This window comes from Miniopterus schreibersii (genome assembly GCF_964146895.1).
Source record: "Miniopterus schreibersii genome assembly, chromosome: 8".
Taxonomy (NCBI): Eukaryota; Metazoa; Chordata; class Mammalia; order Chiroptera; family Miniopteridae; genus Miniopterus; species Miniopterus schreibersii.
In genome coordinates this window covers 57,022,398-57,073,497 of record NC_138109.1, presented here as the reverse complement: position 1 = coordinate 57,073,497, position 51,100 = coordinate 57,022,398, and the positions used below count along the sequence as shown (strand labels likewise).

The 51,100-nt window shown below is 38.7% G+C and overlaps 1 protein-coding gene and 1 pseudogene across 7 annotated transcripts; one reads left to right on the top strand and one right to left on the bottom strand.

Annotated features, from left to right (window-relative positions):
* Window positions 1-502: 502 nt before the first annotated feature.
* Window positions 503-47,339, top strand: KYAT3 (kynurenine aminotransferase 3). Of its 6 annotated transcripts, none has more exons than XM_081144397.1 (15): window positions 768-856; window positions 2,060-2,165; window positions 5,860-5,959; window positions 20,568-20,626; window positions 21,219-21,363; window positions 24,046-24,195; window positions 27,347-27,433; window positions 28,208-28,333; window positions 28,434-28,554; window positions 35,122-35,198; window positions 36,682-36,771; window positions 38,564-38,750; window positions 39,907-39,980; window positions 40,238-40,324; window positions 44,011-47,338. In XM_081144397.1, exons 3-15 carry the CDS (start codon window positions 5,861-5,863, stop codon window positions 44,071-44,073), a joined length of 1,365 nt encoding a protein of 454 aa, XP_081000523.1. In that variant the 5' UTR covers window positions 768-856; window positions 2,060-2,165; window position 5,860; the 3' UTR covers window positions 44,074-47,338. The 6 variants fall into 6 exon arrangements, with proteins under 6 accessions (XP_081000520.1, XP_081000523.1, XP_081000522.1 ...); XM_081144396.1 differs by having other exon boundaries at window positions 784-1,151; XM_081144398.1 differs by having other exon boundaries at window positions 815-1,818.
* On the bottom strand, window positions 15,041-15,589 carry LOC308560375 (nicotinamide/nicotinic acid mononucleotide adenylyltransferase 3 pseudogene; annotated as a pseudogene). The gene has a single exon. The product of its transcript is annotated as a nicotinamide/nicotinic acid mononucleotide adenylyltransferase 3 pseudogene (transcript).
* Window positions 47,340-51,100: the final 3,761 nt, after the last annotated feature.

The following is a 51,100-nucleotide window of genomic DNA, read 5'->3' as shown; positions in this document are numbered from 1 at the left end:
CTTAAAAGAGGGGAAGAAAATGTGATTACGAAACTCCATTCTTAGAAGCTCTCCTTTCCTCAACACCGCCTTCCCCAAACGAGTAACTCACGGGGTTCCTTTTTCTCTTAGTCGATCTTTCCTCTTTACTTTTAAAATGTTATTTATGTTCGATCTAAATCTCACTACCCCTCCCCCCTCTTCATTCTCAGTTCTCTGATCAAACTCGTTCGACTGTTCAGGAATATAAAGTCCCTCGATGCTTTTCCCCTCCTCCCTGCCACGGGTGATAAACACACCTCTCTGCGCACCTCGCAGCATGACTGACCACAACCTACCTCTGGCCTAAACCCCGGGGCCTCACAGCCTCCCCTTTCTTCCCAAGCGCTCCCGGTCCTATGACCCGCCCCCACCCAATCATTCCCGCCACCCAATTAGAGGCCGGGGTGGAAACTTCACACCCAATCACCGGCCACCTCAAAGTCCCGCCCCACCCCACCCCCTTACCTTGACCCGTCTCGTTCCCGCAGGCCCCAACAGGCCGCACCTCCACCTGCGCAGTCCAGTCCCTGCCGCGGCCGCCCTCACAGCCAATCGCGCCCTGCGTCCAGACCCCATGGGCTACCCGGGGCCACATCCACACGCGCCCTCTCCCGCCCCCGGACTCCCTCCAGCCCCGCGCCGTTCCCCGCCTCCCTGCCCATTCCCGTCCAGTGCCGTCCAGGCCGCGATCCCCCGTCAGCCAATCCGCACTCTCGACTCCATTCCCACGTCCGTCCCCGCCCAGGCTTCGCCCCCACCTCCGAATCCCACCGCACCAGTCCCCCGAGCCCACGCGGGACTCGAGTCCAGGAGGCAGGGTTGGAGCGTGAAGGAGGTAAGTGGGCCGCGAAGAGGGCAGCCCGAGACCGAGTGGAGATTGCGGCCCCGGTGGCGGAGTGGTGCGGAGCGAGGCCGCGCTGCGGACCCGCGCGCCCGCGGGGCTGGGAGGAAGAGCCGGTCTGGATTGCCTTGAGGACTCGGACTCGCCCTCCTGCGCCCTGCGCGCGCGGGTCGCAGCTGCGGATCCCAGCCCTGGCGGACCTCGGTGAAGGCTGCAGGGGGTCCGCGCAGGATTTAACAGGTCCTTCTGGAGAGGGAATGACGCCGAGGTGACTGGCCCTTGAACTCAGGTGATCGCTTGCCCTTTGTCTTCTTGATTTTGCCGTTTGGATATTTTGAAAACAACGTGGCAAGGGTGACACTGACTCCAGTTTATCTATCCATAACCGGGAATTTTAATTTTAAAAAAAGGAAACAAAGGCTGCTAACCTTCCCTGTAAGTGAATCTAAAGTTTTTAGTTGAAAGAGAAAAGCAGTCCACTCTGTTGCTTTTGGAGTCCGAGCAGCTCTAGAAGGGGGAGCCCCGCACCCTGTACAGAATTAATTCCTCCGCCTCCAGCACGTGGGCTCGCCCTCTACCACCCGAGGCGAGAATCGGGGCTGCTCGCTCACGTCCACACTAGGCACCAATGGTGCAGATCAACCATTAGAAGATATCTCCGTTGTGCTAAAACTTAATTCCTGCTAACTCACACCAGCCAGCTGTACTTCTTCCCCCTGGAGAAATGTATAATTACACGAACCCCATTTTCACAAAACAGCTTTTCAGCAATTTCACGGTCAGGTCTCCTTAAGTATTGCGCCGCCTAACTACAGCTAATTTTTTCCACTCGTGCTCTGATGACATGACTTTGAGGCTTGTTGTTCCCACTGTACTAAACCAGCCAGCACCTTGTTCACCTCCTGGATGCCCTCTGCTGTGTCACTGCACCTTATAAACCTTCTGGAAGAGAACAGGTAGAGCGTGAAGTGCAGATGATCTTTCCTTTGGTCAGACTCTTAGCTCTGGCCTTTTTTGCAGTTACCTCATTAAATCTTCCTTGCACTGTCAGTTAACCTGAATGTTGTGGACTGTATCAAATGAACTAAATCTCTTCCTGCCTCTCATCCCCATATATCGAGTGGTTGTAAGTTTGGGTCTAAGTTCAGAGCTTCAGTCTTTTCCCAATTCACTTTGACTACCTTGCTTACATTTCAGCTCTGGATTCCACCCCAACAATTCACCAGCCGTCTTAGTTTCAGGTCACCCTCAGATCTGCCACGCATACTTTCTGTGTCTTCATTTGAAACAATCTACTCCAATGGTAATGAATAGTTTAATTTTCTACTGGTCATGTGCATTTGAATATGGAGTTTAACTTATGTGGAATATGCTATAATGAGGTTTTCTAGATTCACAGTTGCCTGTGTGTTTTTTCACAGAACATTGTTTTAAAGGAGACACTAGAAAAATACAGTGAAAATAGTGTTTCGAATGAAAAGCCATATACCTTTTGATTTTTTTTCTATGTCACTTTTCTGTGACATCCATATTTATTTATTTATTTACCTTGTTGGTGAATATACATTTGGAATGTTAATTACATTAGAAAAGTACTGCTTTAAAATGTGTTTATTTAAAGTGCAGAAGAGAAATAGCTTCAGAGGTTCTGACTATCAGCCTGCTTAGATTTCTTTGGAGCCATTTTTTCACCCATTGCCTTCACAACTCTTTCCACAATGAGATTACCTAGTGAGAAGAAAAGAGAGCCCAGGTCTTAATATTGAGGAATTCCATCATTTAAGGACAGGTTAGGGAGAGGTAGGGTGAAAATGAGGGGCTGTCATATGTCAAAAGCCAGGAGAACATGGTGTTTCTGGGAGGAGACACTGCCTGGCCAGCAGTAGCTAAAGCTGCGGAGAGCTCAAGACTTGCAGAATGTCCCTGGGTTTAACATTATGGAGGTCAAAATTGACCTCAGCAAGAGCTGCCTCTATGGAGTGAGGGGTACAAAAGGCAGATTGCACCAGTCAAGGAGTATAGATTGAGGAAAGGGGACAGCTGATAAAATATCTTTTTTTAAAATTTTCCTTTTGAGATTGCCCTTCTTGCCTCTACTATTTTTCAAGTGCCTTTAGCTCAAAATAACCCTTATGCTTGCTTAGTGGCATGTTTTAGGCTGGCATATTCTGCCATTCTTCATCTATAAAATATAGTAGAAATGCTGGAGAAAGTTGAGGTTCAACTTGAGATTAATAACCATGAGTTTGTGGTGAAACTGATCTTATCTTGTGTGACTTTCTCCAACAATCCACAGCTTCATGGACCGTAGGAAAAACAGACACTGTAGTTGAGTTCATCCAGGATTACGGTTTTACACACCTGGGTAGATCATTGTCAAGAACATTACTGAAGTGGTAGAACTGGCATCTAAATTGGAAAATAAAGGAAGGCAAAGGCTGATTGGGCAAAGGAGAGGCAGCCTCCTAGAGGTCTTGATAATATTGAAGAAGAAGAACAGTTGGGATAATTAAGCAAGTTGAAAGGTCAAAGAGCAGAATGCTTCAATTATTTTGGGATTAGACCAGATTGAGGTAATGGCAAAGGGTATGGTGGGAGGAGAGAGCAATGAACATGGGAAAGTCAGTTGTTGGATGGGCCATCTCTGAACACATTGAAATTACCTGGATGATCCCAGGTCTTGAAGTTGAGAAGAAAACTGTATGCTCAATGACAAAATCCTTAATGATTGACAGGGAGTTATCAGCGGGTCAGGGGATAACATCAGTGAGGCAGATGAGGGAAGTAACAGTTTAGCAGTGATAAAATGGGCATCAAGAAAGAGGTAGGCAGAGCATATAAGAAAAGGCAACATTGAGGAATATTGAAGTGGTACCTTTGGGGAAAATAAGGTTTGAGTTAAAGCAAGGAGGTACAGGGAACACTCTGAGAACATAAAGATATAATGAAATTGGCTGCTGATGGTGCAGCTATTCCAGAAGATACGGCGGAAGGTTTGGAAAGTGGAAGAGAAATGAAAAGTTGGGTCATTTGCCAGGGCAGTACATTTCACTTTGGAGGTAATGTGCTGTCAAAGACAGAGGAGAAGATGTAGGATTTAGGCCTTGGGATTTCCAGATGAAAATAGGTGGATTTAGTGTCAACTCTCTTAGGTGAATAGGTACTGAGGCCTGGTAGCCAGGGGGCATGGTTCATCCAACCTCGGGTGAAGTCTCCCGAGAGCTGCAGTCTAAGCTCGGGCATGATCAGCCAGTGACTTACAGTACCTTCTGAGATTACCTTCAATCCAAGGATTCATTCATTCATCTGTTTTGAAATATGGGAATACTGAGACTCAACAAGAGTCTGGGACTTGTCTGAAGATAGAAACTTTTTAAAAAAAAAAATCAAGAGTGAGGATTAGAATCCCGGTATCCTGATTCCTAGTCCGGTTTCCCCCCAGTTTATCTCAAGAAAGTAAAAGAGGTTTCTCTCATTTGTCTACTTGCAAGAAAGCATTTTGCTTATATTTTGCTTAATACCAAAGAAATTAGGCTGAATTTAAATAGATAGATGTTTATTTGTGGGGGGAAAATTGTCTTAAATCAAATAACTCCATGATACTGAATGAAGATTGCTCTCTGTATAGTTCCTGTCGTTTGGTAATTTTCCTTAAAAATACCCTACTGCCTAATCCAGTTAATATTTTACTCCTGAAAGGAACAATTAGTGACACAAAAATAGGCAAGTCTTGATTTAAGAAAACCTGGTCTTTGACTTGAAAGACATAAAATATAAGGGATAGTTACTGCTTTATAAAAGGAATCAATATTTTATAACCTGACTTATAAATAATCCACTTAAATCATTAATTTATAATGTGATTTTATGAATTCATTCAGTCTTTTAATACTTTTATTTATTGAATACCTACTATATGCCAGAGAATACAGTGGTGAACTAAACACACCTGCTCATGGAGTTTATGTTTTAAATTTGTGAATAAGTGAGTTAGTGGCCAACCACACAAACAAACACACACAAAAGCTTTGCAGAGAATTAAAATAGGCTGATGTGAGATAGAATGGCTAAGGGGCTGTCATTTAAGCTGAGATTTTAATCACACAGTCAGGATTTTATATTTCACTTTTAAAGAAACATCCAATATATTATTTTTTGTACCTAAAACTTTTTGTAACCTTAACATTTGGTAACTCAAAGAGATTTATAGCTAGCTTCAGTGTCCCTTTGAATTCTCCTAGTCTGTCTCTTTTTTAAAGTTTGCTCAGAGAGCTAGGAAATGCCATCCCCTGATACAACATTGGCAGAGCAAAACCTCATGAGAGGTGTCTGTTTGCCTGAATGTCTTTAGAAAGCTGAGTTTGCTTCCACTTCTGAGTGGCAGCAGAGTAACAGAATTTCATATTGCTTTGATCTCCCTACCTATGATTGTTAATGATTTCTTTACAGGTAGAGAAGTAACTTAGAATGCATGCTGGTTATGTAACTGGAATCTATTGAAATAACTTCCTAGCTATGGATTTGTTGAGGGAAGTACCATATGAGAAAATAACCTAAGATTCATTCATATATTTGTATTTATCAGGGACCTGATATAATCCTTTTCAAGCAACTTTCTAAATAACCTGTGTTTAGCCACTTTACTGTTACAGATCATGCTTTTACTAGTAACTGTTATCCAGACAATTCTAAATAGTTTTTAGACTGAAAAATTCTGGATTTTATAGCTACTAGAAATGGATCTTTTACTTAATGCCCTTGACGAAGTTAGAGCCTTATTTTTTTTAATTTACAACATCCTTACAGATGTTACAAATTTGTATAAGAGGATTTTGTTAGAGTGATTGCAGTGATTATATCGCAGAGAAGAAAAACTATCAAAACTTTTTTTATATATTTGATATAAGCTTATGGTCTATCAGCTTGCTATAATTGTCTGATAGCAATGTAAGTATCATATATTCACTCCCTGTAAAAGTTTTTCTTTTATCCCGTAGCATGTTTTTGGCTCAGAGGAGACTCTGTTCCCTTGGCAGTAGAGCTAAATTCCTGAAGACAACTCATTCATCAAAAATCTTCAGACTCTCCACCTCTGCTGTAGGTATTGTGCTTAATCACTTAGAGATAACGTATTGTACATATTCTGTGATGTCAAAAAAAAAGTACAGCTTTTTGGGTATTTCATAGCTATTTTATTGAAATGAGTATTTCTGTTATATAAGCTGAAGTTATCTCTTGTCATTGACGAGAACTGACATTCACTGAGCAACTGTTTGCCTGTCTATTAGGCCTAGTATTGGGCATTGTGGATTCGTTATCTCATTTTATCTTCACAGAACTCTTCAGGTTATGAAATGTTACATTCCTGTCTTACAAATGAAAAAGCGGAGACTTTGATAGGTTTAGTAACTTGCCCAAGGTCACACAGCTTGAAAGTGTTGTAACCAAGATACCATACTCACCCTGGTCTAGCTCTCACGCTCTAAAGGGTTGTCTCTGTGTACTCAAGAAAGGATATTATAGTGACTATAAGTTCAGACCCTGCAACTTCAAGATTAGAGGAAATATGGCAGATTGAGGACCAGGTTATATGACATCATGGAAAAGTAAACAAATCTTTTTGTTACCACCCTGACTGTTATAACCTAGGGCAGATAACTGACCCAGTTTCTTCAACAAGTCAATAGCATGAGAAAAAAGTAGAAGAGGGGTGTTTGGAAGACTGCCCTGAGATGAAAAGAGGCTTATGAACCACAACCACCAAAACTATGTGTTGACCTTATTGAGGAACTCGCTTCATTTGATCAAAGTGTAAAAGATTTTTAAAGATAATCAGAAAAATGTGAATGTGTAAATTGGGTATCAGATGATACAGACGAATTCTTTTTAATTAGGTGTGATAATGACATTGATGTTATATAAGAGGCTTGATATTTTACAGAGATATATGCCAAGTATATATGGGTAAAATGAATTAAGGTCCAGGATCTACTTTAAAATTATTCAGCAATAAAAATTAAAAGGAAAAATAGGGGGAAAGATGAAGCCAATGAGGCAAAATCTTGATAATTATTGAATCTGGGTAACATGTATATGAGTGTTTTATATTATGTTGAATCATGTGAAATTGTCATTTTCTAGGTCAAAAATGGGTGAATAGCAATCTCTCAACTTTTATGTTAAGTTTGAATTTTCATTAAAACTGTCGTCAACTTCTCCTTCTATGTTTAAATACTATGATTCTACCTCATAAATGCCTTGGGTTCTAACTGTCATCTTTGTTACCACCATGGCTATCTTAGTTCAAGCCCTCCATGTAGAGGTTGAAGCTAAGGAAATAGATACGATCACTCAGGGTGATCAGATAAAGTCATGGTATTAAATTAAGGCTGTGTGTATAGAATGCTTATCTGTGGAGCTCAGTTAGAATGTACCTGCCCAGGACCCATCCTGAGATAATCTCATTCTATAAGTCTGCAGTGTATTTTGAAAAAGTTTTCCAGGTGATTCTAATGTACATTCTAATGTAACAACCACTGACAATGCTTTATTCATACTTGCAGATTATGTGGCATAGAATTCAACCCTTTCCATCTTTACTTTTAAGATTTTTATTGATTTTTAGAGAGAGAGGAAGGGAGAGGGAGAAGAAAGAGAGAGAAACATCAATGTGAGAGCATAACATCAATTGGCTGCCTCCTGCACACCACCTATCGGGGATCGAGCTCAAAACCTGGGCATGTGCCCTAATGGGGAATTGAACCAACAACCTTTCAGTGCACAGGACAACCATCAGCCAACTGAGCCACACCAGCCAGGGCCAACCCTTTCCATCTTTAGCAATCGATCCCCAATTGGGGTGTGTGGGAGGCAGCTGATCAATGATTCTCTTTCTTGTCGTTGATGTTTCTATCTCTCTCTCCCTCTCCCTTCCTTTCTCTGAAATCAATAAAACCATATATGTGTGTGTGTGTGTGTATATATATATATATATGTGTGTGTGTATATATATATAAAAACACATAAAATATTCATATATATATATATATATATATATATATATATATATATATATATATAAAACAATCACATCAGAAGGGTCTCTACATTTGGTCAGAACCTTTGCAGTTAAAATAGTCACACAGATAATCGTGTTCTTCCTGCTATTGGGCAAATGATAATGCAGACTGCTCAGTGTTATAGAGTAGTAGTGATAAGTTTAAATCAAGAATGACTTACCAGAACCAGCCTGACTACTTACTGTAAATCTATTTTCACAAGAAAATCCTTCTCATCCACACCATTATTAATGTCATTGAAAACTTAATGTAATGGTTACCTGTGAGGAAGGGAATGTAATGGGTGATGGGCTGCACTTTATCTGGATCATTTGTGCTCCCCCCCAAAAAAAAACATTTGTATTACTTCTTTAATTTTAAATAAATACTATTTTAAATGTTAAGGGAAAATATCACTGCTATACAGCAAGAAAAAACCAAGATGAACCTAGGATGAAAATCACTATCTGTCCCGTTTTGGCACCTACATCTTAAAGGTATAGATATATTATCCTCTAGTGCCAGAAAGTCAAAGAACAAACTAGTAGATGAAATAGAGATGAATGGATGAGTGGATGGGTGGGTGGGTGGGTAGATGGATGGAGGGAAGAAGGAAGGGAGGAGGAAATAATTGTTCTTGAGAGGTCTTGTGGAGCACTGACTCCTGGTACCTAATAGTGTCACCCTTTGTTAGACTAGTCTTCATATGAGGTGTAGACATTCAAATTGCAATTTGTAGCCCATTGGTTTTTTATGCTTCTCCCATTAATAACCTGTTGTCTACTTATCTTCAAAGTAGCCTTCCTAGGTGGACTTCTCAGGGAAACTATTCTGTATGCTCTAAGGGTGGATGCCTGTAACACAGTTGTCAAAACCCATAGAAAGTAGACCACCAGGAATGAGACCTAATGTAAACCATGGACACCTGATGAGGCGTCGATGTTGGCCATCAGTTGTAACAAGTGTACCATTCTGATGGGAGATGGTGGTGTGTGTATGTGGGGCTGAGCAGGGAGTATACGGGAACTCTGTACTTTGCACTCAGTTTTGCTACAAACCTAACACTGCTCTAAAAAATAGTTCATTAATTTTTAAAAAAAATAAGGATGTCTAAAATGTACATGCCCACCAGAGAAGCACAAAAACGTTTATTTTATAGCACCTAAAACAAAAACTTTCCCTCCTTCAGTCTGTCCTTCCCTAAAGAAATCACAGCCCTCTTTTTTGATATGAAAACATAATCTATTATACCTTTAGTCTATATGCAACAATCTCCTTACTCCCTGTAGTATAAAGTTACTTGTCCTGCTTATCTAAGAGAATCTTTTCCACCTTCTGAGTGGGTCCTCATTTTTGAGTAAATGGTATGTACCAAGAACTTTGTTTTTCCACTATGGATTTAACTCATTTAATCATCATAGCAATTACACGGGGTAGGCATTCATTTTTTCTTTTTAACAAATGAGGAAACTGAGTTTCAGAGAAGTTAAGTAACCTGTCTACTGTCACACCATTCATATAGTTTTGATGTTTAATTTTGAACTAAGATTGATCTGGTTTGAAAGCTCTTTGCATTAAACAACCTTGGAAATTTTAATTAGAATGTAGGCATAGCCCTAGATGGTTTAGCTCAGTAGCTAGAGAGTCCACCTGGGGACTGAAGGGTCCTGGGTTTGATTCTGGCCAAGGGCAAGTACCTTGGTTTTGGGCTCAATCCCTGGCCCTGGTCAGCAGGTTAGTGGGAGGCAACCAATCGACGTGTCTCACATTGATGTTTCTATCTCTCCCTGCCCCCCCCTACTTCCACTCTCTCTGAAAAGCAATGGAAAAAATACCCTCCGGTGAGGATTAAAAAAAAAAAAAATAGATATTCCAGGGCACAGAGCTTAGCTGGGCTGTGCATGGGCTTTCTCCGGATCTACTTTATCTCTCTTCTGCATATAAGTGCCCAGCGGAAACCACCTCTCTCAATCTCAAGTCCAGATTTCCATGAATTGTCCTGATTGTTATAAACCTGACTGTCACATGGAGATGGAAAAGCAAATGTTTGGTAGATAAGTGTTTGCTGGCAAGAGAGGACCTTGCTAGTTTTTTCCTCCCTTTCACACTTTATATTAAGCTATACTTATTTATGATGTCTCCCTCCCTGGGGCAGGTCTTCTATCTAAATCCTTTTAGGCAGCTTGACTTTTCCTGAGTCTTTTCTTAAAAATAACCTGAATCAATATCCCAAAGGCCTCCATGGGGGTGGCTTACTCTGCCTCCCCTCAACTCCATTTCCTGGTATTCTGGCTGTGCATTCAGTTGGCAGGTTTAGAGGAAACCTTGTTTCCAACAAGCTTGTTTCTCTCAAGTATTGTTGAAAGGCAATTTTCAGGAAAAGGCAAAAGCATGACTCATACAAATATAAAAGTGAACATGTATTAAAGATTTTTATTTTACTTTTGTAATTCGAAAGAACAAAGCTGAAGTTATAACCAGTTCAAAGGAAAAGTCAAAACCACAAATTTTTACATAATAAAGGAATTGAATTGCAAATGAAGGCAAACCGGTTTTCCACGGATTGGAGGGAAGTCAGTCAAAACTCTGGAACCCAAGTTTGCATGCCTACCAATTACTATTTTTAGTGACTTCAGAGAGGAAGGGAGAGGGAGAGAGAGAGAAACATCAATGGGCTGCTTCCTGCCCGCCCCTTACTGGGGATCGAGCCCACAACCGGGCATGTGCCCTGACCAGGAATCAAACCTTGACTTCCAGGTTCATAGGTTGACACCCAACCACTGAGCAACGCTGGCCGGCTCACTCACTTGTTTAGTCAACAAATATCAAAGAGCTACAAACATATCAAGCACAAGTAATTGTAAAATAAAGTAAGTATATGTTGCTTAAAAGTCCCAGCTAAGTGTGTGTGCCTTAGCGTTCATTATGATTGCAGTTTCCCCTTTTGTGTCTTAAGTCAGTAGCCCCTACTTTGCATTTCTACATCAGTTTTCAGTTCTTCCACCATTACACCAGCATTGTTATTTTCTTGTGCCATCAAGTGGCAGAAGAATGTAATTTCGTCTGGTTTTCTAAATGTATAGTCCTACCTTGGAAAACATCCAAAGTCTGAGATAATTTTATAGTCTGCTGGCTTGAGAAGCATTTTTTCCAAAGGGAGAAAGAAGATATGATTGCAGAATACCCTGGCTACTTAAAAAAATTTTTTTTTAAAACTTTTAATAGACCATGTTGAGGGCATTATAGGTTCAGAGCAAAATTGAGCAGAAACTACAGAGTTCTGGTATATGCCCTTGAACCCCAACATATATAGCCTCCCCCATTGTCAATATCTGCCACCACAGTGGTACATATCAATGAACCTACACTGACACCTTATTGTCACCCAGTGTCCTTAGTTTGCATTAGGGTTCACTCTTGGTGGTGTACATTCCATGGGTTCTGACAAATGTACAATGACGTGAATCCACCTTTATACTATCAGAGAAATAGTTTCTCTGCTCTAAAAATCCTGTCTTCTACCTGTTCATTTCTCTCCCATCCTCTACCCCCACTCCGTTGAAACCACTGATCTTTTCAGTCTCTCCATGATTTTGCCATTAAGGTTTCTCCAGGTCTTTTCTTTGCTTGGTAGCTCATTTCTTTTTAGCACTCAATAGCATTCCTTGTCTGGATGTAGCCCAGTTTTATCCATTAATCTACTGAAGGATATCTTTGTTGCTTCCAAGTTTTGGCAATTATGAATAAAGCTGCTATAAATATCTGTATGCAGGATTTTATATGAACTTGATTTTTCAACTCCTTTGGGTAAATACCAAGGAGACTGATTGCTGGATTGTATTTTTGAGTGTCTTCAGTTTTTATAAGAAAATACCCTGGCAGCTTTTTATTTTATTATTTTATTTTCCTATTGAATTTATTGGGGTGACATTAGTTAACAAAATTATATGGGTTTCAGGTATATAATTCTATCATACATCATCTGTATATTGTATTGTGTGTTTACCACCCCAAGTCAAGTCTCCTTCCATCACCGTTTATCCCCCCTTTACCCTCTCTTACCTTCCCCCACCCCCCTTTTTTTTTGCTTAATGTCTGTACCTTTTTCACCCAGCCCCCCAAGCCCCTCTCCACTGATGGCTGTTAGTCTGTTCTCTGTATCTATGAGTCTGTTTGTTAATTTTGTTCATTAGATTTTACATATATGTGATATCATATGGTATTTGTTTTTCTTTGACTCGCTTATTTGACTTAGCATAATAGTATCCAGGTCCCTCCATGCTCTCGCAAAGGGTAAGATTTCAAATTTTTTTTATGGCCCAGTAGTATTCCATTGTGTAAATGTACCACAACTTTTTAAATTCATGCATCTACTTACTGATGGGCGCTTGGGCTGCTTCCATGTCTTGGCTATTGTAAATAACTGCAATGAACAAGGGGTGCATATATTTTTCGAATTAGTGTCTTGGGTTTCTTTGGATATATTCCCAGAAGTGAAATTGCTGGGTCATAAAGCAGCTCCATTTTTAATTTTTGAGATAACGCCATACTGCTTTCCACAGTGGCTGCCCCAGTCTGCATTCCCACCAACAGTGTGTAAGGGTTCCCTTTCTCCACACCCTCGCCAGCACTTGTAGTTTGTTGATTTATTGATAATAGCTATTCTGACATGTGTGAGGTGATATCTCATTGTGGTTTTAATTTGCATTTCTCTGATGATTGGTGACGTTGAGCATCTTTTCATATGTCTATTGGCCATCTGTATGTCCTCTTGGAAGAAGTGTCTGTGCAAGTCCTTTGCCCATTTTTTAATTGGATTGGGTTTTTTTCCTGATGAATTGTATAAGTTCTTTATAAATTTCGGATATTTACGCTTTATCAGATGTATCAGTGGCAAATATGTTCTCCCGTTCACTGGATTATCTTTTCATTTTGTTGATGGTTTCCTTCCCTGTGCAAAATCTTTTTAGTTTGATGTAGTTCCATTTATTTATTTTTTTTGTTTCCCCTGCCTGAGGAGATATAGCAGAAAAAAATATTGCTATGAGAAATGTCTAAGATTTTACTGCCTCTATTTTCTTCTAAGATTTTTATGGTTTTGAGTCTTACATTTAATCCATTCTGAGTTTATTTTTGTGTATGGTGTAAGAAGGTGGTCTAGTTTCATTTTTCTGCATGTACCTGTTCAGTTTCCCCAACACCGTTCTTTGAAGAGACTGTCTTTGCCCCATTGTATGTTCTTGGCCCCTTTGTAAAATATTAATTGGTAATAAAGACATGGATTTATTTCCGGACTCTCTGTTATGTTCCACTGATCTATATGTCCGTTTTTATGCCAGTACCATGCTGTTTTTTGTATTTTTTGAAAAAATAACCAAGGATATTTTTTCCATTTTGTTTTGTTTTGTTTTAGAGAGAGCAGAAGGGAGCAAGGGGGAGAAAGGAAGAGAGGAGAGAGACAAACATCGATGTGAGAGAGACACATCATGCATTGAAAATACTTTCTCCTGATCTGTGGCTCACTATTTAAGAGATATTTGAGCCACTGAATGATATTGTATGGGAGGAAAAAAATACAACTTTTTCCTCTACCCTGCTATGTTTTCTGGCTGAGGCCCTGCAAATCAGGCTGACAAAAGTCAGACTAACAAGAGTAAAACAGAGTTTTACTACTATTATTTACTATTAGCATGTGCCTGGGCACATACACACAGAACTCAGTGATGAGTAACTCGAAGGGGTGGTTAGTGCACCCTAACCAAGAACAGTACCTTTGTAGAGACATGACAAAACAAAGGAAACAGGGTCTCAGGACGCAAGGTAAGGTTGGTTTTAGTAAAGGTTGGCTATGTAGATTCCTCTGGTGCTCTTGGCCGAATAAGAGTCTGGAATATTATCTACATATCTCCATATATAGGTATATATACATGCCTATAAAGTTTGATAGCATATATACATATAAAATATATGATCACCCGAAAGTATTTATTACTTACCAATTAAAAGTAAAAATTTTATGACTATGAAAAAATATATATGTTACATTATATATTAATATGAAATTCCATAAAAGTGAGTCAAAAGTTATTGTGTTTGGTTAGTTTAGATTGAATTAGATGACTATAATAATGAACATATTTGTCATTTTTCTTGTGATAATTAATACTTATGTTATAGTAGGGCATTCACCATCCACTTCAAACTTTAAAACTAAAGGAAACAGAGCAGGCACCATATAATTAAGTGCACAGTAGGTACTCATGACCTGCAATTGCAAAACACTGGGAAGAGCAAATATCCCAACAATAGGGGAATGAGTGAGCAAAGTGTACATGATCAACTTGAAATATTAAGTACTAATTCAAAGTGAAAATTTTATGACTAAGAAAATTCATAAAACATTTATGATACTCTTAAGAGAAAAGGTAAAATATTTTTTTAAAAAGTGATTGCAACTATAAATACCTAATTCTTTTTTTTTTCTTTTTAGAATCCCGGAAACCAAGAGCCCGGGCATTTATAGAATAGCTGTGTTAAAAATATCTGCTGTATCAAAAATATTGTTTGAGGATCACTACTTAGAAAGATTTTAGTTTAAATTTTATAATGGCCAGTAAGCAGGCAGATCAAGGTTCTTAACTGAAAATTCGATGTAAATCAGCAAAGTGCTGCTTCCAACTTTTTAAGTCCTCAGTTAGTATTATTTTGTTTGAAACATGGTGTTGACAAAGCCCGATTGGTAATTAGCATCCTGTGAAATCTCACCAACACCAGCGCGCTGCACCTGGTCCTAGTTAAAAAATGCACTGTGGGCAATTCTGATGTGACCCACAGGGGATTCTGCCATGCGCAGAACCGCCTTCGATGTGCATGTCACAGTTACCATTTTAGAAATGAGAAGGCCTCTTCACCCAAAGGGTCTGAGAGCTCCTGCCTACTCCTAATGACCTGCCGCACCATTTTAAATTCTTTGATAAATGTCCATCCTTGCGATGTAAACACTTGCTCCTCCTGGAAGAAGGTATTTCTTCCTGGGACAGAAGACTCCTCAGAAGTAAAATCATTGTTGAACTAAAACAAATGAAAAATGGAAAAAGGGAAAAAAGGGAAAACAGGGACCTTAATGGCTTTCTTGGTGGAGAAGTGGAGGGCCCTGCCTAGCTGGCCGCTCCTTCATTGTTCTGGGGGCTATTGCCTTCCAGGCTCTGTCCCTGGAATAGAGGTCGTGGTCCGTGATGTAGGCGAGGACGGCGTCTGGGAGCGGGTACTTCACGCTCTGCCCATGGCCCAAGGCCCTCCTGATGTGCGTGGCGCTGATCTCGTTCTTTACTGGCTCCTTGACCAGGTGAATGTGCTGGTACCTCTGCAGGATGGGCAAGCCCGAGATGTAGCCCTTTGGGTGGTGACCAGCGCGGCCCACACACACCAAGCCCAACTTCTCCGCGATCCCCTGGATGTGCTCACCTTTCCAGAGGTTGGGGGTCTGGAAGGTCTTCAGGACACGTGCCCCGCAGAGGAGCTTCAGTTCAGGCACAGCTGGAAAAACAAAGGTGGATCCCAGCAAAGTTTCGGGAAGGGTCATGGCCAGTAAAGATAACATATTCCATTTCAGATGTTCATAAAGTGCTTTTCTTGGAATGTGTTTGGAACTCAATGTCTTCATGTTCATGACTTAAACAGAAAAATCATGAACCTGAAGCCACTTCAGGGACACACAGTTATAAGTAATAATTCAATCAATAAAACTTTTGTTTTATATTGGCAAAGTGCCAAACAACACAAAAACAGTTTTTATTTTCAGTGTTTGGCAGAGTGGTCCCAAGGTGGCTGTGCTGTACTCAGGACTCCATCTCCTGATAGAGGCACGCTTCTTAAAGCTCTAGGACTAACGAGTGTGGGCTTTGGGCAAGTTACTGCCCTTCTCAAAATCTATTTCAGCTCTAACACGTGTGCTGCTATGAGTAAGACCTTATCTTAAAGGTTAATTATAAAGGATAACCAAAAGGCCTCTAAGACCCCAGCTGGTTATAATTCCTAGAGTTAAAAGATAGTAGCTGTTTTGGCTACCCCAGCTGGCAAGCACCACATTAAAGGGCTCCCCATCACGTAGACGCTCACCTTCTGCTCCGCCTAATCTTGAAGTACTTGAATCCATCTACTTCTCACTCCTGATTATTACCTTCACGTCACCAACCTGTAGCTGTGTTATTTCTGTTTCTGGCCTTTTCTTGCACTCCTTCTTTTTTACACTTGACTCGTGGCCCATGCTTCCTAGATATCAACAGCCTTGATTTCCCCAGCTTCAGCCTACCATTTGAGAAGACTTTGTACACATGTTCTATCCCACCTAAATGCATCAGGTCTTACAGGCAGAGTCCTCAAAATATATACAATTGAAACTTTAGTGTGCTCGGGTCTTGGAAAAATGGTATATATATTTATATATGTATATATATATATGTATATATTTTGTCTTTCCAAACTTTCCTTGTTCCAGCACCATTGCTGTAAACAGTTTAAAGACTTAGTAACGATGAGCTTTTCTCATGTCTGCCAAAAGTGGCATCTAGTGGTAATTTTGTAGAACTGCACTTTCCAGCCTCAAAAAAAAATTAAAAAATCGTGTTATTTCACTAGCAGTTGGTATTTATAACAGCAGAACAGTATATGTATGCCAGATACTAGTCTACCTGGGAGCAGAATCCACTTCATGGAATTAGCTAGTCCATAAATTATACAGGCCCTATAGATGCCCTATTATACAGCTGGGGCTCATAATTCCCCATAGGACTCCAGGTTTATTTTAATTTCCTAATACTGGATTTACTCTGGAAAGTAATTCTCAGACTGAGTAGTTGCACCTACTGCTTGGTCTTGATGCGTTTGGATATTGTGGGGTGTCTTAACACATTTTCATCACTGTAGTAGTTTCCTTGGGATGTCTTAACAAAGTACCTCAGACTAGGTGGCTTAAACAACAGAAATGTATTACCTCACTCTTTTGGAGGATGGAAGTCCAAGATCAAGGTGTTGGCAGGGTTGCTTCTTCCTGAGGAACGTGAGGAAGATTCTGTTCCATGCCTTTCCACTAGCTTCTGGTGGTTTGCTGGCTATCTTGGGTGTTCCTTGGCTTATAGACGCATCACCTCATTCTCCACCTTCACCTTCATCGGGCATTCTCCCTGTATGCTAGCCTATCTCCAAATTTCCCCTTTTGTAAGGACATCAGTTATACTGGATTAGGGTCTACCCTAAGGATATCAATTTACAACAACTGCAATGAACCTATTTCCAAATAAGGTCACATTCTAAGGTAACTAATATATGAATTTTGTGGGAGACACAGTTCAACCTATAACAAGCACTGATCTCATTACACTTCATTTTTGCCATGTTGGTGTCAGGGTTAGTCATGAAATCGCTTTGGCCAATAAAATGTGAGTAGAAGTACTGTGTGTATGTCCATGCAGAAAATTTAAGAATTTTATTCCCTCTGCTATGAAACTGGCAGTACTGCTGCAGGTAGAGGCTATTTCATCAGCCTTTGTCTCAGAGTGACAGTGACGTGGAACAGAGCAGCAGCTGACCTTTCATGTATATATAACATGAAAAAGAAAGAAACCTTTATGTTTTTAAGCCACCGCAACATTGGGTGTCATTTGTTACTGAGTACAAATTAACTTAAACCAACTGACACTCTTAAGTACCTAAGTGACACCATAAAGTCCACTCCTAATGTGTGGGTTTTTTCATTCATTCATTAGATATTTGTTGAAAATTTGCTCTGTGTTAGGCATAGTACTATATGTTGGGCACAGTGATGGTTAATTTTATATGTGAAATTAGCTAGGCCACGGAACCCAGAGATTTGTTCAAACACCAGTTTCAATGTCTCTGTGAAGGTATTTTTTGGATGAGATTAACATTTAAATCAGTAGACTTTAAGTAAAGCAAATTACCTTCCATAATATGGTGGGCCTGATCCAATCAGTTGAAGGCCTTAAGACAAAACACCGAGGTCCCCCCTGCCCCCAGGAAGAGGGAATTCTGCCTGCAGATTCCCTTCAGACTCCAGCTGCAGCATCAACTCTTTTTGGGTCTCCAGCCTCTAGGACTATTCTGCATATTTTGAACTTGCTAACCCCCCCAAATTGCATGAGCCAATCCCTTAATATAAGTCACTATGTATATGCACATCCTATTGATTCTGTTTCTCTAGAGAAACCTGATTGATACAGATGACCATCAGCAGACAAGCTAGCAATAGTCCTTATAGAGCTTACAGTCTAAGGAATGAAACAGATGGAAAAATTACAGCGTTGTGTAGTAAATGCTGGGAAGTACTTCACTTAATAGGAGCTCATGGGAGGAGCGCCTAACCTTGACTTGAGGAATCATGGAATGCTTTCTGGAAGAAATGAAGTCTGACTTGAGAACTGAAGGTGGCAGGTGGAATAGGAGTTAGCTAAGTGCGGGGCCAGGGTGGTGGGGACCAGGAATTAGATTGAGTATAGAACACATATTCTCAACTGCAATTTTATTGCCCCGAAGGTAGAGAAAAATAGCACTTGCAGGTGAAATAAACCTTAGTTATTACAATATTTTGTGACCATACAAGCTCAAATCTTTGTGACAAAATTTTATTCCTTAATACTTAATGGGACTGTGGAGGAGATGGTTAGAAGAAATGTCTAAACTCGGGTGGGGTGGGGTGGGGTGGGGTGGGCAGCACTGATGAAAAAGACGTTGAGAAACGCTGGTATAGAAAGACCAGTTTGGGTAGAGGAATGATCACCTATGGAGCTATAGAAGTGAGAGAGAACATAGAATATTTAAAATATTGGAATGGTTGAGGCACAGAGTTGAGAAGGAGAGTAGGCAGGGAGAGTAGTGAGAGGAGGCTGTTCTAGCCACAAATTTTAAAGAAAATTCAATCTGAAAATCCGTTTGCTCTCACTTATCTAAATGGTTTAAGTAAAACTGGATTTTGTGTCCAAGTTATCTACTGCAGACTGCTCACTTCTTAATATGTGAATCTGTACTCTGTGTTTGTATCACTAAGTTTTAAACATTTTTTTCCGAGATGGCAAAGGACAATTGTTAAGCTATCTTTTTCTATCATTCTGAGACTTTTTAGTTTTATAATTATAGTCTCTGGAATAGCATCGTGTTCAGTTGGGTACTTAATCATAACGCTCTTCTGGAAGGCACGTGAACCTCTGGAGAATTTGCATGTGATTTACTTCACTGGAGTTTCAAAGATTAAAAATATGAGAGTATAAAGGTATTTTTCTTGGCTTCATTATTGGGAATAGAATGAGAACAATGGTCTATTTAATAACCATTATCATTATCTTCCCCACAGATTGAAATAAAATTACTTTAATATGCTATTAGGATAATCTTTGCAAATATGCTGCCAATCATTTTTTTTATTTTCAGCAGCTTGTTAACAATGAACTCAAAGCTAATTTAATGCTTTTGAGAGATAGTATAAACTTAATTCTAGAATCTGAAGAACTAAAAAATTGTATGCTGTACTATAATTTCAACCCTGAATATTTTTCTATGACACCACTGGCCTGCTCAATATTAAGTAAAACTAATCTAATGTCTAATATAATTTTTTTCTTACTCACTTTTTCTTATTGATTTGACAGAGAGAGAGAAAGAAACATCAATGGGAGAGAGAAACATTGATCGGTTGCCTCCCGCATGCACCCACCCGGACTGGGGATGGAGCCTGAAACCTGGGTATGTGGCCTGTCTGGGAATTGAACCCACCACCTTTTGGTGCATGGTACAATATTCCAACCAACTGAGCCACACTGGCCAGGGCTCTCATATAATTTTCTTAAGAAGCAGCATTCAAATAATATTTTTAGAAGGTCTTGTTACGTAAAAGACAGTACATGGAAGTAGTTCTGAGTATGTGTTCTGAAATCAGACTGCCTGGGTTCAAATCCTGAGTTGCATATGTTTGGGTTTAAATGTAGCCAGCTTTTATAAACTTGGACAGATGTGTAAAGTTATGTAGTCTTACCCTCTTTGTACCTCACTTTCCGCATGTGTAAATTATGGCTAATAAGAGAACCACTACGTAGAGTTGTTGTGAATTTTACGTGAGTTAATTATGTAAAAATACTTAGAACAGTGCCTGGTACATACTCATTACTCAGTTACATTAGCTATTATTATGATGATGATGTGAAACCCTTTATTAAGTCGTTTTAAAATCATTTGTTGAGTGCTTCCTGCAGTCATAGGAGAAACTTACTTGTGAAACTGTTTGTACATCTTCCCTAAAATGGACTTCGGACTCAAGATATGTTTTAAACTAATTTTTTATCATTATTCTCTTTAGTACATTTCAGATCTTTAAATTGTTTTATATTTTAGGCGAAGATGATATTTTGGTTCTTATGTGAGAAGATAAACATCTAAAGTTTGTAAGAAAAAGCACTCCTTAGGACAGAAGGTGGGAGATGAATTCCTCTTCGGAGTTTTTTATTGGAGTCTAGCATTTATATTTATGGTGCTGTTTTTTCCAGGTTGACAATAGGATAAAGGGTTACCCATGATTTTCTGGCATTCTTTAATTTTGAGTAAAGAAATGTAAACATTCTTTTAATATTTATGCCTTTCAGAAAATGTCTTTGAAATTTAAAAATGCAAAACGAATCGAAGGCCTTGATAGTAATGTGTGGTGAGTACCTTAGAATCAATAATAATTTGGTGAGTTTTTTTTCTACACATTTTTATATCCTTACTTGGGAAATTTTAGCCTTATCTATGGTCAGTAAATAAATCAACTTATTTTAATTCATCCATTAAATGGAAATGGAAGGAAGTTAATGATCCATACGCTGATTTATTCATTTACCAAATGTGCCAAGTCCTATGCTAGGCACTGGAAATAGGCAGAGAAAAGACAAATTTGGTTGATGCCCTCATGGAACTTACCTTCTAATCCATGAACTTTTCTTATTAGCTCTAGTCTCTAGCAGTTGATTAGAGAACCTAGCAGGGCTGGTACGATTGAGAAAAATATCTATATGATTAAAATATGGGCATCATGGAATTGAGATTTGTAAGAAACATTTAAGTTTATTTGTTCAGCTATCATTTTATTAAGTGAAGTCACTTTGTAGATGGTAACATTTTTGTTGAGAACTCATTTTTAAATAAATCTGAAGCAGGTCTTATTTTTCACTTTTATTATAAGCTTATGAAGTATAAAAAGTTAGCTCTGTAATTATAGTGCTCATTAATATTAGTTTTTGTTTTTTTCATCTTAGGATTGAATTTACCAAGTTGGCCGCAGACCCCTCTGTTGTGAATCTTGGCCAAGGCCTTCCAGATATATCCCCTCCTCCATATGTGAAGGAAGAATTATCAAAGATTGCGGCGATTGATAGCATGAATCAGTATACACGCGGCTTTGTAAGTACAGGAAGACCACGTGGGGCATGAGCTTGTGTTTTATTTTGTCTTGTGTGTGAACATCTATCAATTCTATGTAATTGGCTTTCAGGGATCAACTCTCCCAACCTAATAACCAAGGAGCCCCACCCTTCCCTCATCTGCTAGGATGAGCTGTTCCCTACTTCCAGCTCCCCCCCAGTCCTGTCTTGGCCTTTCCTTTGCTGTTGCTGGAGAATGGTCCTGCGGCAGCAAGGGAGGGAGGACATTCTCTTGCGACGTATTTCTTTCCCATTCACACGCAGCCTGAGGACTGGCTTCTTAATTATCTTCTGTTTCCAACTAGCTTCTTTCCTCTACTCTACCTCAGCTCAACCCCCATCCTTCTTTGATTAAATGCCCAGGATATCCAAAGATTCTACAAAAACAACAACAAAAACTACCACAACCTACTAAATGAATTGATCAAGGTTATAGGACACAGGCCAATATACAAAAATCAATTGTATTTCTGTATACTAAAAATGAACAGTTGAAAAGTAAAAATGTTTTAAATACATTTTGGATGCGCTAGCATCCAAAACCATGAAATATTTAGAATTGAAATTTTAAAATAAATGTAAAAATCTGTATACTAAGAACTATAATAACTCCTGAAAGTAGTTAAATAATACCTAACTAAATGGAGTGATATATGATGTTCATGGATTAAAAGACTAAATATTGTTAAAATGACGGTTCTCCCTAAATTGGTTCATAGCAGAGTTTGTCAAGCTATGGCCTGTGGCTGAATCTGATGCACACCTGATTTTCTAAATAAAGTTTTTTTAGAACAGAGCCAGGCCCATCATTTACATGTCATCCAGTTTTTATAAATATGTGTGAGTGTATATGAGCACATTTTTAATGTTGGTATAAGCACTGGGAATTGTATTGCACTCTCACCAGGCTGAGGACATTAGTTACCTCAGGGAAGGGAAGAAGTGATGTTGAGGAGAAATCATAATTTCTCTTTGCATGTCTTTGCCTAATTTAATTATTGTATGAAGCATGAATTATTTCTGTAATTAAAAATATTTAAAAACATAGACCCTTATCATTCTAAGAAAAGATGATTATTGTTTATAATTGCTTTCAAATCACCCTTTGCTAGAATTTGTTAGACCTGGTGTTGAAAGGAAATTGAAAAAAAAGTTTGGATTTCTGGGAGTGGTGACAACCTTCTCTTGCTCTTTCCACAATTCATGTGTATTTTTTGAGCTTGAATTTATATGGTCTTTTTCTTGCCATCGTTTTTTAGTTTACTGCCTATGTTCTATTACTCTATTATTGATTATATCCAATTTCTCTAATATTATAATATGTCCTAATTTCAAAATATGAAAAATGTGCTATAGCTTTGTTTTTATTGATTTTAACTCAGTGAGGGTCTGGGACATACTAGCCAATATTCTGAAAGGAATAGAAAAGTAAATGCATTTTTAACCAAAATATGCCTCCTTTTCTTTGTATGAACTGGGGTGGACAACTTATAAGGCCCTTTTACTTCACAAACCTAGAGTATGTCCCCCTTCTCCTGCACCCTGACCTACTTTATTCCTCCAGTCCCAAGTGCTTTCCAAACAAGGACATGTTACCTGCACTTGGACATTCAGTCGCAAGTGACAGAAAACAAGGGTGGTTCCCCAAAAGCAAAAAGAGAAAGTAGATGCTGGATAGAAAAAAAATAAATACTGACTTTGATACCTAAAAAGACAAGGAGGGGAAAAAGGAGGGAAACGAAAGAGAAGGAGAGAAGGTTGAGGGGGAGCTAATGAAGACGTCAGCCCCCCCCCCCCGACTTTGTGCATTTACCATCCCCGCGATCCTCATGTTCAAGTCGGTCTCCTAGATTCCTGCTCTCGTGGCCATCAGTGTGAATCATGTTCCACTTCTTCCACATTTGCTGTCAACACTAATGTGCATTTCTTGGGTGAATTTGTTTTTCCCCCTCTCTTCTTAGTCCATTGGTTGGAGTAACCTCTCCTGTAACTTGGAACAGAATCAAGGGATATATGGTTAATGTAGGTTTTCAGCTGATATTAACTGGGAAAAATACCCAACTCTGTTCAATATGATTTAATTACTGTCAAAAATAATTAAATGGGATGTAATTACTATCAAAATGTATTGTCAAAAATATATTAGATGTTGAAGTCAATTTTTATTCAAAGCAAATAATTTGAAATTTTGTATTCTAAAATCAGTAATTTAATAGGAAGTTTTAATCATTAGCAAGCCTTCATGGCATTCATCTAGGGACCCCTGAACATAGCAAAAAATTCTTTTTCATTAATTGCTGATTAAAAATACAAAATTTTTTGGATAATTATAAAACCTAAATTTAAAAATTTTTTACATTTTACCCCTACCAGCGTGGCTCAGCAGCTGAGCATCGACCTAAGATCCAGGAGATCGAGGTTCGATCCCTGGGGCACACGCCCGGGTTGCGGGCTCGATCCCCAGCAGGGAGTGTGCGGGAGGCTGCCGATCAATGACTCTCTTATTGTTGATGTTCTATCTCTCTCTCTCTCTCCTTCTCCCTTCCTCACTCTGAAATCAATAAAAATATATTAAAAAAAATTTTTTTTACACTTTAGAGCCAAACTCCTTTAAAGAAGTAGGTCCCATAATTCAAGGTTTTTTTAAATTTTTATTCAACAGGGTCATCCATCACTTGTGAAAGCTCTGTCCTGCTTATATGAAAAGCTGTATCAAAAGAAAATCGATCCAAATAAAGAAATCCTTGTGACAGTAGGAGCATATGGCTCTCTTTTTAATGCCATTCAAGGATTAATTGATGAAGGAGATGAAGTAAGTATCAGTTAACATTATCACGTTACCTATATTCATCATTATTGTTTGTCCTGCCTTTGAATGTTTTACTTATTTTCTGCTTTTTTTATTTTTAATTATTTTTGAAATATAATGCATATGCAGTAAAGCTCACAAACCCTAAATGTACAGGTCAATACATTTTTACGTATGTGCATGTGCATGTATGTAGGGCGTCCCAAGAATACGTATACATACTTTGGCTGCCGTAATGCATTTCAGCGGGTTAAATCTGAAAAGAAACATCAGCTGAGCTATCAGCTGTTACAGTGTGTATTTATTTTTCAGGGACACGCGTGCATATATATCCATGTGACCACAAACCAGATACATTTCCAGCGCCCCTTTGCCCCTTCCTAGCCTATATTCTCCCAGGGATACCCCGTCTTCTGTCTTCTCTTGAATCTGGCTTCTTTCATTTTTGTCTGTGAGATTCATCCATTTCGTTGCACGTTCTTTATTCTTATTTTTAAAGCTTATTTAGATAAAGGCAGGTGGAAGGGGCTAGCGGTGATGGGGAAAATTAATCTCGTTTGCACTTATATCACAGTATATCAAAGGGACTGTGTCGAGCAGAGGAGACAGACTTGTAAACAAGTGAAGAGGAGCGCAGTGAGCTTGTCACAGGGGAGCACGTCTAAGTCATGGTGGAAACAAAGGGGAGAAGCGGTGGACTCTCCTCATGTAGGTCTGGAAGGCTCCAGAGAGGCGTTGCTTAAGCTGGGTCTGAAGGATAAATGCTCACCATGACCTATATTGTTAATTCTGTTCTTTGAACTCTTATAGCACTTTATCTGTACTTTTTTTCATTAAAAATAAAATACCACTATAACTTTGAGTTATATTGTTTTATGTCCCAAATTCCCTGTATTATGCCAGACAAAAAAAATAAGCTAAAAGGAACGTGTTAAGGAAGGACAGTCATACTTTGATATAAAAAAATCTCTTTTAATCCTATAAAAATAGTTGAAATTTTGCTTTATACTTTGATGCTGTTAATCGTTTGCTGCCCCCTCCCTCCCCGTGCACTGTTGGAATATCCCATGGCTCAGCCCTTGGCCTTCTTTTCTCTAGTCTTTCTTCTCTGATCACTTCATCTAATCTTTTGAAACCACACATGTCACTTTGTGTCACATTGACCTGTTTTATTGTCTTTGTAATAGCATTGATTACTATCTGAAATGATTTCATTTACTTCCTTGTTTTCTTGTTTATTGTAAGTCCCCCCCAGTAGACTGAGTTCCAGGAGAACTGGTTTACTGCTGTCCACCAGCACCTAAAGTAGTGAGTGCTCAATAAATATTCTTCAAAGAGAGAGGGGAATTGTTCCCATTGTAAATGAGAAGCAGTCACAGTGAAGAGTGTCAAGTACATTCTTTCAGTTCTACCTCCCTGCCTCCCAATGCAGTTCCCTTTTTTGAGCTCTCACTATGTTTCTCACCAGGGTTACAAAGATAGGTCATCTTAGCCCCTGAGAATTATTTCACAGACTGATTAAAAACTTGTTCCTGGTTCATTTCTTTGCCCTCTGCAGTACCTAATGCCTAACACCTAACATAGCACATTTTATAGTAGGTATGCAGTGTGCATTGAATGACTAGTATAAGCAAAGGGGCTTTAGGATGCGAGGGCCTTCTTTTACCCCAAAGAGAAATGCCTTGAATAGGTATTTCACATCATAGGAAATACAAACAGTAAAATGTGTGAATTTGGAACAGTAATTAGGGACCATTAATTTAACCAATAGAAAGTTAAGCAAGACAACTTACTGCTGACTTGTGAAATTATAAATTGTTCTTTCCAGATTTTTCAAAAGCAGCTTGGCTATATATAGAAAGTACCGTAAAGATGTTTATACCCTTTAACGATAGCAATCATCTAAATTTATTCAGCAGACTATTTAAAAATAGGGAAACTATACATACTAACAAATGGGCATAGCATTGTTATTTATACAAGCAAACCATAAGAAAATTATTCTAGAATTCAATAGGCTCTTGATAGCCATTAAAATAATAAATATTAAAACTAACAGCCCAGCCGGCATGACTCAGCAGTTGAGCATCGACCTAGGATCCAGGAGATCAAGGTTTGATTCCTGGTCAGGGCACATGCCCAGGTTGCAGGCTCGATCCCCAGTGGGGGGCGTGTAGGAGGCAGCCGATCAATGACGACTGTCTCATCACTGATGTTTCTATCTCTCTCTCCCCCTCCCTCTCTCTGAAATCAATAAAGATATATATATATATATATGTGTGTGTATATATATATATGTTTAAAATTAACAATAATATGAAATTTTTGTGAAATATTGCTAGGCTTAAAAAAGATAGAAAGAAAACTTGAATGTGTATATTGATTACAAATTAGGTGTTTAAACTCTCTTTATAGAAAAGCCAAAAGTCAGGATGCTAGACCCAGGCTGGCAGTTTGTGGGAGGGATACTGACTGGGCTGGCTGGATTGGCCAACTGACCTGAAAGCCAGCCCATGAGTGACTGAGAGAGACCATGCAGGGGCAAAGGGACCAGGAGTACATGCCAAGGACTAGGGAAAAAAGAATCCAGATATAGGTCACCTGGAGGGAAAATGTGGTATCAGACAACAACTATAGCATCCGCTCTTTGTTTCAGGATGCTTTTGGGAAAAGGGAAACATCCTTACTCTCAAGATAATTCTTAGAAATTAACACTCCACCACAGAGACCATTGCAGTGTTCTCTTTCTTTATAGTGGCTTCTGCCGCCATCTGATATTTTATTTTCTAACTTGAAATTTAAATAAACTTTTAACATTTTTGGCCAGAACATCCCTTTGAGAATGTGATGGAAGCTATGGCCCTTTTCCCCTCAAAAATCTACCTATGTACATATAAAACTTGGCATGCGATTCCCGGGTCCCCACCTCAAGCCTACCTGTAGATCTCCCTAAGAGGTCAGTGACCCCAGTGAAGGCTCCCAGCAAGTTTATCCCCAAGGTCTCTTCCACTGTGATGTTCCATGAAGGCAAGGCCCACTGTTTTCACCGCTGCATCTAAGCATGTAGCATAGTGCCTCACAGGTAGTAGTTACACAATATTTGTTAAATGAATCAACGATTGATATGTTGTGTTCTTATTTGGTTTTATTTCAGGTCATAGTCATAGTACCTTTCTATGACTGCTATGAGCCCATGGTGCGAATGGCTGGAGCAACACCTGTTTTTATTTCTTTAAGATCTGTAAGTTTGCCAGTATCATTCACATGCTTTAAGAAGTTTTGAAAATGCCAATTACTTTGCCACCGATAAAGTTTCTACTTTGATTATATTATCTCTACTATGGCTGAAGTTAATCAACAACTAATGCTGAGGGGAGCTTCTGTTAATTTATTGTGTGTTTGCCATGTGTCTCTGTTGTATTAGCGTCCACATTGTATGCAATATTATCTTTTGTGGCCATTCGTCTCCCCCTTTGACTGAGCACCACCAGGTGAGAGACTGTTTCTGACTCACTTTTATAGCACTGCTCTCCAGTGACTGACAGTGCAGGGCAATGCTGGTGCTCAGTAAATGCTTGGTGAATTCTGATTGCAGTGATTTTTTTATTCTACTATTATCTTTAGGAATATAATATAGTACCATTGTCTTTTTAAAAATCTTTTTAAAGTAAGTAATACGCTAAGGTGGATCACAGAATCTTCTACTAGTCTTATTGTATGAGACAGGTTAACCCTAGTTACCCCTGGTCCCTTTGAGGGGATGTGGGCACTGGAACAGCTAGTAATATGGACAGAGTCCATTTTTCTGTTTAACAGGTGTAAGCATGAGACTTGAATCCTCTTGGGCTCTGAAGGCAGGACTAGAGCTTGGTTATTTCTGTTTATTTTCTTTGTTAGTCATTTATTCAGTTAGATTTGCCACTCCTTCCTCTAACTTTTTTTCTTTATTAGGTTATTTATTTGTAAGACAGCAAACATGAATTAATTAAATCACATCTTCATTCTTCATGCTTAGAAACCTGTTGATGGGAAAAAATGGTCTAGTTCTGACTGGACATTGGATCCTGAAGAACTAGCAAGTAAATTTAATTCCAAAACCAAAGCCATTATACTAAATACTCCACATAACCCCATTGGCAAAGTAAGTGAGTCTTTGATCTGTTTCTGCAGTCTTCTGATCCATCCTTTTGTCACGCAGTGAATAATAATTGCTCTGCTCTTGTTTCCTTTAATATGCACAGGTGTACACCAAAGAGGAACTCCAACTAATTGCTGACCTTTGCATCAAATATGACACGCTCTGCATCAGTGATGAGGTTTATGAATGGCTTGTATATACTGGAAATAAGCATTTAAAAATAGGTACTGATTATTGCGTAGAATCACAAATCTAAATGCATTTGGGCATGTGTGGAACAACTGATTGGAAAGGGTCCCAGAACAGCTTCAGTGTAACCTCCGCAGTGGGTGTCTGTGTGTATGAGTGCTTACAAAGGAGATCTGAATCAATGGTGCTTGAGTGAGTTAATGAGCCGATTGAAGGGCAGACAGTACAAACTTAAGGGAAGAGATTTTGGATCACACTGTAAAGCTACCAAACCAGAGGAGTAGGACTGCCCGTATCCTTGGTTTGTTTTTGTTTTTTTATCAAGAATCCAGCTATAACTTGGTACATAAGACATGGGAGAGGCGGAACCATGGTCATAAAAATTGACACCTGAACAGAGACCTGAGGGAGGTGAGAGACTGAGCTATGTGTACATCTGAGGGGAATGTGTTTTCAGGCATAGGTAGGGCAAGTGCAAATAGATGATATAAATTTGGGTTACCCCTGAACTGGACCGTCTCTGCTGAGCACGTTGCCAAAATACCAGGTCAACAGGCAGAAACTGCAGAGACAGTAAGCAGTTGCTACTTGGCCCTTGCCCAGGACTTTGCCACTATTACTGGGCCATGCCACAAAGGCCACGGTGTCTTCTGGGGTAACCCAAATTTATATCACCTATTTGCACTTGCCCTACCTATGCCTGAAAACACATTCCCCTCAGAGGTACACATAGCTCAGTCTCTCACTTCCCTCAGGTCTCTGTTCAGGTGTCAATTTTTATGACCATTGTTCCGCCTCTCCTTCCAGCATTGGCTCTGTCCTTTTTCTGTTCTCTTTTGATTTTTCCTCCATAGCAAATGTCAGGATCTATATATTTTACTCCTACCCTGCAAGAAGGAAGGGATTTCTGTTTGTTTTGGTCTCTGAATCCTCAGTTCCCAGAATAGGGTCTTGCATGTTGTAGATGATCAGAAAGTAATTGTTGAATAAATGAATCAGATGCGTGAAAAAAGGCTAAGGGAAAGATAACTGAAATCACTGTGACAGAAACCCATAAATAAAAAATCAGTGCACTGCCGGGCCTGCATGGCTCAGCGGTTGAGCATCGACCTAGGATCCAGGAGATCAAGGTTCAATTCCCGGTCAGGGAACATGCCTGGGTTTCAGGCTCAATCCCCAGTCGGAGGCGTGTAGGAGACAGCCGATCAATGACTCTCTTTCATCATTGATGTTTCTCTCTCTCTCTCTCCCCCTCTGCCTTCCTTTCTCTAAAATCAATAAAGACATATTTTAAAAAAATTATTGCACTTATACACAAAAGTTGTTGCTAACATTGTAATCATCCCTATGTGCACTACCAATTGCTGTAGAAACACGGAGGAGAATGCAGATGTTTGAGTGAGGAAAAGGTGGAATTAGTGAGAGAAATAGGAAGAAAATTCCTATCAGATAAACTAACCGTACTGAGGCAAAAAGGCTTGAAAGATCAAGATAAGCCACGTAAGAAAGCTAAGTGGTTTATTATAAGGGTTTGTTAACTGGCAGATTGGACTGTGGGAAAGTAGAGTGATTCTGAAGGATATTGTATATGAAAATAGAGTGTAAACTGTTGAGTATAAAAATATAATGACCTTTCAAAGTGAGAGGCAACAAACATTTATTGAGATCAATAAGAATAGCTATTCTGGAGTCATTAATTCAAGCAAAAGCCCAAATAATGTTCTGATTAGGAGACAAAGGCAGTGGGTATTGATGAGTAAGTGAAGGGGAATAATTACATCAGTAGAAGAAAGGCATTTCTATTGGTGCAGATAACATGTTAATTTTAAACAGTGTTTTTAATTTTCATTCCAGTTGTCATAATAATTGTTTTCTTGTTATCTTTGCAAACAATTCTTTGGGACACAGGGTTGGTTAGGCCCAGTCCAAAGGTTATTTTGTCCTATTTTTACCTTTCCAAAGATTTGAGGCATAGGACCTGCAAGACAGTTCATCTGGCATGGCAGCTCTGGCTCCATTTTAAAGTGGCTCCATTTATATATGTTATTGTTTACAGGTCAGTGGTTCTGAATATTGCATTCCATCCTGAAACTAGAAGCGATTTTCCTGATGGAAATTAAATAATTAGAAATCAATATAAAAATCATGCATATTTTTCATAACAAAGAGCTATCAAAATAAACACATTGGAGTTTTTCTGATTTTGCCATTAATATTCATTTACTAAATGCTCATTTGTTTCACTCTTGGTAGCATTCACTATCAGATAAGTGATAGCATTTATCGTAAGTGATAGCATTTATGCTTAAGAAAATTTTGTGGAGGAAAACTTGGTTGATTTTTTCAGTTCTACACATTAACTTGATCACCAGAAAGAGTACTTGTGAGCATACTTTGAGAACTACGGCAAAAGGTGTGACAACGCAGGGGAATTGATTGCAGGATTGGATTTGTTTTATAAAGGTAAGAACCAGCTGCAGGGGAGGGTCTAAAATGAGTCAGAGGCCCCCGGCAGTGGAGATGAGAAATGCATGTTGTTTAGAAAGAGAAAAGTACAGGGCACAGAGTGTGTCATTAGAATGTAGGAAGGAAACAGGCAAGAATCATTCTGAGGTCTGCAGCCCGGACCCTCAGCAGTGACGGGCCCTTAACCAGAGACGGAGATGTAAGGAGGAGGAACGGGTCTGTGGGGAAGAGCTGAGCCGAGGAAACTCCTGTTACTTATGCTTTAGTCCTGCTAAGTTTCAGTGTCTGTGCGACACAGATGTCCGAAGACAAGTAGAATTATAGGTCTGATGGTCAGGATCAAATTATGAGGGAGAATGTTAAACAGAGAAGACCAGGAATTTGCAAGGTGTGGTGTCTTAACACAGCAAACTGTGGTTCTGGGTCAAATTTGCATCAGAGTTCACCTCACCTGTCTTGTTGATGACCTCTGTCTTGGGTCATTTCCCCAGTGCAATATCAGGCCAATATGGACAATGAATTTTTTGGTAGATTTTTTTCTAGATTAAATTTTATTAAATTATTATTTTATTTAAAATTATTTTAGGTTTATTTGATTTATTTAAAATTGTTACTTATTTAAATTAAATAATTCTATGCAATTAATTAAATCATTTTGTTAAATTTATTTAAAAATTCTTAGATGAAGCAGAGAGGGAGAGACATCTATCTAATGAGTAAATGTAATTTTATATTCAACCTAAAATGTATGTTCATGTCTATGTGAGAATGACTCAGATCTTTAGCATTTTAGTTAATTCAGCTTGGCAATATTCTTTCAAAGATTACTTTAACCTTGAAGTTACTTTTTAAACCTGTATTATATTTAAGCCTTAAGTTATATTATAAGCCCTTCATGGTAGCAGTGTAACTGATAATGTTTGCTAGAGATATCAAGTCATATATTTTTAACTCAGATTTTTTAGTTGTTATAACAGCCCATAAAGTTAAACCACGAAAGAAATGAATTCAGTATTTTATTACTTAGAGAGTTCAGTTCGGTTGCATGAAAACTTACTCTATCAAGTACATTGGCCTTTGTTACACAAACGATGCAAAATGACTGTTCCATCAACTCGCAGAGTGCAACAGTAGTGCTTTAATGTAATGCAATAAGGCCGTGTAGCCACGCGTCGTGAAGCTGGCATCACCTTCACGTTGTCACAGGCAGTTTTCCCTGGCGCAGCGCTCTTCATGATGCCCCTGATCTTCATCTGACTTCTATTGAAGCCCGAGTCGCCTGTGAATAACTGTTATTGGTGCTGTGGCTGATTTCAGGATCATGGGTCATAAATGAGAAGTGCAAACTTACTGATACTGGATATGGTTTTTTAAAGCATCAGATCTGCAAAGATATTTTTTTCCCACCCCTCTAGATTACAATAGTCACACTCAGTGCTGTGGGCATCTGTTTACATTAACTTCTGTGGCTCCCCAAATCTCTGAGATTGAAAGGACATGAACATCTAGAAGTTTTAAAATGATTTAGGGTCCCTTTTATTGAAATACCAGATCAGATCCTTGATTCAAATGATATCTCCAGGTTTCAGTAAAAAGACGTTTCAGTCAACAAAAGAAACCTCTCATGGAAGAGATATACTGATATACTGATATTTGTCTACTACTCTATTGAGATTTGGGAAATTAGTATAAAATTCTTTGTAAACTATCTGATCAGCTTACAACCACTTTTATATGGCTAAAATAGCCATCAACAAATTAGCTCTCCTTTGAAGTACTAAATTAGATTTGATAGTTTGTGTATGAAGCCTACATTTGACAGGAGTACTTTTTAATTTATGGTGTAAATTAATTCATGTGTAATTTATGGTGAAAACATGTTAGGGTTGTATTAATTTCTCTGGGTAACTTTTATTTTCAAAGATTTTATTTCTAAATATTCTAACTAATAGGCCTCTCTGATTCTGGATATATATTATTACTTTAAAGGGAATGACACTCTGCAATATGCATAGTTTAGGTCCTTCTCTGGTCAAATAGGAAAGCACACGTGTGTCGTGGTGGTCTTTGGACTACTTTGGAAGCCTAGAACTATCTCAGAACTTGAAGATATAATTACTTATATCAAATATTAGAATATTCCTTCTTTGAATGAACCCTCTGAATATCTTCTTCATTTATCTTTTCATTTTTGTTATACTCTATGGTGAGCACAATTATAACTTTTCTGACTTACACAGTTTTCCTACCTTTACAAACACTGGCAGGTGTTTCACGATAGACTGAAATTACTTACATATACATTCTGTTTGGAAATTTCTTTTAGTTACTTTACATTTTAGTAAGCACTTCTTATGAGAAGATTACTTTAAGAAAACAGCTTAGCCCACCGCCACCCCCAGAAATGGATATTTATTTTCCCTTTGTGTGTCCCAGCACTTTTAGAACAATACAAGAACATCTATTGTACCTCTAAAAAAGAAGCAAAACACTTGTGGGATTGCATCTGAAGATCTTCACAACTAAATTATTTGAGGAACCCAGAAAGCAGTGTTGTAGGTAGCACTGTGAGATGAACAGAGAAATAATGTACCACTATCCAGCAAAATTCACAAACTCTTGGCGTTTTATACCTCCAGGACTTTGTTTTCTGCATTCCCTTCGCCCAAAATTTACCTTTCTTTCCCTTTCCCTGCCTGGCAAACATCTTCCAAGTCTCAGCTCAAGCGTGACTGGCTACGGAGAGCCACCCTGCACACCTTCTATCCTTGCACGGTACTCCATGCCTGTTGCTATTATAGTGTCACACTCTATTACAAGAGTCTTATTTGTCCCCGTGCCCTAGACATTAAGCTTCTTGAAGAACTGTATCTTTCTTCTCTTTGTTTCCTCTAGACCTAGCTTAGTCCCTGGCCCCTGATCATTGCTGATAAATGTTTAACGAGCGGATGAATAAATGAATGAATGATTTTATTAAAGGTATCAATCAACTTGAAACGTGTAACAGTCATTTCTCATTATTCGTGGAATCTGTACTTGTGATTTCACCTGCTCACTACAATATATTTGTAACCCCCATATCATTACAGTGCTTCTTTCTCAGAAATGTGCAGAGGGGTGAAAAATTTGTCACCTGATAGGCACATTCCTAGTTGAGGTCAACAAGGCAACCCTCTGCCTTCTTGTTTCAGCTCCTACCACAAGCAAGTGTCCTTTTATTGGTGATTTTGTTGTTTAAAGTGGCCCCTAAGCATGGGGCTGAAGTGCTATCTAATGTTTCTAAGTGCAGGAAGACTGTCCTGTGCATTACGGAGAAAATACTTGTGTTAGATAAGCTCTATTCAGGCAAAAGTTCTAGTGCTATTGGCCATGAGGATATGAGGGGTTGGTATCTAAAGAGTATGGAGCTTCTTTTGGGGTGAAAAATAGTTCTAAAATTGATAGTGATGGTTGCACAACTCTGGGTATACTAAAAAGCATTGAATTATACACTTTAAATGAATGGATTGTATGGTGTGGGATTTATATCTCAATAAAGTTATTAGCAAAACACATTCCTGCACGGGCATACAGTTTGCTGGGCCCCACCTGCAGAGTTTCTGATTCAGTAGGTCTGTGATGCAGTCCAAGAATTTGCCTTTCTTACAGGTTCCCCAGTGTATTGATATTGCTGGTGTAGGGACCACATTTTTAGAATCATTGCCCTGGGGATTCTGTAGATATAGAAAGTAGGCAGAATAGAGGTGAAATCAACAATAGCCAAGATCACAACCGGAGCATGCTACAGAATGATTACATTGAACACACAGCTACTATTATCACTGAGTGCTGGGCGCCACAGTTTGTGTGACCCCTACACAGAGCCAGCCCACCACCCTGCCTTCTGGCGCCTCTGCCACTCCCACCCCTGGAAATAATTTTGCTACTTAAAATTATTCAATCTATTACATATTATTTTGGTGCGATATTATAGTGTTTTCAAGCATTGCAACATTTTCAACTGTGCTTAAAGTTACATTTTCTTTTTAAAAACCTATGGCTACACTATGATACATTTATGTTTCTAGATTGCAGCAAATGTAGATTGATTGGAAAACAATTACTTAGCCTTTTTTTTTCTTTCTTTTTCTGTTCAGCCACTTTTCCAGGTATGTGGGAGAGAACGGTAACCGTAGGAAGTGCTGGAAAGACTTTCAGTGTAACTGGCTGGAAGGTAAGATGAACAATTTAATTGCTTAAAAACAGGCATGTCCTTTATTTCTTGTAGAGTTTTTTTGTGTTTTAAATGCATATATACTTAGTTTACACGGGGTTTTATACTTACTGATATTTTGCTTATTGTTTACTCATTCAGCTTTCATATTGACCTTTATTTTCTTTGGGACCTAATCATTTCTTTATAAGTAAGAAAACATAAGTAATGTTTCATTTTATAAGTAACCAACTAATGACACATTTTCCTTTGCAAAGACTATTCAGATTACTGGCTATTAATATAAAAGAATAAATAATAATAGCAATATTTTGGCACTTTTACTATGTGCCATATTCTTTTTAAAAAAAAATATTTTATTGATTTCAGAGAGAGGAAGGGAGAGGGAGAGAGAGAATAGAAACATCAATGATGAGAGAGAGTCATTGATCGGCTGCCTCCTGCACACCCCCGACTGGGGATCGAGCCCGCAACCCGGGCATGTGCCCTGACCAGGAATCAAACCCCGACCTCCCAGATCCTAGGTCGACACTCAACCGCTGAGCCACGCCAGCCGGGCTGTGCTAGATTCTTAGCGCTTTACATGTACTAATTCCTTTCATTCTCATAACCACGTTATGAGGTAGGTATAATCTATTATCTCCATTTTACAGACAATAAAAGTACAGTACAGAGAACTTAAGGAACTTGCCTAAGGTTACACTGCTAATAAATTCATACCAGGGCCTGCAAGCTGGCTTCCAAATCCGTGCACTTAACTCTTGCACTCTGAAGCACAACAGTTTATCCAGTTGAAACTTCATTATCTTCAAACCTCCTTCTCCTAAACATGGCAAAAATGCCAGGGACTAGAGTGGGTGGGGTCGAGGGGAAGGGAAGTATTCATGGGAACAGAGGGACAACACGAACGATCCTTGTGATGATGGACGTGTTCTACATTTTGACTGTATCGATGGCAGTATCCTGATTGTGATTTTTACTGTAGATTTGCAAGATGTCACCATTGGGTGAAACTGGGTCAAGAGTACAAGGAATCTCTCTCTATATATATTTCTTACAACTGCATGTTAATCTACAATGATCTCAAAATTAAAAGTTTAATTAAAGTTAGGAAGATGCCTGCAGCACCAAATAATGGAAGAGTCCCTTAGACCCTCATTCAGGGTTACTTTAGTCTATGTAACTCAGACAAGCGTTGGTGCAGGTTTTTAGACCTCCAGAGGATTAGAAGTAGCAAACAAGAAGAGAAGAAGAGAGAGTATTGGTTGCAGGTACTATTTACCTCTGAGAGCAGCTAAGTGACTCCAGCTGGAAACTTTTATACAAAAAGAGGTGTTGAAATGATTCTCAAACGGAAATACTTTCATTGTGTGAACATTTTAGAATCGAATATATTTAATAATTGCATTAAGCTTATATACTCTATTAGATTTGATACATACGATTAGATTCATTTTTTGAAATTTGCGTTTACCTTTTCCAGCTTGGCTGGTCCATTGGTCCTTACCACTTAATAAAACATTTGCAGACAGTTCAGCAGAACAGCCTCTATACCTGTGCAACTCCTTTACAGGTAGGTGTTACGGTAACTTGGGGTCGAGGCATGGTCTTTTGGTGAAGGTGTTACCTTCATGCTGTGTGTTTGAATTGCCTCAGTTCTTTCCTTCATGCCCTCTTTGAACAGGGCTTCTAGTGTAATTTGGGAATTTAGGAGCAGACACACAGTCATTGCTATGAAGAATAGTTTGTTGTTATTGTTTTTTTAATACATCGTTTTAACTTTGAACACTCCTGCGTTGCTGGTGGGATTACAAACACTTCAAACTCTCTGGAGGACAGTGACAGCCCCAAGCCAGATTAGAGATGCGTGTGTACTATGAAGCAGTAGTCTGTCTTCTGGGAATTTACCCCATAATTATTATCCGCACGGGTAAGAAGCTCTGTCTGTACATGGCCATGTATTGCAGAAAATATGGGATAGTCGTTATCCGTCTACAGGCAGTTAAGTTTAAGTAAACCCTGATCTATGTAAACATTGAAATATCATAGGACTGTATTAGTGTCCTATTTCTCTGTAACAAATTACCTGAAACTTAGTGGCTTAAAACAACACAAATTTTTTATCTTACAGTTCTAGGGGTCAGCAGTCGAAATGGGGTTCACAGGGCATGCTGCGGGCCTTCTGGAGGCTGGAAGGGCGAGTCCGTTCCTCGTCTTCTCCAGCTTCCAGGGGCGGCTCGCATGCTTGGTGTGTGGCCACATCACTCCAACCTCTGCTTTTGTCAACACATATCCTCTGCCACCTTCTTTCCCTTATAAGGATCGTTGTCATTGCATTAGACCCCGGACAATCCAAAACAATCTCTCCATCTCAGGATCCTTAACTTAAGTCACATTCATAAAGTTTATTTCACCAAACAAGGTAACGTATGTACAGGTTCTGGCACTTAAGACATGGACATCTTTGAGGGCCATTATTCTGTCTACCATTGTGGCTGTTAAAAATTAAAAGTAAAGAAAGGGAAATAATGAGGAAGCTCTATAATTACTGATATGGAAAAATTTCCAGAATATAATGTAAAGTAAAAATAGCAAGATACCCAGCAGTGTATATTTTTGCTATGTTCTATATAAGAAAGGGGGACAGTGTTTGTTTACGTGTTCTTAAAGGATCTCTGGAAAGATCCATAATGCAACTAGTAAAAGTGGCTATTTGTAGGGGGGAGGGAATAAGTGGAATTAATAGATAGGCTCTGTTGCCTCTCAGACACCTGCCTAACAACATTGGCTTTTCTCTGGGCCCAATTTCACCCCTGTGTCTTCTGACTTTCCTGAAGAAGGGTAGAGAGGTCACTCTCATGCCTCAGAAAATTGTTTCTAACCCCTGTGGCACTTGTCCCACCTACCTGGGATGGATTTGTACATCCATAGGGAATAACACAGTGAGTGAGCTTTCATTTCCACTGAGTCCTCCAGGGTAAAGGGGAAAGGATGGCTAGTTCATCATTTCTCTGGTCATCTTTCAGACTTAAATCTAACAAGTCATTCTAACAGCTCACCTCAATAGAAAATAACATAATGTCTTTCATTTCCAAGTATGTCATCTTTACATAATACCTCTTCTTCAGTTTGGATTTTCATGGCTTATTCTCAGTTCTTCACATTAGATTTAACCTCTTACTTATAACAGATTCTTCCATTATCCTATAGAGTTTACCATAGGTCCATAGGAATTCAGCTGTAATTCCCTGAATGACTTTTGGCCAATAATATTATTACTCAGACAGTATTTATTATACCAGTAAACTCAGTAATAAATAACATTACCATATTTCCTTTTCACATTGTTCAATCTTAACATACAGGAAGCCTTGGCTCAAGCTTTTTGGATGGAAATGAAGCGCATGGACGACCCAGAGTGTTACTTTAATTCTTTGCCAAAAGAGTTAGAAGTAAAAAGAGATCGGATGGTACATTTACTTGGAAGTGTTGGCCTAAAACCCATAGTTCCTGATGGGGGCTACTTCATCATTGCCGATGTGTCTTTGCTAGGTTTGTAAAGGTTTTTATTATTTCAGATGTATAGAAACTTATGTGTGATGTCATATCAGAATTATGGAGAAAAGATGGGTGTCAAAGCCATATCAGCATTTTATTTATGAAAAAAATGGACTTTCACAATATCAATGTTTTTACACAATTGGAATTTTAGGTTCTTAACCTTAAATGTGACTGTGGAGATTGGAAATTAAAATCATTAAGTAAAAACATATTAAGATTTTTTAAAAATACAGGTGAAACTTTCTCCAATGTCAAGGTTTTTCCACTGTTAATTTGAAGAGACCCGGTAGTATTTTGTGAATAAAAGAAACAAGGTAACTGTCTCAGTCTGTTTTGAGCAATGAATTATAAAATTCCACTGATTGCAGTAATCATCAATGTTAGTAGCCTTGGGCCATTCAAAAAGATCTAAGAGTACAAATCAATAACATTGAAACAATATAAAATATGGATTGCTGAAGCCGAATGCCAGAGAAATATCTAGCCCAGATCTTAAAGCAAGATTGGAGCAAGAGATAAGAATAGGAATACATATTTGAAGATTTTCCCCAAACTTAACATTTTTTTAAAAGCGTAATGTATGGATGAAAGAGGCAAACAATAAGAATATCACTTGGAAGATCTCCACAGTCACTTTCCCTTTATAAATAATGAGTAATATTAATTTACTCATTCAACAAATATTCTTTTTATTACTTATGTGCTAGACACTGACCTAGGAGTTGGGGATAATGATAGGTTACAATACAGACACTTTACGCTTGTGGATGGATGACTTTTTGGAGATATAAGTGTTATGGTGAATACTCTGTAAGTTTATATGTTGTTTTCTTAATAATGATCATAGAATCTTATATTATTTCTAGATGGAAAGGCAACACTTTTCTTTCCTTCCCCTTTCCTACCCTCTTCCAGTGCTAAGAAGTGTATGCAGAAATATGATAAATCAGGTGTATATGTGAGTACTGCCTTAGAGCATAGGTAAAGCTTATCTGTGACATCTCGCTTCCACCCAGCCATGTGCAGTATGAGATTCCAGTGGATTTTGTGACTATCTTCTAAGAAAATTTTGAATTTTGACAGACTTATATGACATACATATTGCCTCAGATACAATACATAGGTTATCTAATTTTCATTGTTTTAGATGCAGACCTCTCTGAAATGAAGAACAATGAACCTTATGACTATAAATTTGTTAAATGGATGACTAAAAATAAGGTAAAGTTCATTGGCCTTTGTAATATTGTGCTGTATTTTACAGTTAATTTGTGAAGGAAACTAGCTGACATGCTTTGAACAATGTTCACTGTAGTTTTGTTACATGATAGTTCACTTGTGGCTATTTGGAGGTACTTAATATCTTTTTTTTCCCTAACTGTTGTGAATACTTAGAAGTATCATTTTTTTCTAATGTCTATGGTTAACATTTAAAATGTAAGTAATTTTCTTCTTTTACCTTCCTGTTTATTTTTTAGAAACTCTCAGCCATCCCAGTTTCAGCATTCTGTAACAAAGAGACCAAATTACAGTTTGAGAAGTTTGTGAGATTTTGCTTCATTAAAGTAAGTTTTATGCTCTACTGAAAAAACACACTTCCTTCCTAGAATGTCCTTCCGTCCTATTTATAAAGCACCATTTTTTCTATTGCTAGAGATGATATGTTTATAAAGCAGTTTTAAATGTTGTCTTGCTGCCATGAAATGAACTGCCTACCAGAGCAAGTGTTGAGTTTACAACATAATCAGACTTCTTACCATGTAACATTACAATATCGAGCATGCACTAAAATATTACTAGACATGTTAAGATACAAAAAATTGGCCCGCCCAGGCATGGCTCAGCGTTTGAGCATTGACCTAGGATCCAGGCGATCGGGGTTCGATTCCCGGTCAGGGCACATGCCCGGGTTGCGGGCTCGATCCCCAGCAGGGGGCGTGCAGGAGGCAGCCGATCAATGACTCTCTCATCATTGACGCTTCTATCTCTCTCCCTCCCTCTCTCCCTTCCTCTCTCTGAAATCAATAAAGATATATTTAAAAAAAAGATATAAAAAATTGTGATCCTTAATAAAGGAAAAAAAGCAGCCAATAGAAACAGATCTCAAGGTGACCCAGATGTAGAAAAAACATTTTTGAATAATGAACAGAGCCTCAGGTCTATGAGGCAATATCAAGTGACAGTTTACATGTAATTGGAGTACCAAAAAAAAAAAGAGAAAATGTAACAGATAAAAATCTTTTATGAAATAATGGCCAAAATTTTCCCAGATTTGGTGTAAAACAACTTACAGATCTAAAAGTTCAGTGAACCACAACAGAATATACAAAATAATAATAATTATAATAACCCCACATCTAGACATACCATAGTCAAACTGCTGAAAACTAAAGGTAATGATAAGATTTTGAAAGCAGCCAGAGAAAAACTATACTTCACATGCACAGGGGCACATATGAGTGTTAGCTAACTTCTTATTGGAAACAACAGAGACTAGAATGCAATGCAATGACATCTTCAAAATGCTGTAGTAAAAAATAGATCAGCCCCAGAATTCTATATCTAGGAAAATATTCATTAAAACGAAAAATGATATATACATCACTGATAAATGAAAGCTGAAAGAATTCATCATCAGATCTGTAAAAAATAATACATTTATTATTGCTGTTTTTAAGATGTGATTGCTACTGAAAACAGTCATACTGACATCAAGGCACTCTCTATACCAACACATTCATCTGTAAACCTAGTCAGATTGATGTAAACATTATTTTCTACTTTTAGGGACAACCAATGGAAGACTTACCTATAATAAAATGTAAATGTTAACAACCTAACAATGTAAATGTTTAATTGACTAAAGTATAGAGAAAGGGGTAAGGCCATTAACATTCTCATCTTGCAGTGGATCTAGATATCTCTAGAGGTATATTATTTGAATATAAATAGAACTAATAGAAGAAAAAAATAAATTAGACTTCCAGTTTTAAAATGGCAAACACAGCTCTTCCTCTTTCTCTTTGTGGAAATTATTTTTAAAAAACAACTAAGAGAATGGAAAACAAATTCATGAATTCCCAAATAAGTGATAAAGAGTTGCCAAAAAAAGTAATGGTAGAGAGAAGACGCCTAGAAAGGCTCCCGCTTCTACATCTTTAAATCCCGGACAGAGCAGTCAGGTAGCATACTGTTTATTCAGAACAGTAGGAATGTTAAGTAAGATAATATAAGAAAATGAAATGGTAGCTGTCAGAGCTCAGATAAGAAATGTAATGGAAAAAATAAAGCTGTTGGTAATTGTACTGACAATGGAAACAGCACAGAGAACATTAAATACTTCTGTAAGCAGTAAGCACATTAAGGATTGAGAAGAGTGGGCAAAAAGGAGTGGGAAAAAACAAAGAATTTAAAAATATTAGTAAAATTGTAGATGTGGAAGACAAAATAGGTAGAGCCACTGGGGGGGGGGGGGGGGAAGCAGAACAAATGAAACCGGTAAAGAATTTTATAGCTTTCTTTTGAGAATGCTTTCCATTTCAAAAAAACAAACAAATCTAACAATTGAAAAGGAATGCCTTATCTCAGGAGAAATTGTCACAGAATGATTAACACTGAGATATACCTTATGTAATATATTGGACTTTAAAGATAAGGAAATGATTCTTTGGCATCTAGACAAAAATGTCAAGGCCTGCACGGGGGCAGGATATGAGGATTGGTGTGAACTCGCCTCCTTTACATCAACATTCAATATTGGAAGATAGTGGAGCAGTTCTGAGGAGTCCCTAGGGAAAGTTGACATGCCTAACTCAACCTCTTAGAAAGACTGAAAATAAAAGGATGACAAAACATGCCAAGAAAATGGAAATCCAAAATGAGCAGATTGAATTTAGGACAAAATAAGCCAAAAAGCAGCACCTTACAATGGTTATGGGTAAAACCCTCAGTAGCTGTCAAATATATGAAAGATTTCTCCACCTCACTCTTAGTAAGAGACATGAAAATTTAAACTGCATTGAAATTTTATCTATTAGATTGGAGCCACCAAAACAACTAAAAAGCTCAGTAAGACACTTTCATAGATTGAGAGTGGGAGTATAATGTGTACTCTTTGACTTGTTTCTGTACTTAGATATTAATTTCATTGTTTTCCTTTTGGAGGTCTGCTTTTGCATTTATTTTTTGAAAATTTCTCTTTACTTGAGATCAGATATCCATCAGATATCCTAAAGGTTCATCCTACTGATGAAATGAATCAGTCAGAGAAAGACAAATACTATATGATTTCACTTATTTGTGGAATCTAAAGAGCAATATAAATGAACAAACAAAATAGAAACAGACTCATAGGTACAGAGAACAGACTGATGATTGCCGGAGGGGTGGGTCTTTGGGGACTGGCTAAAAAGGTGAAGGGATTGAGAGTACAGATTGGTAGTTACGAAATAGTCATGGGGATGTAAAGCACAACATAGGGAATGCAGTCAATAATATTGTAATAACTATGTATAATGCCAGGTGGATACTGGAAATATTGGGGGGAACACTTTGTAAGGTATATAATTGTCCAACCACTGTGCTGTACACCTGAAACTAATACAAAATAATATTGAATGTAAACTGTAATTGAAAAAATTAAAAAAAAAATTTTTTAATCCAAAAAAAATACGTTGTAGATTTCTTTGGTGTCAGAATAGTAGCAATAAAGTGCCCAGAACTGGCAGCCAGCATCATAAAACAGTATGAGGTAGTGATTGACATCATACTTCTCTAATTCCTCTACTATTAAATTCTTGTGAGGTTCATTCCCTTTTCCAGCCAGAGAGCAATGGGATATAGCATTATAATAACTATTTGTTTTATTTGCTACTGGGCTCCTTAAAGAGCTTGGGACCTGTGTACTTGGCCACCGAAGTGAGGGAAGACACTGCAGACATCATATCCCAGGCTTTGTCCGTGCTTCTACTGGGGTTATGGCTTAGTATAGGCAAGGCTTCCAGTGACTTAATTTGCTGGGAAGGCTTGTTCACTAATGAATGTCCTGGGGGCTCTGTCGTTGCTACGGAGGCCAAGGACAGTCTGGAGCTCAACTGGGCCCAGTTGAAGTTTCCAGGAGTTGAGGAGCACTGGTTCCTAAATCCCTGTACTACTCTTCCTGATAAACTGACTTTGGTATATTTTTTTAGATTTAAAACTTCATCTTGAATTTATTTTGATATGTAATGATGGTTATTTCATTTATTTACAGAAAGACAGTACACTAGATGCTGCTGAAGAAATCATCAAGGCATGGAGTAGACAGAAGTCTTGATAAATGGCCAACTGCTTTAATGTTTCTATTAGATGACCTAGTATGGAACTGTTATTAGTACTGCCACTCACCGGATATTGCAAAACAAATAGTTCAGTACAGATGAAATTTAAAGATATATTCCATTTTTTCCCTAAATAAGTTAATCCCTAACAATATTCAAGAGATCTGATTTTTGTTTTTCAATTGAAATGTATTCTGTTGAAACACCTTCAACTAGCATTTTATAAGAGTCAGTATAGCATTGTGGATAAAAACTGTGAGATGCCGGTTTCTGCTTAACCTCTGTGTGCTTCAGTTTCCTCATCATAAAAGGGGAATAAAAATAGCATCTACATTATATGAAGTTTATGAGTTGTGTGTGAGGATGAAATACACTGAGGTATGTAAAGCCTAGCAAGCAAACACTCAACTAATGTTAGCCAGTTTTACTTCACCACCATGTAAAAAACTCAACCAGTTTACACCTTTCTCAACTTCATATTTTTGCTTTATCTGCCCTCCCGTAGTTCCTTCCTCTTCGCTGACTTTGAACTTTGCTCAGTTTTGCCTCTGTCCCAAGTACTGCCATTATCTGGGATGGCTTCAAGGTCCACATGGATTACCTTGGCTTTTGGTACTTTGTCTTCCTCAATCTGGTTATGGTGACCCCTACTTCAGCCACCCTCTCCTGTGGCCACACCCTGAACCTTTCATCTTTCTAGGCTGTTCCACCTTTGAAATAATAAATTAGTTATCTCATACTGTAACCACCTGTCCTTACAATATTTTCCTTCTATCTATCTGTCTCCTCTTCCTCTCAAAATATCACATCTTTAAACTCAATATATGTATTTTCAAATCTACTATTTCGCAAACAATCGTCCATGGCCCTCTTATATCATAATCAACTAGGATCCTTGTTGAAAATAGGTTCTAGTCTTCACTTCAGACCTACTGAATAATTATTTCAGAATCTGGCCTTTCCAGATAATCTTAAGTTTGGTAATCACTGCTGTAGTCCATAGAATGCTCTATTTTATTCCTTTCAGCCCCCTTATATCTTTACTCCCTTTGTCATCCAGCTTAGGCTTCATCACCCATAACTTGGGGTGCTGAGAGCACAGCTGTAGCAAATGCAGTTGGGCAGATTCTAACAACTGTGAGTGCACATCATTGAACTTAACTAGATTTAACTCTTCTATAAGCCCCTAATGAGCTTTCTCCACCTTTTACTATAGTAGCAATTTCTAATATTCTTCTATTCTTCATAATAAGAATGTCCAACCTTCTTTATTTTCACACCTCAATCCCCACCACCAGTAGCACAATCAGTGACTTCATCTCCCGCTTCTGTGAAAAATAAAATGTAAAGAAACAGAAGCAACCAGACCAGCAATCTCAACAGGAATCCTAAGAATGAGCCTTTAACATGAACATCAGCAGCCATCCTTTCTTCGTTTCCTCCTGGGGATGGGGACAGATTGGGGAGGATTGGTGGTTAAACAGAACCAGGCTCAGCCATCCAGAAGGAGGCCCAGGACCTCAAGAGCTAACTATTACAGAGCAATACAAATCCCATGTAAATTTTTAAATTTAGCTTGTCCACTCTTGCTGGGGACTTGATAACATTTTCACTCTTTGTGGCCTTGTCCAATGCTGATTCCACCGTCTGTGCTCTGGATCCTATTTCTTCTCACATTCTCCAGGACTGGGTTCAGTCCATTCTCTTGTATCTTCAGCTTCTACTTACTCTCTTCCTCAAAGTGCCTGGCCTTCCAATTTTTAAATCTCACCTTTGCATTCATCTAGGTTGCAGTTTCTAGCCTGTTCCTCCCTCACTGAACGTTGGTACTTGGTCTTCTCACTTCCACCTGTTTTTCCTCCTTCCTGCTATTGAGAGTACATTCCTTGCACTCTCTTCTTGAGGAAATCTCAAATCCTTGAGGTTCTTGTATCTTTTTGAAGGATCACTCTGGCTGCTATGTTGAGAATAAACTGCAGGGGCAGCAAATGTCAACATATGGAGACCTATTGCAGTACTTCAGGTGAAAGATCACAATGGTGACAGAGGAAGGGTAAGAAATAGATCTGGATATATTTTGAAGGCAGGACCAACAGAATTTGCTCACAGAGGTTATAAGGGGCATGAGAAAGAAGGGCTCAAGAAAGAGTCCAGTTTTTGGCCTGAGCAACTGGAAGGATTGAGTGCCATCGCTGAGGTTAAGTAAATAAATAAATAGATAAGTAGATAAAAACCACCAGGAGGAACAGGCTTGGGGAAGATCAGGAGGTCAGTGTTGAACATGTTCAGTTTGAGATGCCCATTCAACTTTCTGGTGTAGATTCTGGGTTCGTAGGTGGCTGTATAGTCAGGATGGAGTTTCGGAAAGAGGCTGGATATATATACATTTGAGGGTCTGTGGCATATTAATAATAAAGACATGAGATTGGATCAGAGCACCACATATGTCAGTATTATCAACAAGAAGAAGACTAATGATAGCTCTGGATTTTTGAGAAGATTTAATGCAAAGTGGAATAACTCGTGTTTTCCCCATGTGATGATTCCTCTTTCTCACACACACCTCTCTTACCCTCAACCCTCTACAATCTGGATTCCACACCCAATATTGTTCTAAATTTTCTGGTGATCTCCATGTTCCTAGATTGAAAGGAAACTTCTCAGTCCCATCTGATTTCACCTCTTCGTATTTACCACTGCAGTCCATTCTGGCCTTAAACCCAGTCCTTTCTTATTCCTGTGACACTGCACATCTGTGAATTGCCTCCCACCTCTCTGGCTGATCCTTTTTGGTCTCCTTTATTTTTAAATATTGGTATTTTTTCTTTCTCACTAAATAACTTAATCTACTCTATGTGCAAGTGACTCCTAAATCTCTTACCAGCCTAGTCCTATCGAATTTCAGGTCCATATATGCAACACCCCATTTGTCATCTCATGTGGACATTTTATAGGCAAACCTTATCTAGTCTTGTCTCCTCCCCTCAGTGAATGGTGCCCCCAACCCAGTTGCCTAAGTCAGAAAATCTAGAAATCATTTGTAACTTTTCTCCCACATCCTAAATATCGAAATATCTTAATATTTATCCCAAATATCTCTTAAATCAATTACTTCTCTCTACCCCAACTGCCATTGCTCTTAACTAGATTACTAATCAACATTCTAACAGTTAATATATTACGAATAGTCACATTTCAGATTACAGAAAGCCTAACCCATATGACTGTAAATCAAATAAAAAGGAATGGTCTGTCTCAACCGAACAGTTTCAGTTACAGCTTGTTCCTGGACTCAGATTATATGTCACCAGGCTTCATCGAGCAGTTTTATTATTTATTTTTAAAATATATCTTTATTGACTTCAGAGAGAGGAAGGGAGAGAGATAGAGATAGAAACATCAATGATGAGAGAGTCGTCATTGATCAGCTGCCTTCTGCAGGTCCCTGAGCAGGGATCGAGCCCGCAACCCGGGCATGTGCCTTGACTGGGAATCGAACCCCGATCACCTGGATCCTAGGTCGACGCTCAACCTCTGAGCCATGCCCGGCTGGGCCATTGAGCAGTTTTAGATGAAGCTTTATCTTCAGATCGCCCCTCCTGTGATAGCAACAGGGTGGCAGCAGTTTCAAAGCATCATGGTAACACTAGCAAATCCAGCAAAAGAGGACACTTTCTCTCTGAAGCTCCAGCAAATGGTATAGTGTGTCTTACTGGCCCATTCCTGAGCTCCCTGCTGTGTCCAAGGAGGTTGGACATACTGAATAACTTATGCCAACCCAAGGCCAACTCAAAGTATATTGGTTGAAAGAAGGGAACAGAATGAAGAAGGGGGGAAATGGGTGAGCAAACATCTTAAGTGACTTTTAAAACCTTTAATTGCTCTCCATCATTCTTAACGTAAAGGTTAGCCTCCTCATCAGAGCCTACAGTACCCTACATGATATGCTCTATCTTACTGCTTCAGTCTCATCTTTCCCATCTTTTCCTACTCGAATGTGTACTGAACTTATTTTATATTCTAACTGAGCCCTTTTCTCTCTGCCTTTCAGCACATGCCATTTCCTGATGTTCAGCATGCTTAATTTAGGTGGTGTATTAATGGTGCTTAATTTTATATGTCAGCTGGGCCTTGGTGTACAGATGTGCAATCAAACATTATTCTGGATGTTTCTGTAAGGGTGTTTTTGAATGAGATGAACATTTAAGTAGGTGGACTTTGAGTAAAGCAAATTGCCCTTCATAAGGTGGGTGGGCCTCATTCAATCAGTTGAAGGCCTTGATAAAACAAAAGACTGACCTCCCCTGAGCAAGAGGGAATTCTGCCAGCAGACAGTCTTCAGACATGAAGTGCAACATCACCTCTTCCTGGATTCCCAGCCTGCGGACGCACCCTGAAGATTTTGGACTTGCCAGCCTCCATAATCATGTGAGCCAATTTCTTAAATATCTTTCTACAGAAAAGTACTATTGGTTGTGTTTCTCTGAAGAGATCTCACTAATGCAAGTGTACTAGCAAAAATGAAGATACATTATCTACAGATTTCCTAAAGTTATGAAAGAAGTCAGTCTATGATATTACACTGAACAATACTGAGATACGGATTTCACACAGTAAACTGATGAATTTTTGAAAAATTTTAATGGCAGATAGAGTAAAACAAAAACTATGGTTTGGCTGTTCAAAAGCCGATAATATTCACCTTCTCCTTTACTACTATAGAGGCTAACAAGCCCAAATACCCAATTTCTCAGCTTCCCTTCCAACTAGTCAAAAATGCTGGAGAAGAGCTTCCCTTAATGGAAAAAGATAAAAGGCAAAGTTAGCCTGAAAGTTTTTGTCTTTTTTTCCTTCATCTTTCTGCCTCTTTCCTACCTGTAATGTAGAAGTGAGGTCTGGAGGTGCAGCGGGCATCTTGCATTCATAGAGCAACTGAGCGAGAATGAAGGCCTGCGTAATGAGCATGGCAGAGCTGAAAGATGGGAAAAGACTGAGACCCTGGAAGCAATTTGGAGCCACTGTCACTAACCTCAGACTCTAATGCCTGAGACAAATAAACCCCTATTTATTAAAGCATCTGTAATCAAGTTTTCTGTTATTTATGGATGAATGCATTGCTGCCTGATATAGAGGATGTGGTACAAAGAACAATTTTTTTTTCTTCTAGATGATAAATTGACCTGATGAAAAGGCCTGGAAGCAGAGAGGCCAGTCAGAAGGCTCCTGCAGGAGCCCAGAAAAAAGATGATGGGGACCTAAAGGATTTAGTGAGAGAAAGGTAAATCATCACGAATCTTTGTCAAATTCATGAATTTTCCCCATCATTCTTATGATGAAAACAATTATATAACCACACAACCACCAAATATGTTAAATAAAAAATTATTCCTAGATAAAGCAGGAAGTCTCCTCGGTCTCAGTTGAATAAACCCATGGGTAAAACAAAACACAACAAAAACCTCAACTATGTTCCTGAGACAAGAGAATTTCATTTTATTGCTGCTCTGAGAATACATTTAATTACTCAATCATGCCAATTAAATAGGAAGTTCACCTGCTGACAAACAGCTATCTTGGGATATATCAAAATAAATTGTAGAAGTAATTGGATTTTCTAATCAATATTAACTTCATGATATTAGACAGCTGCTACATTCTTTTACATTTAATACAGCACTTTTTTCTTATAAAATGTAAAATTTTTATTTGTTGAATCTCATGTTTAAAAAGGTGGAGCCCAGCTGGAGTGGCTCAGTTGGTTGAGTGTCACCCCGTGCACCGAAAGGTTGCTGGTTCGGCCCCTACCTCATCAGGGCACGGACGGAAGGCAGTGATTGATGTTTCTCTCCCACGTTAATGTTCCCCTCTCTCTCCACGCCTTCCTCTCTCTAAGCATGTCCTTGGGTGAGGATTTTAAAAATTTAATTAATAAAAAAAAAGGGAGGTAATAACTTTGTCCTTTTGTCAGGAAAAGTGGTTATCCTGTCTGTAGTATTATTTTCTTAAACTCTTTTAGCCCTCTCATTAATTGTCCATTAAAATTATAAAATTATTGCCCATCCCGTGTTGCTCAGTGGTTTAGTGTCGCCCCGTGAACCAAGAGGTCGCTGGTTCGAATCCTGGTCAGGGCACATGCCCGGGTTGCGGGCTCCATCCCTGGTAGGGACCGTGCAGGAGGCAGCTGATTGATGTCTCTGTCTCATCGATGTTTCTGTTTCTCTATCCCTCTCCCTTCCTCTGTAACAATAAAAAATGTATATTTTTTAAAAAGTATAAAATCATACTTTAGCTGAAACCTTAGTGCTGCGTCTTCTAACACCATAACTCCATTGACTGTGTAAATTCCTGAGATGACTTATAACACTACTTTTATTTATTTATTGTACTTTATTTTTTTTCAGTTACAGTTGACATACAACATTGTATTAGTTTCAGGTGTATGACCTAGTGATTAGACATTATCTAACACCCTGATAAATCCTGTGCCCGACACCATATGTAGTTATTCCAATATGTATTAATATGTATTATTGATTATGTTCCCTGTGCTGTGCTTTCCATCTCTGTGACTAAGCTGTAACTACCAATTTGTACTTCTTAATCCCTTCACATTGTCCACCCATCCTTCCCATCTGGCAACTGTCAAAATGTTCTCTATGAGTTCGTTTCTGTTCCGCTTGTTTATTTTGTTTTTCATTTCTGTTTTGTCTGGTGTAAGTATTGCTACCCCAGCTTTTTCCCCCGTTTTCATGAAATATCTTTTTCCATCCTTTGCGTTTTCAGTCTGTGCGTGTCTTTTGACCCGAAGGGAGTCTCTTGCAGACAGCATTTGTAAGGGTCTTGTTGTCCCTCCAACTGCCATATGCCTTTTGCTTGGAGCAGGTAACACTTGCATTTACAGTACTTTCTGATAGATGTGTACCTGTTGCCATTTTATTATTCATATTTATTTATTCCCCCCCCCCTCCTTTAACTTGTCTTATAATAGTGGTTTGGTGGTGGTGAACTCCTTTAGCTTTTTTT

Excerpts from the sequence above, each read along its gene's own strand:
- KYAT3 (XM_081144395.1), top strand. The coding sequence starts at position 5,861 with ATGTTTTTGGCTCAGAGGAGACTCTGTTCCCTTGGCAGTAGAGCTAAA. Across the intron at positions 21,364-24,045 it reads ATCAGTATACACGCGGCTTT|GGTCATCCATCACTTGTGAA; the intron begins GTAAGTACAGGA and ends TTTATTCAACAG. Across the intron at positions 39,981-40,237 it reads AATGGATGACTAAAAATAAG|AAACTCTCAGCCATCCCAGT; the intron begins GTAAAGTTCATT and ends TTTATTTTTTAG.